This window comes from Papaver somniferum, chromosome 3 (assembly GCF_003573695.1).
Source record: "Papaver somniferum cultivar HN1 chromosome 3, ASM357369v1, whole genome shotgun sequence".
NCBI lineage: Eukaryota > Viridiplantae > Streptophyta > Magnoliopsida > Ranunculales > Papaveraceae > Papaver > Papaver somniferum.
Window position 1 is genome coordinate 162,368,655 of NC_039360.1, and position 72,089 is coordinate 162,440,743.

Below are 72,089 nucleotides of genomic sequence, written 5' to 3' on the forward strand. Positions count from 1 at the left end.
ATTGCTGTGCTGTGGTGCTGCTCCTGCTGGTGCCAGGCCAAAGCTGCTGCTACCCCCTGCTGGTCCTGCTGTTGCTATGATCCAAAGCCCAACTGGGCTGATTCCAAGCAGCTGAAAAAGAACAAAGCCCAACTGGGCTTTGCAACTGAAATACCCAACTGGGCCTCAGAAAAACCAAAGCTTAGGATGATCCAAAGCCCAACTGGGCTTTTGCAACCTAACTGAGCAGCTGGGTTGTGCTTAAGCAAGTAAGCCTAAACCCATTAAGAGAACCCAACCTGTGGGCTTCCATTTTTAATTTGTGGGCTTGTAATAATTTTTGTTTTTCTTTATTTTTTATTTGGGCTTGTAATAATTTTTCTTTTTCTTCTTTTTCTTTCTTTTATGGGTTTGTAATTATTATTGTTGTTTTTATTTTCTTTTATGGGTTGTGCTAATTTATGCTAGGATAAGTTCAAAAAAAAAAAAAAAATTTACTTGCTCCCAGATTTTAAAACCAAATTTTATTTTGCTCCCACATTAACAACCAAATTTTTTTTCTTTTATCCCCATAAAAACCAAATGTTTCCCATCAAAAACCAAATGTTTTTCATTCCCTTAAAAACCAAATTTTGAGCTTTGTAAACTCTTTACTTAGCCTTTGAGCCCAATCATGTCTAGATCTTTTTCTACAGTTGGGGAATACAACGAATCCCTTAGAGAACTTGCGTGTGGACAAACTTCACGTTATGAACCTCCCATAGACCATGATGTCAATAGTCATAGGAATTATTATGGACATTTTCAAAGTCCCGAGCCTCAATACATGAACCCTAATGACTATTCACACATGCATCATTCGCCACAACGTGAAAATGAACATTTTACTAATGCCTCACTCACACAATCATCTCTTGTGGATCAATTAGAAGCTCGAATCGCAGCTTTAGAAATGCAATCACATGAGGAATCTGTCACATCTAATTTTCTTAGGCAACCTGAAATCTATGCATGTCCCGCATGTGGTAGTTTAGACCACCCTGTTGAGCATTGTCATATTTTGCATAATTTTAGGCAATCAAGAGAAAATCCAATGTATGAAATGCCCATGAATTGTGAGAATGGTAGTCATTGGGACCATAATCAATCCTTTGAGGGTTGCGATCAATATTTTGTAGACCCTAATGACCATGCATACATGTACCATTCACCACAATTTGAACATGAAGAATTTTGTACTCCCATGAATTTAGACTCCACCACAGAAGCTTTCAGACTTAGTGAGCAAAACTTCGATAGATCTACATCACGAATTCAGGCATATTTAGATCAGATTTTGCTTCACCTACAAAAGGAGGAAATTCATGAGGAAATGTATGTTGTCCCTAATGAAGTGTCTAGCCCCATTCATGTAAATAATGTTGAATATGAACCTAATTTAGAGGAACATGAATCGACTAACGACACCACCACTTTTAATGAGGACCAATATGCATGCTACCATGATGATGATTATGATGATTATGATGATGTGTTAGAAGAACATGAAAATATTGTGGAACCTGTTGGTTCAATAACATATGGCTTCTCGCCCTCGACCTTCATGAATGTTGTTTTTTCTAATACTCATTGTAATTCATATGATTTTGATATTGACATGGGATTCGTACAATTATTCTGTGAAGATGAGCATGACATAGGAATAGTTGAATCTTCTGTAGACACTAATATGCATGAAAATATATTTGATGTGTCTGATTCTCTACCTAGGTCACATTGTGATATTTCTCCTGATTTGCCGATGCATGAGAATGAATCTGTTGATGATGTTGATGATTCTGAGTGTGAACTTGCTAATTTGATTGATGATTGTGAGCATGATGTGACATGTGTAGATGATTTAGGAGATTTTGATTTGATTGATAATGACGTACCTATTCTCCTACATGAGTCACAATCTGATGGCCTTCCACCCAACCTAGATTTGGTTTGTACCAATATTGTAAAACCAATTTTTCTGAGAATGCCTAATCTAGGTTTGGAACTGTGTGCTTCCCAAGTCCTCTTGGACCATTTTGCATTTAAATATAATATCTTTGAGGAACCACAGTTGGAAATTGCATGTTTGCCCGTCCATAGCAAAGTACACTTTGAGTTAGATCTTGTGCATGATGAACCCCCAAAGCTGCGCGATTTTGTTTTCAAAATTATATCTTCTGTAAAATCCAGGTTTGGGGGTAGCTCATTTGGTTTCACAGCTTCACGTGCTTTTCTTTCATGTGTGAAGTTGTTGAAACCGCTACACTTTGTCTTTTGGGTTGATCCTCAACTCTTTAGATTGTTAGTGTATGGTGATTTTTTTTGTATATAATCCAGTAGATACAATTTCTTAAAACCCTTTTTTTCCTTTTGTATATATTTTGCTAATCCAATATGATCTCGGCTGACATATGTTGGATTCTTGCCTTGAATAACGGAGTTCTAATATTGCTTTCGCCGAAATCGGGTATTCTCTTTCCTTTTTCTCTACTCAACATGATCCTCTTCATATGTTGTATTATAATTTTGTTCATATTTTGAAACATTGAGGACAATGTTTAGTTTAGGTTTGGGGGTGAAAAGTAGATACTTTGATAATTTGCCATAATTGAAAACGAACTCCTTCTTCTTTTGAAAAATTCCAAAAAAAATTGAAAAATCAAAATTAAAAAATTAAAAAATTAAAAAATCATAAAAATGGAGCTCATTTACCTTGAAATGTTGACTCTTGTGCAAATATGTAATTTTTAGGAGTCTTAGTCTAGATATTTAGGCACCCTGATTCTAGCACAATTCACATAGTGATAAGAAATTTGCACGCGCACTATCTACCGATACATGTATGGCCTCGATCTTCAAGGTGTTTGATAGGAAGTTACGATTGCCAATCACTTTAGAATACTGAACGAAACTTGACTAGCTTGTTCTTTGGTTGGTTGGGATAGAAGGTGGAGGTTACATTAAGAAAGACAACCATCGAATTTAACTGGGTGCATCAAAAAGGGCTACCTCTTGCAAAGTGTCATGTAATTTTTTTTGTTTCCTTTTGTATTTGTATCAAAAGTTCTTCTTGTTCAAAAAAAAAAAAAAAAAAAAAAAAAACGATGTATATATTCAGAAAAAAAAAAAAAAAAAACAAAAAATCAAGTATTTATCAATTCCATCATCTCTTGTTCCAAAAATAAAAAGAGAATCAATGTAAATAAGAGTCATGTAAATAGTCATTTTGTTGTTTCATTGTAATAAGCAAGGAGGGTGTATGCCATTGATGTACAACGCGAGTAATTGTGAAATACCTCCAACTCATTCACAATTCTCGTAAAGTCCGGACAGCTAGCTAGATTTCGACCTTGGTTCTTAGCCTGAGAAACTATCTCTTGGTGATTAGTAGTCATAACTCATCTTTCTTTACACATGTGTAGATACACTTTACACTCTTATCACATGTCTTTTTTTGTTATCAGTGCTAGGATTGTGCCTTCTATAGCTAGATTGACATCTCCATTTTGCTGTGAGCTTAACTGACTTGCACATGTCACATTTGATGGAATCTGAGCTTATATTTTGACCTAGAACTTTGTAGGTACGTTCTAAGCAAACCTTCACGAGACTTCACTCGTCCACTAGGGACACTTAGTGGTTTAAAAGGCTTAGTGCATACGCTAAATGCATTCGAGAGACCAGCGACAGTGGTATAGGTAGGATTTCCTTAGTTTTGTTTTACTTGAGGACAAGTAAAATTCAGGTTTGGGGGTATTTGATGAGTGCTAAAAAGTGCATATTTCTATATATTTTTCTTGGCATTTAACTCATCTTTTGTGCATTAATTTTACATTTTATCCCATATTCTGTATTTTCATTGTTTTCAAGAATAAATATTTTTCTTACTTAAATTTTGCATTTTTAGGTAATAAACGAAGTTCGGATGAGTCGCGGAGCGAAAAGAGCAGAAAAGTAGTGAAAAGCCGGGGAATTACGCAAGGAAGCCGCAAAGAATGGAGCGCACGTCCAAAAAGCTAGGAATGGGCTCAAGAAGGAAGAATTGTTCTTAAAGAAGATATGGGCTTGGCATACCCAAGGCCCAAAACCCTTACCCAAACCCATTTTCTATATCCATACCCGCCTCCATCTTCAGCCGTCAGATTAGATTACATCTGAATCCGATGGTCGCTTCACTATAGTGCATCAAAATCTGAAGTTCTTGTCAAACATCATAGTGCCTAAATTCTAAGCCTTCAGATTAGATTGCATTTGAATCCTACGGTCGCTTCTTTGACTATGCATCAAATCTCAATACTTCCGCTTAAACACCACAGTACCTAACTCCATCTTGCGCCGTCGGTTTCGTTGTATCTATGCATCCGACGGTAGCTACAAGCTCCACTCCATCTCGCCGTCAGATTGTTCTATCAACTCCACATCCCACGGCCTAGCTTCGAAGATCATCCAACTTGATATCCCCGATCAACACTCTAACACCAAACCCTATACTACCCAAACAAACAGCCCCTTCCTTCTTTTCCATCGAACCCATCTTCCCCCACCTCACCTCTGCAGAACCACTACTCCACTGTCACCACCTTCTCCATCATCGCCACCACTCCCTGACGCCACCAAACACCACCAAACCACTCTACCTTTTCCATAAAAGCAAAACCCATCATTTTCCCCATCTTTCTAGCCTCCTACTTCATCAATCTCGCACCTTCCCTATCCCTGAAACCCTAGGTTAGAGATTGATGAATTAGGTGAAGCTAAAGAAGAAATTGAGGCGTGGGAATGAAGCAGTGAAGTCAGAGGAAGATTGGGTCGACATTGTGGGTAAGATTTGACCCATCAAAGTAGGTAAATTTCATAGCCCTAATTCACTGTTAAATTTGGGGATTTTTGGGAATTGTGTGTATGAACTAGAATTGTGTAAATTGGGTATAAATAGGATGATATGGTTTGTGTTGTAACCATGCCCTGGGCTAGCCGTGCACCAAGCTGTGGTAGTATATTGTGTTCATCGTGTTCTAATTACTTTTACTAGGGTTGAGATGAAACCATTAATTTACTGCCAAGTTTGATTCATGTTTCTGATATTGTTCTTGTTGTGCTTTACTTGTTTAGGATAAATATAATCTGAGCTCTTCCTCATTTTACTATCACAGTGTATGTCATGCATCCATTGTAGTTAGAATACTTCTGTGATGAATGTGCTGCAATTCATGCTTCATTGTCTGTTATTGATCCCTTGACTAATTGTGCCCTGAAAAGACAGTTAGTGCTTTGGAAATATACCCTAATTGCGATTAGAATATCCATCTTAGGAAAGGTTTAATTATCTAAGTTATCAAATTGATCTGTGATTAGTTGTACTGTGAGAAGACAGCTAATACTAGGGATTAGTTAATTGGCTTAGTTGATAATAATCCATCCATTGAGACCCTGGATAAACGGCAGACTTGCATGTTGTCCGGTGTCCATAAAAAGGGACAAGAACATTATTGAAACTGAACTGACTTAGCTGAGATTAGGTGGTGGATTCGACTTCCCTAGTGTCCTTTAATATGCATTCTTGTTTTCTATTTTGTGTTACATAACCAACATCTAGCCGTATCGGCAAACAAAACCCCCTATTTGTGTTACTTCTTGTTCTGAAATCAGTTGTAGTTAAAACCATAGATTCAGCTACACACACCAAGTCCCTGAGGACAAACCCCTTCTTACTCCACCTATCTACAACAACCCTGTATACTTGCAGGTGTAGTTGTAGGTTCTTTTAAAACCACACCAGTGCATGGTCGGCATGCCTTGGCGTGGTTTTGGCGTTGGGCCAAAGGTTACCATGCGTTGGTTGGTGACCTTGGACGGCTGAGATTTGCATCTAAGATGGAAGGGTGGCCGGTGATTGTCGCACGCCTTCGTTTTAGCAGCCTTGAAGGGAAGGCCGGCATGTCATATCATAGGCGCGGCAAGGTGGATGGCGCGGAATGCGATTGGCACATGTGGCATGGTCGGCATGCCTTGGCGTGGTTTAGGCGCGGCCAAACTAGGGTTTTGGCGTTGGGCCAAAGGTTACCATGCGTTGTTTGGCGACCTTGGACGGCTAAGATTTGCATCTAAGATGGAAGGGTGGTCATTGATCATCGCACGCCTTCGTTCTGGTAGCCGCATAGGGGAGGCCAGCATGGTATGGCGCGGAAAGGTGGTTGGAATGCCATTGGCACATGTGGCATGGCATGCCTTGGCGTGGTTTGGCGTGGACAAAACTAGGGTTTAGGCCAAAGGTTACCATGCGTTGTTTGGCGACCTTGGACATCTAAGATTTGTATATAAGATGGAAGGGTGGTCGTTGATCATCGCACGCCTTCGTTTTGGTAGTCGCATAGGGAAGGCAGACATGGTATGGCGTAGCAAGGTGGTTAGAATGCCATTGGCGCAGTGGTGCGGATGGCATGGTTGGCATGCGTGGGCGCGGAGGTGCGGCTGGCATGGAATTCCATTGGCGAAGTGGTGCGGCTGGCATGGTTGGCATGCCTTGGCGCGGAGGTGCGGCTGGCATGGCATGCCATTGGCGCAGTGGTGCGGCTGACATGGTTGGCATGCATTGGCGCGGAGGTGCGGCTGGCATGGCATGTCATTGGCGCAGAGGTGCAGCTAGCATGGTTGGCATGCCTTGGCGCGGAGATGTGGCTGGCATGGTATGCCATTGGCACAGTGGTGTGGCTGGCATGGTTGGCATGCCTTGGAGAGGTGACGCGGCTGGCATGGTCTTCCATTGGCACAGTGGTGTGGCTGGCTCGGTTGGCATGCCTTGGCACGGTAGCATGAGAATTAGGGTTTGGCATAGATGATGTCAGTCAGTGTTAAGGGTTCTGCCGTGGAACATGACCCATGTAAAAAAAAGGGTACCCCGGTAATTCTTACGTAGGCATGCTGATTGATTCAATAAATGTGCTATGATCATAGTGATGTCATGTCAGATGTACAGTTTTACGATTTTGACCCTAAGCTAAAAACCACCATCAACATTAAGTCCCCTGCTTAGCTCGGAATATGAGCATTTTTGCGAGGTAAGCATAAGATGGTGACAGGCGAGGACAAAAATCGAAATGACAGGTCGTGAAAAGATTGTCAGGAATGTACGACTAACCTTTTTCGATAGGTAAGGAGAGTTCATGATCCTCATTTTTGGCGGCCTTGCGTAGATGTGTAGACCAGGAAGTGGTGAGATGAAGATCGTCGGCTTAGTATGGCCATGTATCACCTTGGCTATGTTAGGGAACATCATGACGCTGGCTTGGCGAGTTGTTGGTGTTGGCGCGGAAAGTCATGGCGCGGACGGCTTGGCATGGTGGGGCCAAGGTAATGGCGCGGACGGCTTGGCATGGTGGGGCCAAGGCAATGACGCGGACGGCTTGGCATGATGGGGCCAAGGCAAGGCGCTGTTTGGTGAGGCAAAGCATGTGGACGGCTTGGCGTGGTGGGGCCAAGGCATGGTGCTGACGGCTTGGCATGGTGGGGCCAAGGCAATGGAGCGATTTGGTGAGGTAAAGCATGCGCGAACGGCTTGGCATGGTGGTTTGTCTTCGCGGGCCCGGTTGCCTATTTTCCTTACTTGACTCAAATAGGAAGTTCTTTCCTTATTCAAACTCCCAAGTACCACACCTATAAAAGGGGGACGGCCTCTCCTTTTATTTCACACCTTTATATTTTTTTATTTATTATGGTCATGTGGTAACAGTAAAGCGGACGTGTGAATCCCAGGTATGTCTTCCAGCACTTCCTCTTTAACTTGTTTTTCTTGTTTTCTTGTGTTAGTGCAAACCCTAGCTGTAGGCGTACCTTTTCATGAACTTGTAAAAATATTTTTCTTTTGTGTTGGTAGGAATCCTAGCCGTAAATACGCATTGCGTGAAATTGTAGTAACATTTAGGCGTGAATACCGTAGTAATGTTGGCCGCCTCAATTATTGTGCAAAGTAGGCATGCATGAGCTAGTAACTGTCATTCCCTTCCCGTGAAAACCTAGCTCCTAAGGTTTCCTCCCTTTTCCTGGTGTGGCCGTGTGTATTGTTCCCATGGTGGGGCGCGCCTCCTCGTCTGGGCGCAAATTTCCTGCTGTAGGGTACGACCTTGGCATGAGGTGGTGATGCAGGGTCTATCAGTCCTCATTTCTTTGCTCATGCGCATTATGACTTTGCAACAAATTGGTTTGTGTCCAGGATAGATCTCTTGTATCTGATAAAATAATTTCCATGCACTTTCCGTAATAATTTCTCTTTGTATTGTTTCATTGTAGTTATTTCGAAGGTGAAAGTAGCGTGAGAGAATTTCATTAGGATGTCATTTGAGAAAAGTTTTTCCGTACCGAAAGATGTTGGAAATTCCAAGCCAAACATAGACGATGAGTTCTTTACAACATCCTTCACAATCAGGAAAAATCATCCCAAGTGTGTGTCAGTTCTTCTGACTGGTTCGGAAAGTGAAGGAGAGGCCCGGTCAGTTCGGCCTGGAGGTGTAATAAGGTTTGTCTTCAGAGGAAAGAGTATTATGCTTCTCCCATTGATTTTAAAATCTGTGTGAGTCTGTTGCGTCCCTTTGAGAAATGGATGCGATTGATGATGAGCTAGGAATGTGTAAAATCCAGTTTGACCAAGGCACAGTTATTGATGTTGTCGCGGCTTCCGCAGTGCTTCAAATTATGAAAGATATTCCAGTCTTGGTTGCTTTTATTTCCAGATGGTGTCCGGACACTCACACGGCCATATGCAGGTGGGGTGAAATGACTATATCTTTAGAGAGCGTGACCGTCTTGCTGAACCTTCCTGTAATGGGAAACCTCGATGTTAAGTTGTCTGCAGATGAAGAAGAAACGCGCGCCACTCTGGTTGCGAAATCAAAAGGATTCGTTTGGAAAGAAAACGAGACGAGGTGCTTCTATGGCTGTTGGGTGTCTCAATGGTTTCCTGATGAGTTGGAGCCAAATCAGAAAAATAGTACACTTCATGTCGCAGCGTTCTTGGCTCTTTGGTTATCCAGAGATATTTTCGATGACGGCTCTGGTAAGAAGGAGATAAGACGGGAACTTATCAAGTTTGCCATAAAATTGGCAAAAGGTGTCGTTCTTCCTATTGGCGGCTTGTTTCTTGGTTCTCTGTACACACACTTGGATCATCTGGTCGCGGACATGTGCGCTTCAAATGGCTACATGAAAGTGGATTCGTACATTCATGCCGCCTTTCTCCAAGCGTGGATATGGGAGCACTTCAAAAGGTATGCTCCAAAACCGTTGGCCGTACTTCCCGAGTCTTGGGGTGGTTCTAGGATACTGCGCTGGTCGAATAAGAGCCCAAAGATTGGTTTGAACCTGGTTGGATTCCTTGAAAACTCGCACACGGTCAATTTTCGTCCATGGGCTCCGGTGCATGCATCCATAACTCAGATCAATACATTTGCTCCTGCTCCGAGCATGTCTTTGTCTTCTGATAAAGAGGATATGAGTGTTGGAGAAATGGTCTTGTGTCGAGGATCTTGCAAAGCAGTTTCTTACAATATCGAGAGGACGTCTCAGCATATGGGTTTTGACCAAGGGGTCCCACTCGTTCGTCAGCCAGTTGTTCCAGAAGACTCGTTGCCAACTGTTCTCGATGCTAGTGTTCTTATGTCGGATAAAAGTCTCCCTTTTCTGCTCGTGGAACGAAATCCATCAACAACCTCCAAATATAACATATTTTTCCAGGATGAGTTTCTCGTTATCCATGGATTCGTGAATGATGTGGTAGAAAAACGTCGCGGTAAGCCTTCTCCTGCGGTTTTAGCGGAGCACCCACTGCTGAGGGATCCTTCTTCAACCAAGTGAAAATCCGTTATCCCGAATGCAGATAGTCCCCAAGTGAAGGAGCGAAGGTCTAAAAGCTGTGCAGACGGTTCCCAGTCAGATTCGACAGCCCTACCGACTTTCAGTTCATCTAATAAGCGGGTACGTATGCTTTTACTCTTGATTTTAGTTGGATCGCGTATATCCTTGTTTATTTTCTAAGTATCCGTCTTTGTATCTTGCCCAAGGTATCAGCAGTGTGAACACCTTTACCAAACTTACAAGTAGTTAGAAAACATCGTTTCTCGAAACGGAGGGTGGCGGTGCTGAGCCTATCCATGGTGATGGGGAACCCGAGAAGGATGAAAGTTCAGAGTCCAGTGATGGCGAGAGTAGTTCTTCCGACAGCAGTGCTGAATCTTCCTCTAGTCGGTCTGAAAACGAATCAGTGAGTCTCTCGTATGTTTTTTCCTTCTTTCCTCTCTTCCTTTCTCTTTGGAAAATATCTAATCTTTGATATTATAGGGGGAAGCCGTTTCTGAAGATGGCACTGCGACGGAGACTGGTGGAGATACAGCTTTGTCTCCAACTGTGACAGCCGCACCGGGCGACCTTGAAATGGATGTTGGTCGAGATGAAAACGTCGTTGTGACTCAGAAAATGGAGAGTACTCCAGTGGACGCAGGTGAAATTGTCGTTAGGAATCCCTTGTCGGTTGCTGATGCAGTCGCGGGCACCACTTTCAACCCTCCATATATGGTTCCTCATCCGGATCATGTGTTGATCGGGGGATTTAGCGTGCCATCCAAACACGCGGCACTATACACCAGGATATGGGAAAGCTACGGACATATCGCCACGACCAAGAAAATTACTAGTCGATTTGCGTTGGTTAAGCGTGTGGAGGAAGCTTTGTCTTCGATTGACGACATGTGCAATGTGAATGGTAATACTGTTTCTGAGGATGTAGTCTCGAGCTGGAGGTTCCATCATGAAACGTGTGTAAACTTCGAGTTCAATGTTCCTTGGTTCGTTGAAGGTTTCTCTGAGGTTGAAAAGTTGCTGGACGAAATAGTCGAAGGTCCTTCTGCGTATATGGTGAAGAAGCAGGAAGCGGAAGTCAAAAAGTTGTCCAAGAAGCTGAAGTTGAAGATGGAGGCTCTCCAAAGAACGAAAGAGGCTTTTGCCAAGAAGAGCAACCCATTGTTGAAAAACTTGCCTTGAACACATTTCTGTCTTCTGAACTTCTTATTTTATTTTTATTTTAAAGGCAAATGAAACGCCTAGTTTACGGTTTTGATTTCCTGGATTTTTAGTTTGACAGACAAATGTAACCTTGAGGGTTTTGGATTATTATTTGGAACGAACTGTTTTTAGAATAACGATGCTTTTTGGTTACGATTGCGAATGGTGCAAACATCCCAGGAAAGCCACTGAATCGTGAGCATTGCTTGTTGACAGAGAGCATGAGATGAAACATAGCATGGCTATTGGTTTCATCATTCCCGTGAAAACCTGAAGTAGTAAACCACGTATTTTGTCTAGGCAATACTTACTCAGTTTTTGGATCTTCTGGTGAAAAAGGAATCTCCCGGATGTAAGACCGAGTTTTCTGGGAAACACCGCCGTGACTGTGAAAAGTCCCTAGTTATTCCTTGTCGTGTTGCTGATACCTGGGCGGATCATTTTCTTCTAACCCCTCGGAAGTCCCAGTCGTCCCTTGTCGTGTCACGACTGGTAATCGAGCCGCCTAGTAGCTGAGTCGTCGATTCCTGATCGGATCGTTTGATTTTATTGTCTTGAAGTCTGGGTCGAGGTATGAGATCGAGGATTGAAAATTGACACTGTGACCGAAAGATCAACCTCCTACTGTGGTCTCCAATTGTTTGAGGGTGAAAACGATTATGTTGATTTTTGGTAATTTCGGGTGCGTGGGTGAGAAACGAGTTTAAACCCTAAACAATGTACTGCAAGGGAGTACTTAAGATTCGAGAGATCAATCTGTACAAATCCGGCCTAAACCAAGAAATGGTCGTTCCAGATTTGCTTCGGTCACAAAGTGAAGGAGAAGGGTTGGTTTTGGGGAGGGAAGCGAAGAGAATGTTGAGACTAGAATAGTTAATTCTGAAAGAGTAGTTGTTTCACGACTTGTATCATAAAGTGGGAAGCTAACAGATGGAAAGCTAGAAAATATTTTCTTACTTTTGTATCCTCCTGACCTGAACTTGTTGTTCGGTGGAAATAGGTAAGACCTATTTATACAAGTCGAAGTGAAACGTACTCTGGTCTCGTAAGAAATGGAAAACGGATGAGTAAATGGGAGGAGGTCGTAACCGGTAACGCCTGGAATTGATGTTCCATAAAAGAAAGTGTTTCAACATTACTCCCTGTATTTGCTAACCGCCTCATCCTTATGACACTGTCTTATAACGGGCGTAGTGTATGCCGCACGCTGTAAGCTGCCAAACCAATACCCAATGAAAACATGTAGCATGTTGTCGTTCGGCAAGTTGAGCTTGGGAGACTTGTCGGCTCGGTGGTGACCTTCGACGGTCGAGATTTTGCATCTTGAGAGGAAGGGCAGTTGTTGATTATTGCAACCCTTCGTTTAGTAGCCAGTGGCATGAAAGCATGGCCGGTATGGCTTTAATATGGCCTAGTATAGGCCTGGCCAAAAGTTAGGGTTTTGGATTTGTTTGGGCGCGACCAAACTAGGGCTTTGCGTCGGGCCAAAGGTTGTCATGCGTTAGCTGGTAACCTTGGACGGCTAAGATCTGCATCTTAGATGGAAAAGTGGTCGTTAATCTTCGCAAGCCTTTGTTTTGATAGCCGCATAGGGAAGGCCGGCATAGTATGGCGCGGCAAGGTGGTTGGCATGCCATTGGCACATGTGGCATGGCTGGCATGCCTTGGCGCGGTTTGGGCGTGGCCAAAACAAAGGTTTTGGCGTAGGGACAAAGGTTACCATGCGTTGGTTGGCGACCTTGGACGGCTAATATTTGCATCTTAGATAGAAGGATGGCCGTTGATCATCGCCAGCCTTTGTTTTGGTAAACGCATAGGGAAGGCCGGCTGGTATAGCGCGGCAAGGTGGCTGGCATGCCATTGGCACACGTGGAATGGCCGACATGCCTTGGCGCGGTTTGGGCGTGATCAAAACTAGGATTTTGGGCCAAAGATTACCATGCGTTGGTTGGCGACCTTGGACGGCTAAGATTTGCATCTTAGATGGAAGGATGGTCGTTGATCGTCGCAAGCCTTTGTTTTAGTAACCTCATAGGGAAGGCCGGCATGGTATGGCGCGGCAAGGTGGCTGGCATGCCATTGGCACATGTAGCATAGCCGGCATGCCTTGGCACGGTTTGGGCGTGAGCAAAAACTAGGGTTTTGGCGTTGGGCTAAAGGTTACCATGTGTTGGTTGGTGAACTTGGACGGCTGAGGTTTGCATCTAATATGGAAGGGTGGTTGTTGATTGTCGCACGCCTTCGTTTTGGCAGTCGTGAAGGGAAGGTCGGCATGGCATGGCTTAGACGCGGCAAGGTGGATGGCGCGGCATGCCATGGCGTGGTTTAGGCGCGGACAAACTAGGGTTTTGGCGTTGGGACAAAGGTTACCATGTGTTGTTTGGTGACCTTGGACAGCTGAGATTTGCATCTAAGATGGAAGGGTAGCCGTTGATTGTCGCACGCCTTCGTTTTGGCAGTCGTGAAGGGAAGGTCGGCATGGCATGGCTTAGGCGCGGCATGCCATTGGTACATGTGGCATGGTCGGCATGCCTTGGCGTGGTTTAGGAGCGACCAAACTAGGATTTTGGCGTTGGGTCAAAGGTTACCATGCATTGTTTGGCGACCTTGGACGGCTAAGATTTGCATCTAAGACGGAAGGGTGGCCGTTGATCATTGCACGCCTTCGTGTTGGTAGCTGCATAGGGAAGGCCGACATGGTATGGCACGGAAAGGTGGTTGGCATGCCATTTGCACATGTGACATGGCATGCCTTGGCGCGGTTTGGCGTGGCCAAAACTAGGGTTTGGGCCAAAGGTTACCACGCGTTGTTTGGCGACCTTGGATGGCTAAGATTTGCATTTAAGATGGAAGGGTGGTCGTTGATCATCGCACGCCTTCATTTTGGTAGCCGCATAGGGAAGGCCGGCATGGTATGGCGCAGCAAGGTGGTTGGCATGCCATTGGCACATGTGGTGCGGCTGGCATGGTTGGCATGCCTTGGCGCGGAGGTGCGGCTGGCATGGCATGCCATTGGCGCAGTGGTGCGGCTGACATGGTTGGCATGCTTTGGCGCGGAGATGTGGCTGGCATGGTATGCCATTGGCACAGTGGTGTGGCTGGCATGGTTGGCATGCGTGGCTGGCATGGTCTGCCATTGGCACAGTGGTGCGGATGGCATGGTTGGCATTCCTTGTCGCGGTAGCATGAGAATTAGGATTTGACATAGATGATGTCAGTTAGTGTTAAGGGTTCTACTGTGGAACATGACCCATGTAAAAAAAAAGGTACCCCGATAATTCTTACGTAGGCATGCTGATTGATTCAATAAATGTGCTAATGGTCATATTGACGTCATGTCAGATGTAAAGTTTTACGATTTTGACCCTAAACTAAAAACCACCATCAACAGTTTCAGAAAAAGTGATAGTTTTATTTTTCTAATTTAATCCGTTTGTAGGTATAATTAAAAAGTGAAAGAAAGTCTTGGAAAGGTTACAAGAACCGGGAGGGGAGGAAAATGAGGATTCAAGAACGAAAAAATGGAGATAGATAGAAAACGGATGAGCATTACATCTCAACATATGAACTTAAATTCCTGAACAACACTTCGGACCAAACGCATCGAAACTCACTTTTAACAATCAAATTCCACCGGACACTATCGTGTCCTTCAAAAATACAGTTTTTTTTGTAGAAAGCTTTGAACGAGGGCTTTTCGACCTTCAACACTTTGAACCATATCCAACTCACCAAGATCGACATCTACCCCTGATGCAGTTTTGTTCCAGAGACCATTGCTCGCATTTTGCTTCACCATAAAATTGTCGAAGATTCTAGGCATTCTGATATAATTGTAATTGACGAATCTTTTGGTATCTTATGTCCTCATGTATCAGCTCTTTACTAGTGTAATAAAATTCGTACTTCAAAAGAAAAAAAAAAAAAAAAAACTCGGAGGGTAGGAAAATGATAAGGGGTGACAAGACAACCAACAACTAATGAGAGAGGAAAAAAAAACACACTAATGAGACGTGTAATGTGTAAATAATACTCGAGAGATTTGTCTTTTGTGGTTGCATTAAATGGGAAAAAGAGTACATGTTGTTTCTATTTTTTTTTATGGTACTGGCGGATTTTATTTTATTTTTGATCGAAAGGGAAGCTTTATTAAGAGAGAAAAGGATGTATAGAGATATCTACCGGTGGTAGAACAAAAACAAAAGAAAGCAGTAAGCAAAGCGTACAGGAAAATAGAATTCCAGTTACACGTTACTGTATTCGAAAAGTTCAAATGAACCCGATGTCCTGCGGCAGCATCCCAAGCCAATACTAACGATTTTGAATCATGGATAAGATCATCATCAGTTTTATAAAGATATTCATCTTCAAATCTTGTACACTTCCTTTCTTTCTAGATGGTGCTAACAATGGCTGCTGGAATTAAACTCCAAGCGAAATTTCCAGAGTTTGAGAAATGACTAGGATGCCAGATTTTTGCTAGAGTTGGGAACAACTCAGACCCAACCTGTACTAGGTAGGAGACCCAACCAAATCTTGTATGCGATCTAAGAAAAGATGATCTTGCAACTCAAGACCCATTCTACATAAAATACATGGAGTTATGGATACTCCTACCTTTGTGGTTTGACACTGGCCGATTATACCACCAACTAAAATACTCCGGCTAGCCACATCCAGTTGGTGGAAATCGTCTGATATGGCCCATCTTATCTCCAGTCGGCAAGTTAGAGAGCCGGATTTGTTTAGCTTTTCGTTTGTGTTTCTATACATATACCAAATTAAGTAATCTAATTTATCTTCTTCACAGCACAGAGAGACTCTTCTCAGATACGTGATGTGGATGTGGGGAGATAATAAATTAAAGTATGGATATGCGAAATCCACAATTCAACTGGTGTTGTGTTGATCTTTAGGTGGTAGAAGAAGAAGAAAGAAATTTAGTTATAGGGAGGGGAGGAAAATGTTAAGGGATGACAACTACCAACAATAAATGAGACGTGTAAATATTCGGTAAATTTTGTCTTATTTGGGGGTGTGTGTGGAATGGCATTTAAGGAGAAAAGTTGGACAAACTGTAACTGGACTGACTGAGTCTTGCAACTAACTAGCCTACCATGTGGAAACCGTGGGATTATCCTACCAACTACTACTATCGCTTGTTTATATTGGAACGGAAACTGCGGAAATTACTTGCTAGGCCTAGCTGGTTGTTAGTCTCATTAATATGGGTGCCCTCACCATCTTTCACATCTATAACACATTTACATGATATATGTGTGTTCAATGATCACCATCCGTGGTGCTAAGGATTTTCTAGATGGACAACTTAATTGGGTAATTATTAGAATTGGAATTTTACTGTTTAGATAATAGAACTTTTCCAAAAGTCAGAAATTAATTCTAAAAGTCAGAAATTAAAAAAAAACTAATCATGTTTGGATACCAGATTTAAAAATGCTTCTACTTCTCCAAAAGCAGAAATCGGAACCAAAATGTTTTTGCTTCATAAATGTTTAACCTTTTTATTTCTAGAAGTCATTTAGGAATGTCTACCCAAACTAATTTCTGACTTTTCTGCTTTTAGAAGTTAAAAATCACATTCAAACAAGCTATTTAGCGCGTTTGGATACCAGAGACAGAAATCAGATATTTTGCTTCACAAAATATCGATTTCTTTTACTTCTAAAAGTCGTTCTAAAATGTTACACCTAAACTAACTTATTGCTTTTAACTTATAGAAATCAAAACATTATTTCTGGATACGTATCGAACGCGCTGTATTTTGCTGCAACTTTTTTTCTTCTATAAATCTTTTTGAAATTGTATACCTAAAATAATTTTTCGTTCTTTTGCTTCTACAAACCGGAAAGTAATTTCTTTTATGATATCCAAACATGCTATAACAAACAAGTACTTCATGACATTTTTAAAAGTGGAATTTTCTGAGAAACCCAAGTTTGAACTCTTTTTAAAGAACCGTTTTTTGGGGACTACTCAAAAATGGTGGGGGACTACTTTGTGATTGAAATGTCTACCCTATACGTATAAGGGGTGTCCTAATTGTGGAATTGACTAACCTATCCTTCACCTATATATATAATCATCTCCTCCCATCACCACCACCTATATGTGTGTATATATATATATATATATATATATATATATATATATATAACCATCTCTTCCCATCACCACCGCCGCTCACCACCACCAACCACCACCGACCACCTCAAATCACTACCACCGCCACCTCTATATATAGCTTAATTTAAATCATTAACAAAACAAAATCAAAATCAAAATTATAACAAATCCATTACTTTTAATTCGTTTTCCGTTGAAAGAAATGAGAAGTAATCATCAAAATGAGTTGAAAATGGAAGTTACAGAGAGAAGTTCGGCTAGGAATTATGTGAAAATTTTTGTCGAACTAGCCGAACTCAACTTTAATAGAGGTTTTTGTTTTCAGAGAAAAATTCGGTTACATAGAATAAAAAATGTCCAAGCCGAACTTATAGTTCGGTTATGTCGCAAAAAATTCGGTTACGCCATAAAAAGTTCGGTTACATTGCAATTTTTTTCTCCTTACCGAACTTTTCTCTGAAAACCCTGTATATTGAGTTCGGTTACGTCGCAAATTTTTTTCCTAGACGAACTCCTAGTTGGGTTACGTCGCAATTTTCTTCTCCTAACCGAACTTTTCTCTGAAAGAAAAAACTCCATTAAAGCTGAGTTCGGCTACCTGTGTTTTCAGAAATATTAGCCGAACTACACTTGCAGATGAGTTCGGTTACCTGTTCTTCAGATTTCGTAGCCGAACTTTTTTAACCAAACTGAAATCAATTTGTAAATTGTTCATTTTTAGGAATGTTTTGGCCAATTCAAACACCATTAACTAAATTTGAAGTACTCGTGAGTACCCAAAACATCATACTCTTTTTGTGGATCTTAAAGAAAAAGATCTGAACTTTTTTTCTTCCAAAACCCTCATCTTCATTATCATCTTCATCTTCTTCTTCTCCCTCTCAATAATTCTTTTTTTGAGAAAAATCAACTTATTAATTTAGTCTCATTAATCATTGCACTAATTTAATTACCAATGGCAAGTTTGGTATTAAAAAAAAATTTAGATAAGAGATGACTCATTATTACTTCTAATATCCACCCTAAAAATGGAGAATAGTGCCCCACCATAAAAAAAAAACCGTTCTTTTTAAAATCTTTTTTACTTATGAGATTAAGATGGTGGTGCTGTGATACCCATCTAGACCCCAGAATCTTGCACATAGTGAATAATACTATTACTTTTTTTTAGAGAATGAATAATACTGTTACTTGAGAGTGTCAAAGACGCTAACACGTCACCATTAGCAAGTAACTCACACGGCGAGGATCGAATTTGTTTTCTGTCAATTTTCTGATCCAAGTCAATATTGACTGATGCTGATTGTTCTTCTGGGGTGGGGAGAACTAGTCTCCACCACTATCTACACTTTGGGCTTTATTCTAGATGTCTCGTCTCTACCATTTCTAGAGCTACTACTTTAATAGGCAGCAGGATTGGCTATAAGCTCCAAATCGTTCTTGTTTAGCCTACTAAATTCAGTTGTTGTTGGCATTTACGACCAAAGATAAGTCTTGGAAGTATTAAGGTGCTAGAAAGGGGAGGAAAATGATATTATGCAGAAGATAAAGGATGACAAGACGACCAACAACTAATGAGTATTATTCAAGAAATTTCTCTTTTGGTGTGGTTGCATTCAAAGGAAAAAAAAAAGAGTATACTTTTTCATACTCGTATAAGAAAAAGTAAGGAAGAAAACTACCGGCCGATTCTACCACCGACTGAAATACTCCGGCAAGTCGCATTCAGGTGGTTCAAATTACTGGGTAACAGCTAAAAGCGCCAGAACTAGGAATATCTGCCCGAGGACAAAAAAAATATTCCAACTGCAATAATATACAAAGTGCAAAAGGAGCTATAGGCTGATTTTCACTTCCTGTATACTGAGGTTCAGCTCAATGACGGAGCCAGGTATTCTAACTCCGACGGACAATTATACATAGTAAAAATAATTATAACTAGACTAACGGCAGCCGCTGCCAGCAATTTTAGATGTTATTTTCTATGTCTTTATCGCATAAGATCATGAAATTATGAACAAACACCAATTTTGTATCAATCATCGACTGTGGAATCCCAATTTTACCTCACGACAAAACTAGAAGATGAAGAAGAACCTAAAAAAAATATGTTACAACTTACAAAGGAATGAATCATAATATGGGGTTCGTCTATTCCGTGAGCCTTTTCCATGGCCCAAGCAAACTTTTACAAATTCGCTACCAGTACTAAATGTGATGATTTGAAAGTTCACGTAACGCCGGCAGTCGGCAAGTTAGAGATAACTGGCAAGTAGCTGGATTTGCTTCCGTATGCATTTGTGTTTCCATACATCCACGGGCACAAAGATATGTTTCTGTGCTAGGATGCACTCGAGCAGGCATGTATCCTGGACCCTGAATTTTCCTAACGGCCAATCGTTTGGGTTGAAACTTAAAACTACTATATTTCAGAGTGTGAAAGGCGGCAATATGTCGCCATTAGCTAGTCTCTCACACAGCAAGGAGCCAAGGAGTCAAATTCTGTCCACTTTCCCGATCAAAGTCAATATTGACCGACGTTGACCGTTGTTCCCGGGAAAAAATTGTAGTAGTAGTCTCCACTATCTTTACTTTGTTTTTAATAGAGGGGTAGCTACGGTTATAGGCTTGAGAAGATTCTTAGCCTATTAAATCAGCTGTTGTTGACATTTTTGTTTTCGACTTACTCCGTCCGTCTCCTGTATATAGGCTGAGAAGTAGAAATTTTTTGTTTTTATAAATTTTTCTAATGTTACCTGATTTTACCCTATATTTGTCCAGAAAATATGGAAAATATCAATAAAATAAGAGTTTTTATCCCACTAAAATATTAAAATAATATAATTCTTCTTGAGAATTACCAAAGATATTAACTAAGCTTTTTAATGTCATATTTTTGGAAAAAACCACATTGAAATTGGTTTTATACCTATCTATTGAGATTAAAGGGTTTTAGTTCTCCGCATTTATATTAGAGACGGAGTAAGTATAATATTACAATGATCAAATCCAAGTCTTTGGAAGCATCTAAATGGGTGCATCGAATGTGGATATCGCATGGAAGCATAATTTGGCCTACTTTTTATCATTACTCTTCTCCTTAATTTATGCAAATGAGTTTCCAACTGCCAATGTCAAACTCTAGGAAATATCGAAAAGCTCGTAACCGAGGTCCGAGGTATTTGAAATGGACCAAAGTGTGGACGTACAAACGGGCCTTCAGCATGTAATTCTCCGATACTTGGACAAAAACCACGTAAGATGCTGGGAAAAGAAAAGGGGAAAAACACTGATATATCCTGACGTCACGAATTTAAAATGACTTCACAAACAAAATAAAATCGAAAATTTAAAGAATTAAAAACGGACCAAAGAGAAAAAAAATGGATCTTAAGCATGTACATAACACAAGCAATACTTTTCTCTGGAGGAGGGTTTAGATTTTACGGATTCAACCAAACCATGTGTATCAAAATTGAATACTCAAAATCCCGAAAAATTGCATTCAAATGGGATATCAGCTTCAAAGATTCAACCATTTTCGTACACAATTAAAATCTTATTGCCCGTCACAAAATATTTTATCAGATCAGAATCAAATCTGGCGGAAAATTATTTGAAGATCAAATCCAGTGCACCCAGTATCCCGATATAAAGATGCTCGGAGAAAAAAAAATCAACCACTTCGATTTTAAAACAAAAACATGCATAGCCCATGCATTTCTACCAAAATTCATTAATCAAAATCTCGGAAAATTGATTACACGTACAAATTTAAATCTTCTGCCGTCACAAAATATATTATCATATCTGCGGAAAATTATTGGAAAATCAAATCCAGTGCAGCAAGTATCTCTGATATGAAGCTAAACAAAGAAAATATTTATTCCCAATATCCAAATCTCGAGACACAAAATCCCCCATAAACTCAAAATCTTATTGGTGAGATCCATAAATATAAAAGACTGATTCTACACCAGAATGGGCAACGACTAGAAGAAAGTTTAAGGACCACACACTATAATAAAATCTTCCATATCTACCCAAAAGGAACCCCTATTAAATGAAAATATACACCAAGATTTTGCAAAATGTCCCCTCCAAATCAAAGCCCTGTAGGCATTTTAGTGCCCCATAAGAGTAGCATTTCATTCTTGCCCCCTTTATGACAAAACTGCAAAGATGCTTGGACCCAACTAGTGGAACCATGCACCATAAATCATGTAAGATCGAAAATCCAATTCACCAGTAGATGTGACCCATCTCTATACTATACACTGCTTCTGGTGTTCAATAAAGTAGACTAGTATTAAAGGAACACTGCGAAATGCGGTTCAGCAAACATGGATTGCATCAGAAGATATAGATAAATAGTCTTAAATGATAACTAACCACCATAACTTCCTTACACAAGCTATCATGCATCTTTACTGTTCTATACGTAGTGGGTGCCATGATCTTTTCTACACATCTATACATGTCACTAAAAATAATACGATATGATATCAAAGATACTACTACTATATGACTGTCTATTTTAGAGAAAACGTGAAAAAAATCTGCTTATGAGGTAAGAAAGGAAAGAAAAATAAAGTTCAAAGATAGAAAGAAGTTGGTGAAGATGATGAGTGAAATGGGAAAAAATATCTCAAAGACATGATACTAAAGAAGATTTGGGAGAACTAATAGTAGGATCACGAAATATCTGTGGACCCCCACAGATTTTATGAGACTTTTTTTTTCTTTTCTTCTGTTTCTGTAATAACTAGATTTGTAAGATTATGAGGATTCTTATGACATCTTTTCTTATTCTCTCTATATAATGGAAGAAGTTAAGGTTCATTACCTCTCTCTTTCTCTAATAGTGTGAAACCATGGCTTCTTCATCATCAGCAACGCTATCGTCTTTGTCAAATGGACTGGGTTTGGGAGAAGAAGCACTTCATGTGCTAGCTGTTGATGATAATATCATTGACAGGAAACTGATAGAGTTGCTTTTGAAGAAATCTGATTGTAAAGGTGTGGGCATTTTCTACATGATTTGGTTTTGTTCTTGAAATTTGATTTTCTATTCGCCAGTTCTAGCTACTTTCGCCGAATTATTTGAACTTTAATTTGCATTGTTGCAGTGACGACTGCAGAAAATGGGGCAAGGGCACTGGAATATTTAGGTCTGGGTGACGAAAAAGCAAGCTGCACAGGCAGCAAAACTGTAAGTGGTTGATAAATATTCATCTCTGACTTCAAATCAAAACAATAACATATCTGTTCTTGTAAGAATAACAGAAATAAAATCTCCTACCACTTACATAATTTACACTATATTCCTTGTATAATTCTATACAGGGTTCAACAATAAACATGATAATTACTGATTACAGTATGCCAGGAATGACAGGATACGAACTTCTTAAGAAAATCAAGGTAATATATCATCCAATGTCATCATCTAATCTGTGAGAATTATTATTTTATTGCAGAATAAAAAATGTAATTATGTTTTGTAAGCAGGAGTCATCTAAAATGAAAGAGGTTCCTGTCGTGATAATGTCATCCGAGAACATCCCAACAAGAATCAACAAGTAATCACTATCCATGCTGAACTTATGCTTATACTACAGATATTGAGTATAATTTTTTCTCTATTTTGTTTTCAAAACTAATGTGCTTCTGTTATATGTGTTCTGTCAAAGTAGGTGTTTACAGGAAGGAGCTGAAGAGTTCATGCTGAAGCCCATCCAACAATCAGATGTGAAGAAATTGAGATGTCACATGATGAAACTTAACAAACCATCATATAATGGAAGGTTTTGCATGGGAAGATAAACAGAAGGAGACATGCGAAAGACGGATGAATAACCCACTATACAAAACAATGGTTGGTACAAGTTCATGAGAAATAACAATGAGAGTTTGAGGTCATCAAGTTACAGATGACTGAACTTTGTTACAGCAAGACATTGGCTTTCCCTTGGAGTTCGGTTCGTGATATTTCATACATAGAACAAAGAAATTTTGTTTTATTTGGAGACCTGTTGTTTTACTTTAGAATGTGTTTTACTATTTTGATTTCTGCATGATAAAAATTTATACAGGAAATCGTTAAAGCGTAGTTACTTAATCGGTTTGTGATGGTAACGTCAGTAAGCAAATGTATAACAACCCCAAACTAGAAAAAGAAAAAAATGCTCTAACCTGGATTTTTGAAGAGGCGTCAGTAACTGTTACACCATCTCCACTAGATCTACACAAGTATTTGAGAAGTTCCATAGACTTTCCGAATTGGGAAAGGTAATAGTGAAAGAGTTCCATTTCTGCTACAGGCAGGTTTTTTTCTTCAACAAACATTCAAGAATCCCAAATCTCTAACAAACGAGACAATAGGAGCACCCAATTACCATACCTTTTTTATGGCTCGTGTTCAGATGTTCCTTCTTTAGTACCTTCTGCACACACAGAAGCTGAAGCACGTAGCTTTCGAGCATCACCATATAGGCTGTATCATTCCTTTTCCCTCTTTTACCTCCTTCAATTCTCTCAAGTTCTTGAGTTTCTTCATTTCCTACACAAACTTACGGAAGGATATGTCTTATACTTCAATGTTCTGTTAATTCAGATTAGAGGCCACCAGGAAAAAAAAACAGAGTAAAGGGAAATGGAAATACCTTTTCTTCCACTTTGAATTGGCAAAGGCAAGCCAGCATGAAATTGATGTCTGAAACAAAGGAATATATGTCAAGTACATGCATAATTTCACAAAACCCATCTTATAAAGATGTAAGTATGATTACCGCGTGTCATCCATACAGATCTTTGGCTTGACGAGAATCTCCTTAGAAGCACATGATATTTCTTCTGAGTTTTCAGACTAATATCTTGCTTTTGAGTTTTGTATCAGCTCTGGAGTTTCATCACGTATTCCTTTGTACTTGCTTTGTGAATCCTTATAATCTGAATCGTCCACAGTTTCCTCATCTTGTGATAAGAGGCCATTGATTCCAACAGAAACTTCTTTCTCTGTCTCAGGAAGAAACCCACAATCACTTTGTTGATGTTCTGGTCTGTCTTCACATTCTGGGTCGTCATTCCTCTCTCTGGGTAAAGCAGGAAATGATGCGCCTCCTTGAGGATCAATTGTGTGATATGAATATGGAGGCTCACCTTCTGACCTGGACATCTGAGGTGTATCCAGCTTCCTTGAAATAGATTCAGTGATCGAAAAACTATTTGGATCAGAATGTACTGGACTGAGTGGTTGCTGAAATACATCTTCCTTAAAGGTGGAGGGAGGGGCCTGCTTTGATGGAGCATCAGGTTTCCGTCTCTTACCAAGCGCGAACTTTAGCCTCCGTCCCGTTACCAACCTTGTCTGGTATCCGCTTCGATTAGACATCTACTTCACTGGATCAGTTCGGAGGTACGGGTTTCATCCACCCCCACTCTGTTGCAGGTGAAACTTCATCGACGGATCAAAGGCTTATGGGCATTCCCCAACATTTTGGATCGGCGGGCAAAGTGTGGTAGTAGCAGAGTAATGCCTACCAAGAGTCTCGAAAGCAGCACCTCCTACCACCTAAAAGAAGTAATCCATTTCTACGAGCGTACCTCTCCTAAACAGCTCTTGATTGTTGGTGCATAATTTGGAATGAGGTGTATCCAGCTTCCTTGAAATAGATTCAGTGATCGAAAAACTATGATGATCAGGATGTACTGGACTGAGTGGTTCCTGATATACATCTTCCTTAAATTGAAGCTGAAGGGAGGAGCCTGCTTCGATGGAGCATTGGGTGTGCGTGTATTACCAAGCGGCTGTTCGTTGGTGTATAATTTGGAATGGGGATACATACTTCACAGACCTTCAGACCCAACATTGCATTCCAAGGATGTTGCATTTGACTCTAACGTAGTTTTTAGGAAAGAATTGTTGCTTAGTTCCATATCCCACAAGGTATATTCTTCCTCATACAAAGCATTGAACTTTGATTCCAAATCCTTCTTGACCTTAGAGATCTCTTTTCTCCTAGACAGCTTAGTTACCCCTGTTTTCTTTCCTGACCCTTCAGAATTCTTTTTTTGGTGAATATCACTCCTGTCTATGCATCCTTTCCGTTCAGATGCTTTGAATTATACATACTTCCTGGACTCAGGTCGACATCACTTTCATGTTTCCTCATGCTGCCTTCCAGTCCCCCCATTGGGTTGAATGTTCAGCTTTGTCGCCCCACACTAACAAAAACCGGAGAAAGGATCTAAGAGTAATTCTCACAAGTAAGCCCCTAAAAGAAAGAACGAAAAAAATCAAAACCAAACATCTTTACATGTAAGGAATTAGAGACAACCTGCAGTAGACGAGGAGGACTCTTCACTGTGTAAAATATGGAAAAGGTAAAGGAAAAAAGTTACCATCAAAACAATTGGATGGTGAGGAGCTTATTAGTTGAGAATTTTATGAGAGGTTACCTCAACAAGCTCAAGCTATCCTTTAGGTCTTCATCTTCAAGATAAGACCAAGTGGGTTCATTGAAATTCCATTTCCGGTCTGTACGCCTACCAAAAGAAAGGATAAATCCTCAACAATGCACTTGCAACCTTACTACTCCTCAACAGAATGTTAAATACCTGGTTTCATCAAAAGTTACGAAGTCCTTGTCCTTTCTTGAATGAAGGTGCTCAAAACATGGAGAAGTCGGCTCAAACCCTACAGACAAGAAAGTAAATTGATCATTCTAAATTCTAGCAGTTTCAATGTATCTTCTCTGTTTGTATATAGATGTCACCATGAGCAGGGGAAAGTGGAAAAAAAAAAAAAGAAAAAAAAAAATAAAAAAAATAAAAAAAATAAAAAAAAAAGGCAAATTCAGTGGAGAAAATGATAAATGAATCTATGTAAATCATCTATATCTTATATTTTAATCAACCATCTCATGCATCAGCTGTGTCAAATACCATAATGCATTGGGGATATGCTACAAATCACGTCAGTAATTATGCACTGGATTCAGGACTCCTAAGTAAGGGTTATAATTTTATAAAACATCAAACCTGTTGAAAATTTGAAATCCACCACTAAACAGGCAGGAATCCTGTAATTTTACCACGACTAGATATTGTAAAAGCATCTGAAGCCTTACAACTTTTCAACTATTGGTACCATTAGAAAACTAGAGGAGGATCTACAACTGAGAGACAGAAAAAAAAACGTTACATAGTTGATTTTATTCCTAAATATTTCAAAATAGTTCAGTGCAAAGCAAGAATCACCTGATGATATGTCTCTCTGTGTTTCTACTGAGCTCTTGCATCTGTGTAAACACTCAGTTATGTATACAAAATATGAGCTTGAGTGCTTGCAAATGGGAAACAAGTTACATGTTGAAGAGATAACCTTTTCTGCAAATAGGGATCCTCAAGCGCAAATGCATGTGTGCTGTATGTGTTCTCCCAGCAAGTAGCTCAGATATGGATATGAAGAATATGAGCATGTTAATGGGAAAAAAGGACATTTTTTCAAGGCAACCTTTTCTACAAATAGGGATCTTCAAAAGCAAACGCATGCATGTTGGGCGAATTCTCCCTAAAGAAATCAGCAGAACAGAAGCTCAGATATGGATACGAAGAATATGAGCCTGGTAAATGGGAATAAAGACATGTTTTTGATAGGCAACATTTCCTGCAGATAAGGATCTTCAAAAGCAAATGCATGCATGTTGTATGAGTTCTCCCTGAAAAAAACAGCAGTACCAATGACTCTCAGATACAGATATGAAGAACATGAGCATGAGAAATGAGAGATATGATATGTGTTCCAGTGCCAACCTTTTCTGCAGATAGGGATCTTCAAAAGAAAATGCATGCATGCCGTTTATGTTCTCCCTAAAGAAATCAGCAGAAACAATAGCTCACATACGGATATGAACGATATGAGCATGGCAAATGAGGAACAAGACATGTTCTAAAGAAACAACCTTTTCTGCAGATAGGGATCTTCAAAAGCAAATGCATGCATGTTATATGTGTTCTCCCTAGAGAGATCATCAGATCTGTAATCCGTTTCGAACAGATGACTTGTCGTAGATGCATCAAGCATCTTCTCATCAGTAGAATCGTCATCTTGGATTCCCGACCTTGCTGATAATCCAAAGAGAATAAGCTATTTCATGTCCCAGTCTAGTATGCAGTAAGGGGACCACAATAGTTAATAAGTTTCTGAAGAAGCATACATGATAGAGCCGTGGAATCTAATATGGTGTATTAATTACGAATATACATATAACTCAATGTGACATGAAGATGATGACAGGCTCAGGAGTTCGTACAACTAACAGATTTCACGTCATGTTAGTACTTTACTCTGATGCTCATTCACCAGTCTGAATCTAAAGCTAGATAAATATTACATGGTCAGTTCTCTGGTTTCTATATGTGTATCACATGGTCTGTACTTTTCATTCTCAAGTCTTAAGTAACATTCCTACACTGAAGATTAAATTCTTATGAAAAAAAAGAAATACCATTCCATGGGCTTTCGCTCTTATCTTCCAAATTGTTGTTGAAACGTCCTTCTGTGAACAAGCTATCCAATTTAAAATCAAGATTGTGCAGGGGCTTGCAACCGTTTCTCCAAGGAGATTGTCGCTTCTTGTGTTGCCATGGTCATCCCTTATGTCTCTTAAGTTGAATGGAAGGTCGAAAGTAGTGTGACTACTTGGCACATCGATATCATATAAAACAGCATTCTGCATTTTGGGCAACACTCCAACTTGTTTCAACCGATATATACTGAAGTACTATTGCAATGACAACTATTAAAATCTGAAATAGAGTAAGTACTTCTATTTGTGCATCACTTTGAGCAAAACATGGGATGTGAAGTATATAGACAATAGTATGTCCAGGGAGAAAAGAGAATAAACGAAGAAGAAAGAAGCAAACATCAATTACAGAGACAAGGAGGGCTTCAACTAAAAATCTGACCTGTTTAATCTCATTCATCTTGTATTTATTAGATGGGAGATGTCTCTTTGCACCTTTCGGCGGTGATGGGAACCTATCAAAGAAAATTATGATATTAGATGAGTGAAGGTGATGATACTGGTAGCCATGATTCTTTCAAATAATCTTTTCAAATATCCTTGATTCTTTCAGATCTTCGCATATCAGTGTATGTGTATCTAAATAAACACTAATAGTTGGCCAAAAGCTCCAGCTGTCAACATTTTAAGAAATCTAGGTTACATAGCATACTGTCATTACCTGCATTGTTGTTGTGGTGAATGAACTGGAGTTTCCATCCTTGTTTTACCTAAGCCTGGTAAACAAGAGAAAGGTATAACATAAGTAAGGTGAAACCAGCCACAAGCATATATTTAAACTCACCCCTGACAAACAAGATTGGTTGTTTTCCTGAATTTATTTTCTGTTGATCTTTATAGTTCGTGGCACAAATATTTTCATTCCCTACCTTTCCTATTCTCTCATTTAGTTTTCACTTCTTCATGAATATTGACTTAAATTGATAACATACACACAGGTACAACTTTCTCATGATTTTTTGGTGGTGAAAAAGCTGTACCATCGACAGAAAAGGCAACATGACACTCATGCACTGGACTTCCTTCTGTTTTTCCATTTGACCAATCCTCACCAAGTAAATCGAGTAATGAGAACTCTGAAGAAGTAAACCAGGCAGAGTTAATACTGGGAAAAAAAAATAAGAAAAAAAAGGAAACGAAACGAAATAAAAAGCAGGAACAAAAATAGTAGATGCATAGGTCAACAGATCAATAAATAACAGTATGACCAGAGATTGTACCAGTTTCAGTTGCCTTCTTCCTGCAATCCAACTTATCACCTTTTTTTCCAGAAGAGTACCTATGGAAAGATGTTGTGTTATGAGAATTCCTGTTAGAGAAGAACATGACACCAGTTTACCAAATGGAAAATACATATGCAAACACACAAAGAAAAGACGCACAAGAACCTAAACATGCAAGTCCAGGGGAAAGAGTTATAAGGTGCAGTAATGGGTTTAAGCATGCATATTCAAAAATACACAAGCTCATCTCAAGACACATGCTACCAAGAAGGTTTGATAAAATATGAGGTTTCTATTGATATATGTCCACACTACGTGGCATGGGCTGCTTAACTGCTAGGAAATATCAGTTTCACTTACTTTTGAGGTGATGCACTCTTGTCTTCTTTGGCAGGTGATTTAGTCCTTATTACAGATAAGATGGGCATTTAAGCACATCAGATATAGAAACAAAGAAAGAGACTTAATACAACCTAAAGGTTAAAAATCTTAGCCTAGAATTAGTTTAGCATTTAGAAGTGATACGGAATGAAAACAAGAAACTCACTTCTGTCCTTCTGAAGCTGATGGTTCGCTGGTGAAAATATCAGAACAGGGACTTCCGTTGCTTTATTATGTCCTCTGGAAGTGGATATTTTACCGGTGAAACTCTGAGAGCTGGACCACACGTTGCTGTCATCAGCATCGTAACAGGAAGGAAAAAGTAAAGAGGGGTCAGTGAGCAACAACCAGAAAGCAATATTGATGCGTCATCCAACTTAATCACAACTACTTCAGGCAGTAAAGAATACAGAAATTTCCAGTAGAATGATAATAGTATTACCACAGGTGCAACCAGAATTATCCCCCTTAGTCTCTACCGCCAAGTTCATAAACTTAAGATATCCAACGATTTAGGTGCCCGGTGGTATTCAGCAGACACATGAGTTCCTTCAGCATCCTCATCTACATTGGTATGTTCTTATCGTTTCGTTTGATCAAAATACTGTTTTTGCCTGAAATTGTGCAAGAAATGGCTCAACATTCAATTCTATAGCATAACACGCTTACATTAAATCTTTCTAGAAAACTTTACACATGAACCAACCACAACCAGATGGTCCAAATCTCAACTAGGAAAGTTCCAGTGCAAACTAACTTCAGAATAATGGTTGTAATAAGTAACTCAACAGGAACAAAAACAAATTCAAAAGTTCTTCAATCACCTTTTGTGTGTTGACTTTCTTGACTGAAATTCCACCATTCCATCAGAATCATCATCCCATTTCCAAACAAACAAGATTAAAAAATCAAAATTAGAATCATCTAATCGAACAAAGAAATAAATCTTACTACTACAAAATCAATTATCAAAATCAAGCTCAATTTCACTTACATTTGTCACTTTCCTCCTCGATCCACCCATCCATTGTAACATCGTCTCAGAAGAATCAAACCTAAAACCAACTAAATGAACATAACAACGTGATTATATATCTAGATCTAAACACAATAATCAACTAATCAAGCAACGATATCGAAAACAGAAATATCGACTTCCAAAAACCCTAGAAATTCAGAATCGGAAAAAGCTTACCTGATTGGAAAACTAATCGGGAAATGCGAACATGAAATATGGTCTTGAGGTCTAATCTATCGATTATATCGCCAATGATTCTGAAAGTATAGACTTCAAAATGCAGGATTATCTCTCTCGAAATTACAGATTAAGAAATGAAGATTGGGAATTTGGAGGGAAAAGAAGGAAATTTTACCGTCACAGTTATATTCTGGGGTTTTGAAGTTTGAGATCGGGTTTTTATACTCCAGTTTCACCAGTCTCGGCCCGGAGGTTACTCGCTTGGAACCGGTGCACGGTGACCTTATATCCGGATCGGGGTACGGACTCAGATGCGGATCCTAGTCTTGGTTGGTTTTGTATTCCACACACAGATATCAGAAAATATGTCTCTCAGCTTCCATTCCTTTTTCATTACCGTCTCCGGTCTTAGAGCAAGTCTTATGATGGAATCCAACATATTTCAAGCTTGGAAAAAATGTGGAATGTCAAGTCTAATGGATTCCAAGTTGGTTTCATCTACACTTTTCCCAAACCATGTTCCATGGTTTTATGGAATGGTATATGGAATCCAAAAAAACGTTATTCTGAATAACGCACTAAAAGACGAAAAACGCTATTCTGAAAAACACTATTCTGAATAGTTTTTTTTTGTCTTTTAGCATAAGTCAAACACATAAAAGCCACTTTTAATTTCAACCATGCAAATATATTCTAGTCAAACGCTATTCTTTTTAGCTTTTTTATGATTCCATCACAAAACTTGAGCTTCTATGAATAATCCCAAATGTTTAGGTGGCATGGAAGATGAAAGATGAAATTCTTCCTCCATAAGACTTGCTCTTATATTAACAATCTTCTACAAATTCCAAAATTTTAAAGTTTTCAATTTTAGTGAGAAACAATTTGACATGCAAATATGTTGCAGTATTTTCCCAACCATCTAAGAAAGCTGCTTACACAATTAAGGTTTCTTGCAATGCCTAAGGTTTATTGCAATGCAAACTAACTCAATTATACTAGAACTATATGATAGTTTACTTGTAACAATTTAATCAGGTAAGCCAATATGAACCCAAAATCAAACTGGCCTATTACTTAAATATCACTGCCCATTCGGGGTAATGACATAATTTGCATTTTCTTATAAAAAAGCCTTTGTTTCTTGGATGTAGCAGGTCCAACTATCACTGCAGTACTAGCTAAAAAGTAGTAATATTTAAACTTATTGTGGTTATTCTTTGAAAATCACTAACGTTCCAACTTATTGTGGCTATTCCTGGATGTTGCAAATTCAGTTATATGACTGCAATATTAGTTTAAAAAAATTGAAATTAAAGCTTGGTTATCTAACATTTTTTTAAAGAGAAACTAAAAGAACGCTGTCGTCCTATATGTTAACTTGTTAGATTATGTTAAAAAATTTAGTTGAATTCCGAACTTTACTTGATCACTCCATAATCAAACAGTTTTCCTCTTGAATTTCGAATTCTTGAACAAAATATTTTACTAACAAAAGAAAGTTCAAATCGAATGACAACTACACCTCAACTTCCCCTTCACTACTATCCCGTTTGAATACTTCTGAAGGAAACATTCTCCAAATCTTGAGTCATTACGATGGTTCTAAACTGATTGATATAGTGGGTGAGATAGAGAGGGTGATTGAAGATGGAAGAGCAAAGCTTGAAGAGGTAAAAAAGGAGGTGAGAATCCAACATGCGAGGAAGTTTGAGGCTTTAACTAGATTAAAGAAATCAGGGAGAACAAATTGAACCTAATAAGCAATGATTTTTATATCATTTGATAGACAACAAATCAGGGAAGAAAAAAACACCCAAGATCCATGAAGACCCATCTTCTGATTGTTTCCCAGGATCGGGTTCTTGGTGATAATTGAACAAAACTAAAACCAAAAGAATGTGCAAAAAAGGCAAATATTCTCCACAATGTTGAAATTCATATTATTGAGGCAATGGTTTTATTCTTCTTTGTTTGATTATATATTAATAATTAATCTGTCGATCTTGCTAATAAAACATGTATCTGATTTCGTCGGGAAGTAGGAAGACGAAATCATACTCTCAAACAAGTAAGGGATTTTGCAATTTGAAATTCAAACATAAATTCAGTAGGGATTAATTCAAACAAATTATTTCATCTATTTAATAATTTACTTATGGAGATAAAGAGAATTTGAACCGTATATTACTCTTTGTTGAACTTATATTTAGTGTGAACGACGAGGTAGAAAAGAAATGGGTTGACTGGAAGAAAGATATGAAGAATGAGTTTATCTTGTAGGATGTATCACTGCAGTGAGTAATATACTTCATGAACGGGATGGCCAAGAAAATATCCAAGATGGTTCATCTGCGACCTACCATGAATTTATCAACCTGTTTTACAAAACTTAAGTCTGTTAAGCCAATGCAATAGGTTAGCACCCTGTCAGTCGATATGGTAGCAGGAATTTCCCGAGCACATAATCGCATGGATCCGACCGGCTTAGCAAAGGGTTTAACAACATGTTTCTTGATCTGTTTCTCAACCACATTGTCGGATTTATGGGTTAAGTGGATTCAGAAGGATAAGAATGAGACTATGACATATGGGTATGAGATAGCTTTCGCATTCTTAGGCACTACGGCATTGTGTCTTCTCTGTTCGGTTAGTAAAACTCTTTTAACTAGGATTTGGTGTTAAATATTCTTTACAAATTATTACGTTTTGTCAACCCTTATTTTTAAGCTTGATATGAGTTTTTTTTTATAGATTGTAGAGAACTAGATGTTTGATTAAGTTGAAATTCTCAATATTTTCAGTTTTTTATTGTCACTACTCATAGGTCGACGTTATTATATTTTCCTTTGAATTCAAATATTTCTCTAGAGCTTCACTGAATCACAAACAAATGTAGATTTGTTAATCTTAACCAACAATTTTATTAACGGATATTAGTTCTTCCGAGTAAATTTTCGGTGTTGTGGGTCATAACTTTCTACTACTTTTTTCTCATTATGATTTAATATTCTTTATTGTTTATCGACTATTTTACAAAGGTAAAACTTTATAATGTATAATTAAGTTTCACGAAAATAATGAAGTTGCTTTTTTCTCCACAGGTTCGACAAAAACATGGCCGCGAATGTGATTTCAACAAAATAGTGGTAGTATTATTAAGAAGAATTTTTTATTCTCACTTGTTTATTACTTTTGTTAACACATGAGTCATGTTCATAAGTAACTTTTCTCATTAAAAATAGTTGAATTTCATTTGAAAGAGTAATAATCAAATAAACACTTAATATTATATATTTCACCAAAGTCTGAATAACAATTTAATTTGTATTGACTTACAAGTATATATTATCAGTTTTCTTTCCTGATACCATTCACATTTCGAGTGGTTTCTTCGTTAAAGTCTTTTATGATGATATCATTTACAAGTAATCTAAGTTTTTCAACAATGTGTTATCTGATGACATCAATCATATTGATCTAAGTTCTAAGCAACAACTTTTGTAGCAACATATAATTACAAGTAAATCACATTAGGCATAGCTAATATAAAATAATAACATACTCCATCTGAATGCATTGTCCCCATACCTTTCATTCCAAAGTATTTCCTCAATAATACCTTTTATTTCTCTCAACTTACTCGAAAACAACCTAACGTTTCCAAACTTCTCTGTATCAAATATTGTTTCTCTTTCTCCATATTCAAATAGAGATGAAAAACACTTGGAATTTTACTGTTTCGTTTTCGAACGTCCTAGTATTTCTTCGCTGATTTGGAAACCAAAGATGTTTATCTACCAACAGCTTGTGGTTGAAGATCAACAATGTGAGAAAGGTGTTGATTTATCGTAGGACTGGCAATCAATGAATCATATATTTGGGGCTCGTTGAATCCGTAAGACTTAGAAGCAAAATACTAGTAAGTACTCAAAAAGCAGTTTACTTCAGATTTGAAAACTAAGAAAAATCTGAGTCAACTAAGAAAAAGATCTAAAATCAAAAAGATTTGAATAACATTTTAATACATGTGAGAGATAATAACATTTAAATCCTCAAATCACATTTTCAGATTCGAATAACCTAAAACGTATACAAGAAAGTACTCATTCTATATAATAAAAAAATAAATAGAAATCAGTTTTACATGCATATAATACCAGTCTCTATGGAAAGAATTTATATCACTATTTTGAAACTACCACCAAGCATGAGTCTCGGACTCGTCTCGAACCGTCTCTGCTGATAAGTTCAAGACGAGTAGATTCACATCTGCAGAGAAATTAATATTTCTTTTTGGAAATGCATGAACTTAGGAAACTCGTGCAACTTATTAATGTTGTGAATTAATGTGTTCAATCCTTAATGAATTATTTGTTCAAAAACTTATTAATATTGTGAACTCATGAGTTGAAAACATAATTGGTTGACTTGTTGAAAACATTATTGGTATCATGATCTTGTTTATTGATTATATAATTGAATCCTTGAAGGTATGATGAAATATCTGGTTGTATGTTATCTTTGATGGTTTGATATTTCTTCGCATCTTTTGAGAATGAGAATGTATTTTATTGAGATGCCATCTCACCCCAATTGACATTTACAGAATTTGAAAGTGGAAACTAAGAAGTTAGCTTATATATTGCATGAAATGAAATGAAATTTGAATTATTATGTTTGTTGAAAATGTTGTTAAAGACGATTAACGAAATCAATATTTTGATTATTATATATAAAGTTCAATTATGTTTGGTGGAATAAATAAATTAGACGAAAAAAACATATAAGCATTCGTCTTTCTGACCCGTAATGCTTTGAGTTTGCATATCCATATGGGTTTGATCCTGGTCCAAAACTCGGGTTGTTACATAATAATTAAGTGAAAAAGCGGGGGTCTAACAACCACACCCAATATTTCGTTCGACAATCTGAAAGGAAAAACTCCAATACACTTTCAAGAGAATCAACTAGACAGTTAGACTCAATCTATAGTTTCACAATGTAATCAGCAAATCAAACAGATCAAATCCGTGAGCCTGATTATTATGTGAAACAACTTGAACGGTACCACATACTAATGTTCAAGTGTCAATCAATTTATATCAACAACCAAAGGTTGGATTATCTAATTGATTAAACTACGCACAACCTGTGATATTTATACTATATAACAAAATATAATGCGAAAAAGAAATAACACAGACACCAGAAATTTTGTTAACGAGGAAACCGCAAATGCAGAAAACCCCGGGGACCTAGTCCAGTTTTGAACACCACACTGTATTAAGCCGCTACATACACTATCCTGCTACCAATGAACTTCGGACTGGAATGTAGTTGATCCCGAACCAATATCACACTGATGAAGGTACAGTTGCCCTCCTTACGTCTCTGAACCCCAGCAGGATTCTATGCACTTGATTCCCTTAACTGATATCACCCACAATTAAGAGTTGCTAAGACCCAAAGTCGAAGACTTGATAAACAAATCTATCTAACACAGAAAATTCTATTGATATACCTATGAGTTTTGTCCCATCTTATCATAAATCAAGGTGCAGGGGAACCAATTGATAATCCGGACTTATATTCCCGAAGAACAGCCTAGTATTATCAATCACCTCACAATAATCTTAATCGTATGGAAGCGAAATAAGATATTATGGAATCCCAAACGATGAGACGAAGATGTTTGTAAGCAAATCTTAAAAAAGATAATACTCAATCATGATAGTTGAAGTAAGATCACAACACGCAACTACAGAGAAAATAGTTGGGTACACACACTATAGTTCCCAAACTTCAACTGAGTTCTCCAGTACGCATACGTGTACGCATACCAAGGCTCCCGGACTTTACCTGACCTCGCCAGTACGCATACGGGTATGCATACTATATCGGTCTTGGATCAACATATATGCAAGTACGTATACTATGTTCATAATCCAATTATGGTTAAGTGTTCTAAACTTTATTTTAATCATTAAAACATTCTTAGAGAATGACAATAGTTGTTTTCACGAACTATTAGCATCAAAGCAATTTTCAATTTATTTAAATAATCATTACAAAACATTCCACGTCTACATCGAATGATTGTATCACACAAATCATGAAAGATGTTACTCGGCAATTTTCACATGATCATCTTTTGGCCTTCGTCAAGAATATAAGATGAACTTGGTTGAAGCAAAAGATTACCAACATATATTTCGAGAAATATGTTAACGAGTTAAACTCAGCTCGAAATATCAAATGTGTATAATCGAATACTATATAGTTATACGACTTTTTTCTCAAAATAGGAGACATAGTAGAAATAGACTTTCCGAGTGATAGATGAGTTTCAGTCTCCACATACCTTTTGTTGATGAAGTTCCACAAGCTTTCCTTAGTAGTTATTCGTCTTCAATTGATGAACGTCGTGAAGTCTAACGCTCAACTACACAATCTATCCTAGTCTGAAACATAGATATAAGTAGACTAGAAATCAAGACTTATAGTTTTGATCACTAACATAGGCAAACAAGCTTGAGATAGAAAGGCTTGCGATTTTGACCGAGCAGTGCTCTAACAATCTCCCCCTTTGTCATTTTTAGTGACAAAACCATCAATACGTATGGATTACAAAATAAATAAACTTTGTAGCTTCTCATCCAAATGCTTGATCTCCTTGGTTCTTCAACATTACTCGAAATCTTCGTTACTTCCAAGTACTCCAGTGATTCTGAACGTGTTCAACTCAGCGTCAAAGTTGTTGAATATCCATATCAATAACAATGAGAAAACAATTGCTCTCGATCATTGTTATACAATGTCATAGTATTATTACATAACATCAAAGTTCAATTGTTCCACAACTTTGACAGCAATACTATGGTGATATGTATCGCTCCCCCTTAGTCAATACTTCATCTCACAATGAAAACCACTCCCCCTTACATAATGATCCGTAAACCATACGTATTTGTAGTGTGAACTACACATTAATTCTCCCCCCTTTTGTCAATATAAATTGGCAAAGGTACGAAAACTAGTGGGATCCTAATGAAATTTTCATACAGATACTTCATGACCAAAAGAGAAAATACAAACCTGGTTTCGATGATTTCACATAGTCGAAACTTAGTGTACTCGATCATCAAAAAGTTTTAAAAAAAGATACAAGAAAACTCCTATAATATTCCACAGCCGCACTCCCCAGAAAGATATGGCAATCCATAAAATGTCATTCCCGAAAGAACAACAAGAGCGACCTTACTTTTACAAGAAAATAAGGATTTCTTTGGACATAATAAAATCACGTGAAACATGAATTTGTATTCAAAAATCTCAATTGAATTAACCACAAAGGAAACGATCAATTCAATTGGCCATGCTCAACATAACAAAACTTACGGAGCAACACAGTATATTCACAAGAATGTGGATCAGGGAAGGACCAATATTGCGGAATAAACAAAGATTCATTTTATTTTTCATCACTATTTGCATAGAGACATGTAATAGACTTAATCTTTGCAAACAAAAGCTCATTCTATCTTCCATCAGTATTTGCATAATGACACAATAGGCTTAACTTTTGTTGTCAAAACTTCATTCTATCTTTTATCAACATTTTCATATCGACATATAATAGAGTTAACTTTTGAACCAAGATATGGGACAATCATAGTTCACGGATGCAAAAAAACATATCCCATAACTATTTGCAATATATAAAACATAAATATTAATACTACAAAAATCATCTTCGAAATAAACTTTAGAATTTAAATAAATAAATAAATCTAAAAACATTGCAAGATGAAAACCGTTGGCAATATCTATGTGTACTCACAATAATTGCTATTCCAAATCCTAGTTATCCTTCTTAAAACACAAGAATATATTCTCATAAGAAGTTTCCTAGACAAACATTAAAAACCAAACATATCTAAAGACAAAACCGATCATAGGATAAAATCAGAGATGATGTTCGAAAACTCCACGGGTTACAAGACCATTAAGCTTGTGACTGACAGCATCAACTGCTTCTTCGGAGAAGGAATTCTTATTAAGACGATCCTTAACATGTGTCTTCATGAGAGCAATGTCAGAGTTAAGATTTTTCAACTCGGTTATCAACACATCGAGATCTTTCATAGTATTAACAAGCAGCAGTTTTGCATCGTTAAACTGATCAAATAAAATCTTGAACAACTTCAGTATAAATCTCTTCATCGTCCTCAATATATGAATAAATATCAGGCAATTGAGAAGAGGTGTCATCAACTTCTACAAGTGTATTTTTATTCTCCTCGTTGAGTTCGAAACCAAGACCTTTATCAAGAAAACCTTTTGCAAAACTACAAGTGTCATAAGGAGAAGTCATTCTTGACAAGAGAAATAACCTGGAGTATGTGTACTCACCTAGAAAAGGTTAGTTATTTAAAGGGTTTCTCAGGGAAACAAATTTCAGGGTTTCCAAAGTTGGTTCGTGACAAATAACATGGGTACTCATACGAACACAGACTTGACCCACAGCGGAAAATACCGAAGTAAAAAAAACATAAAACAAGAAAACTTTTTATACGGCACTGCTTTTGCTACGTGAATAATTTCACAACTTTTAGCTCAATAAATTTCACATTCTCACTAGAGAAAAAATTTAGAGCATAAGAGTAGCATTTTTCATGACAAGATTTCAAAGAAATCAAAAATCAAATGCTCGGCAAAACAAAAGAACAAATACTTATGAGAACATGTTTGTGAATGATAATCCAGCTAAGAACGATAAGGAAATAGCTAGAGAATCAGAAAACACTTTGCCATCAAGTATACATGATCATACCTCACTCAACTAGGAATTTTTGTGAGTGAGACTTCAACCTTGTAATTAATTAGCACAAGTATGAGCCTTGAGCTCATCAAATGAATGTCGTTTTCGGTTAAACCTCTTTCTCATAATCTTTGGAGGGAAACCGTTTCGATACGAAAAGTTATCATAAAACTTACTATCATCAAACTATGATGCATAGTGTGGATTCTTACCTGAAGAATTTTGACAAGAGGGAATTGACATCATGTTGATGATCTCTTTATAACCTTCAATTATAAGATTTATGTTGTTTTCCATATCTCTAGTTTTGCTTCCTTCTTCTGGTACCTTTTTCACATCAAGAACAACATTATCTCCCCTTTTATCTGAAGAAGATCCCTCAGTTCTTCTATGACGATTTGTGTTAATAAGACTGTTACGTGCTTGAACATTTGAGGTACACACTGAACTGGCTTTCCTGGTGGGATACACAGGGTGAGTACTAAAACAAATTGGTTTATACATACGGATGTGAGTTACACCTTTGAGAATTAAATCTAAGGTGTGTTGAAGACGAAAAATAGAATAGTCATTCAACTTAGATTTCCTCTTTTGCTCAACATGTCCTTTTGATTCACAAAAGAGACACACTTTCTGATCACCTGAGTGATTAGAAAGAACAGACTTAACACCATCGTTGGGATATTTCTTCCTTCCATGTGATGTGGGTATTCCTTGATTAGAGGAAGACACAAGCACATCTTCTCCAATAGGAAGGGATTTCGATATTACTTCTGGAATTGAACTTCTTACAGTTGAGTCAAAGTAGTTGGTATAGTGGACTCTTTGGAATAACTTTGAATAGCGAGCTTACTCAAAAGGCGTTCAATTTCCAAAGCATCCTCTTTGAGTTTTTCCTCAAGAAGAGTTCGTGAAGAACAGACTGAGGAGTTTTCCCCTCGAAGGACTTTTAATTGAGAGTTAAGATCGTTTATCATACCAACAAGAACATTGAATTTGTGCTTCAACCGAATGACTTTATCAACCTGTATTCTAATTAATTTTAGAATCACTGTACTCTCCTTGGATGCTTCCCTTTCTAGTTCAGAGTCACACTCATTAGTAAGGTAATCCGGGTAACACTTGTCAATGCAAGTCTGTTTCGTTGGAATACTTGGTTCATATATATTCGAGATTGATAAATATTTCTCTTTAATAGATTTCATACAAACATAACTTTTGTTTCTAGTGATGCGTTTATCAGAGATATCATCTCTGTCCATATTCAGATCGCTATAAATACAGACTAATAAGGTCTTAAACGTGTTTTCCTTCTCGGGGGTCTAACAACCATACCCAATATTTCTTTCGGAAATCTGAAAGGACAAACTCCAATATACTTTCAAGAGAATCAACTAGACAGTTAGAATCAATCTATAGAAAAGTATATCAAGGAGTTATATCTCTCTTTCACAATGTAATCAACAAATCAAAAAAATCAAATCCGTGAGCCTGATTATTGAACGGTACCACAAACCAATGTTCAAGTGTCAATCAATTTATATCATCAACCAAAGTTTGTATTATCTAATTGATTGAACTATGCTCAACCTGTGATATTTCTATTATATAACAAAATATAATGCGGAAAAGAAATAACACAGACACCGGAAATTTTGTTAACGAGGAAACCGCAAATGCAGAAAAACCCCGGAACCTAGTCCACCTTTGAACACCACACTGTATCAAGCCTCTACAGACACTAGCCTACTATCAATGAACTTCGGACTGGAATGTAGTTGATCCCTAACCAATCTCACACCGATCAAGGTACAGTTGTGCTCCTTACGTCTCTGAACCCCAGCAGGATTCTACGCACTTGATTCCCTTAGCTAATCTCACCCACAACTAAGAGTTGCTACGATCCAAAGTCGAATACTTGATAAACAAATCTGTCTCACACAGAAAATTCTATTGATATAGATAAATCTGTCTCCCACAGAAATACCTATGAGTTTTGTTCCGTCTCACACTTATTTATATGAACACTTCCAAAGTCGAAGTTAGCCATATAAACACTTCCATATCAACCTTATTCAAATGACTAGTTCAAATGACTCAAATGAAACTAGTTGTAGAGTTGTTCAATTGTTATATTCTCATAGAAGTATACAATAACACAATTGAAGCAAAATCGGTTTGATTCACTCGAATCAATTCATGGACATCATATCCACGGTTTGAAAAGATTGCATTCCTTATTATATAAATGTATATGTTCATGGAACAACCCATTCTAGAACTTTAACCCACTCAAGTATGCAAACAGGTACGCATACTTAAGTAGCCGGACCTGGATTGTGTCTTATCGTACGCGTACGAGTACACATACTACGACACATCCAAAACAACAGTTGAAATCAGTACGCGTACGGGTACACACACTATAGTTCCCAGACTTCAATTGATTTCTCAAGTACGCGTACGGGTACGCATATCAAGGCTCCCGGACTTTACCTGACCTCGCCAGTACGCAAACGTGTATGCATACTATACCGTTCTTGGATCAACATATATGCAAGTACGCGTACTATGTTCATAATCCAATTATGGTTAAGTTTTATAAAATCTATTTCAATCATTGAAACATTCTTAGAGGATGACAATAGTTGTTTTCACGAACTATTAACATCAAAGCAATTTTCAAATTATTGAAATAATCATTACAAAATATTCCAAGTATACATCAAATGGCTGTATCACACAAATCATGAAAGATGTTACTCGGAAATTTTCACATGATCATCTTTTGACTTTCATCAAGAATATAAGATGAACTTGGTTGAAACAAAAGCTTACCAACACATCCAACACATATTTCGAGAAATATGTAAGCGAGTTAAACTCAGGTCGGAATATCAAACGTTTATAATTGAATACTATATAGTTATACGACTTTTGTCCCAATATAGGAGATATAGTAGAAATAGTCTTTCCAAGTGATAAATGAGTTTCAGTCTCCATATAGCTTTTGTTGATGAAGTTCCACAAGCTCTCCTTAGTAGTTCTTCGTCTTCAATTGATGAACGTCGTGAAGTCTAATGCTCAACTACACAATCTATCCTAGTCCGAGACATAGCAATAAGTTGACTAGAAGTAGTTTTGATCACTAACATTGACAAACAAGCTTGGTATAACAACGATTGTGAGTTTGACCGAGCAGTGCTCTAACAATAAGTAATGTAAAATCCTAACCTTGCAAGTCGATTTTCGAGGTTATAATACTTTCCCACGAGGTCTCAAGTCAATGTGTGATGCAATTAGTTACTACAAGGCTAACACTGAGATACTAATAGACACATTTAACTCACTTATATGGAATGTATAGACATGTGGGTTCACTTCCTTGGTCACAGTTTGTGGGATGTTTTCGCAAAGATTCTCGAAAAGAACCATATTGTTACGTCTCTTTCAAGTGGGTTCGGATCAGGTGGTGAAAGATTTATCACATTATTTCTTTTATCACAGGGATTTTGTCTTAGAAGCCGCCAAAAGGTTGAAAAACTATACAAGTAGACTCAAGCATATTTGAGGCTAAAATTAGGATTTTGTGATGCATCTTATGTTTAGGATCTTGCTTCAGCAGTACTCGTTATTATTATTTGTAAGTTATAAAAATTGATGCGTATTGCGATTGATGAGTATAAATTATCATTAAATGGACGATAAATCTTATTGATGTTTGCGATTGATTGTCTGTTACCAAAATTCCATCTTAAATATACTTATTATTACCTTGGACTTTTGATGAGTTACGAATGAAATTCTAAGAAGTATAAGCATTTCTCAAAATTCATGATAGCTAGTATCTTGGGGATTAAGCTAAAGGAAGAAATTGTTTGTTCCTAATATTCTTTTATTTGGCTATTCCAGATAGATAAAACCCTCAGTAAGAAAAAAAAATTATTGGTTAGATCCATAAGTATAAAGAGTGATTCGAATCCAAAATGTGCAATGACTAGAAAATTTTGGACCACATAATAAATATCTACCTCAAAAAACCTATATCAAATGAAAGATGCTAAGATTTGTAAAACTATTCCCTCCAAATCAGAACCTTTCTTAAATTAAGTGGCATTTTTGTTAAGTGGCCATATAAGTACACCTAGTATTAACAGTTCATTTTTTAGATTCTTCTGCTATATTGTCTAACATTTTCAAGAGAAACTAGAAAAAACATATCCTATTATGGGCCCAACTTGTGTCACCATGCACACATCATTGTTCCTTTTTATAGAATGGGGAAGATTTTATTAGGAAAAAAGTATTGTACAAAAGTTATACTATCTAATATATAGAAGAAGCAGAGAAAATAAACATTACGGGAAAAAGAAATCACAATTTAAAACCGAAATGAAAATATTAATATGTAAAAGATAACTGTCTACTTAAAACCAAGTGGGTAAAAAAGATATAGCTTATCAAATGAAACCTTTGTCTGTTTTAAAGAGCATGGTTCTTTTCGGAAACACGTTCCCAAAAGACCGTAAATCACTAGTAGATGTGACCCATCTCTACATGCTGTTACAGTGTTCAATAAAGTCGACTATAAAAGTGTTGGAAAAATGAGTACTCAGATGATGAAATTCAGAGAATAGAAACGAATGTTGTATCACTTGACTTCAAGGAATTGCGATTATTTTCAACAATTATTTCGACCCTTCTCAAATAATTGGTGAGTATAATCGGTCAGCAAAATATTGCTTTTAGGATACAATGAAGCCCTAACAATGTTATTGGATTCAAAGGTTGTACTCCTTTGACCCAACCAAGAACACACAGGAATATGATTCGTAGATGCTTAGAGAGAAAGAGATTTTCATGTTTTGAAATGGGCGAAAGCCTTCACTATTTAAAGAGGAATTCATTTCTTTTGAAGATGACTTTTTATCTCCAACAGACGCTTTCAACATGCATTCATTAATGGCATCTCTTGGAGAGAAACCATATGGAAGAGAAGCGTCGATAGAAATTTCTGAAAACCGAAATAGGTTTTCAAATTCAAAACCAGAAAAACATTCTTCAACCACAGCAAAAAGGAACAGTGGATTTTTTTATGACGACCCATAAAATCTTGCCTCTAACATAATGCCCGACAGGTCGACACTCCCCGATGTACAACTCTGATGCGAAAACCAGGTCATAAAGCTTCATTAGCTCATCATGCAGAACCCCATCGATTTCGATTTCATCTTGTCTCAGATTTTCTCTAAAAAAAAGGGAAAAAAGAATTATATATTTTTTTAGTTATAATTTCTAAAAATAATTTATTAAGATTAAATTAAGATACTATTAAGAATATTTCCAAGCATGCTTCGCAAGCATGACTCTTTTTTTTTGTTAAGGGTGCAAAGCCTTAACGGCCATGGATGATGCTTATTTAATGTTGAATATAGGTCTCTGAAAAATCTTGTTCAGTTTGGTGGTTCTTAAGAGCATCTCGGAGATGCTCTAATTTTCTCTGGAGATGCTCTAATTTTCTATAAGAATTCCTTAACTCGGCATTGAATTCACACCACTCCATGGATGCAAACCCGTTAAATGCTAGACTGGATGCAGATGATGCTGAAACTATGTAATCCACACCATGCTCACCGATACCGAGTTTCATGCTGTCTTCCGGTCCCATTGGGCCCAATGTTGAATGTTTAGCTTTGTCCCCAACTAAAAGGCCCAAGACTACCACACCAGTAGGCAGTAGTACAGTTTGGTAAAAACCAGTCAAAGTCACTTGAAACTTGAAAGGCCAAGCTGATGCTCATAGGTAGTCCACAAATATTTGGTCATAATTTATCCATCCTGCCAGTGGTTTCTAAGATGAAAAACAATTTGGATGTGGTGCCAGGGAATGGTGCACGAGCTCTGTAACTTATATTACTGGCAGAGAAAACAATTGGCCCAACCAGTTCATTTTGTCGTTTGATAATCAGACCTACCATTTTTTCCATCTCAATTGGTGAGTGATTATATTGAAAGCATGCATGTCATATATCTATGTGATGCTATTCTAATCGTGTTGCGGTTTTCTCTTATTTACCCGCCTACGGCAAATTCCAGCATTGCAAGAATCCAGAATGTCCAAGTCGAATAAGATTCTTTTTTCTCAGTCTGTGTACCCTCCCTATGGCAAGATCAAACACTTTAACATTTCCGCACTGTTTATCAAGAAAAAAACAAGCAATTTTTCATATCCCCACATGGCCACAACCCCAAAGCTAGCCTAAAGCAAGCAAGACATTATTGTCCTTAAATAGTAAAAATGCGCAGTAGACTAGATTCTACCGATGGGGGGGAAAGAATAGAGATTTGTAGGGTAAAAAAAGATCTCCTCAAAGCCAATAATGTAACCATGAATTATATATTTAAATCTTTTAAAATATAAGATATAATTATTATCATCTTTTAAAAGAACCAACGAAGAAGGACATACACAAATTGGAATAAAACAGGACGGTCGTTAAGATGATCATGGGAGACCGGAGTACGGTTTCTCATGTGTTTGTAGACCCAACCAAAGCTATCAACAGTAGTATTTCAATCTAGATCCTTTGGCTCAAGCCAAGACCCTTCCCTATAGCAGCCTATACTCGCTGGTCATTGCAGCGTATGATCGATCATTTAAGAGGAAAGATCTGTCATTTATATTTCGGGTGGATATTGGAGAATATCTAAAGATTTAAAGGCCTAGACAGACAATATAACACTTACATTTTGTTTGTTTGCAGTTGACTCGACGTCAGCAATTAGACTGTTTGTTTTCTATGTTGATTCAGATCTGACTCGCCTCTGACTCAGACCTAATCTCTGACTCGGACCCGTTTGAGTCAGATAACAAAATACCCCTGACTCATGGGGTCAAACCACTGACTCACATATTTTTGAGTCAGTTGAGTCAGATCTGACTCAAGTCACGTGATTTCATTCAGATCCAAATGACTTAGATCCAGACGACTCAGATGAGTCAGGAGTAAACAAACAAGGTGTTAGTCTTATGGTCTTCAAATCTAGCATCTAAAATGAAAGTCCACATCAACTAAGACATCCACTCAAGTCTTATGGTCATTCCAATCTATCATCTAGATGCGTTGAACCATCCTATAAATTATAGAATTTGGTCGTGCTAAATGGAACAGTGCAACTATCTCAGCCGTCTGATAAAAAGATAAAACAATCTCGGTGAACCATTCCGCGATAAATAGAATTTTGATTGCGTTGAATGAAACAACGCAACTATCTGTCAACTAGTTAGCATTCGAGATATATCTGGAAAGAGAAATAAAAGAGAAGAATAGGCAACATTTTCTATCTAATCTAGAAGCAAAACTAGCACCATAAAACTTAGCCTAAACATCACCACGCTGAACGGTGATAAAAGCATCGTTCATACTAATTAGGACAAGCCGATGACAATTCTGAAGTTCTGAAATTTAGAGCAGCCATGTGGATGGACAAATATATTAGTTCTTCGCCATAAACTTGACTGGTCGGCCGTTCTCTTGCCGCCAACGGCTAACATCATAAAAGAAAACAAATAACACATCTAGATATGAACATGAACGACCAGGTATATCCAGAAATGAGTCTTATCTAGTATAAAATAGAGGTCGCACAAACAAGTTTCACACTGTCGCATACGGTGGTACTTCTGTGTCCTGTTGCATCCGTGTCTTTTGACGTTTAATCATGTATCATTTGCCAAGCTACCCACAAGTGCACACATGACTGCAGGCAACATGTGATGAAATAATCTCAGAAGCATATCGACGCCCCTTTATGTGTCCTTTGTTTTGTTTATCTCTTTTTTATCATCTTTTAGCGACTGTTCATCTTTGGTGAGTGTTTCTCTATGTACTTTTTGGTGCCTCTTCGACACTATCGTTTGAATGCATTTGCGATTTGCCTCTTCGGAAACAACATCAGCCGTGTCTGAGAGATTTCATAAAGTTTTACCATGCAGCTGTCAAAAGAGATTAGGCACAATACGTCTTCTTCACAAATCTAACATAAAGCAATCTCAATCTTTTTTCTTCAACGACATCAACGTACAAAAAACTGGTGACCCATTTACACCACCATTATACCAACAGCATACCACTATTTATATTTGTCAAACTAAGGGACGCCCTTTTACACCATATTTCTTGTTCTCCATCTCATCATAAACTTTCTTGATAATGACTTAACATGAAAACATGAACATCCCTCCCAACAACATAAATATGTAAGCAGTGCTAGCTTTAATTAATTTAGTGGTATTGGTTGACAGGGGAGAGACCTCCCTTTCACTCCCCCACAGAATATATATATTCATCATCTCACTCACTCAACAAATCTTGAAATTAATCAAGAAACCCTAAACATATACTCTTGTCCCCTAAGTAAATCTTAGACAAAAGTAAACATCACTAATAGCAGTATACACGCTTATAATTTGGATTAATTTATTTAAGAGTGGTGTTAATTATCTCTATCGTTTTTAATGAAATCTGATGTATCTATAGCTTCACTGAGTGTGTTAGAGTCTATAGATAAACTAAAATTATGGGCATAATCTACTTGCAATAATGTTGACTAGTTAGGTCAGTCTTTTCATAATTATTTACAATTGATGTTTGATTCTATGTTATATCAAATTGCCTTCGTTTTTAGAAAAGATGTACTATCATTTTTCGTTTCAGGAAATGGGCTATATAGCCAAAAACACAAGTTTTCTGGGCCATATGAACTGGTAGAAGTTTCGTCTGGGTCAAATGGACAGTTCAACTTTTTAATTGAAACTGATCCAATTACCCTTTTGTAACTGCACGTTCTCCGTCTCCTCAACAAAACCACGTTCTCCTTCTCTCTTCAGATGAAAACCGCCAACATCCTTCTTCTTCATCTTCTCACAAACTAGAAGAGGAACAAATTCGTCCATTGTTTCCCTAAACCAAAAACCATCAGAAATCGATTTCCTCCACCGTCTCCTAACCATCAACAGTAGCAGATTCATCAGAAACCATCCGAAAATCAGTTTCCTGCAATACTTGTTATGCATAACTGGTTATGCAGTAAAAGCAACTATGCATAACTGCGTAGCTTATTATGCATAACTGCTTATGCAATAAAAGCAACTATGCATAACTGCGTAGCTTATTATGCATAACTGGTTATGCAGTAAATGCAAACATGGTGAACTGCATAACTTATTATCTATCCTGCATGTTGCTTGTTATGCATATATATCCTGCATGTTGCTTCAGAAAAAAAATTCTTACTCAAAATTAAAATATCAAATCAACAACAACAAAGATCAAATTTAAAAAATCAAATCATATCTATCCTGCATAACATCTTAGGCAGATCCAAAATTAACTGCATGATTTGTTATGCATTGTTTAGAGTATGTGCATAACTTGTTATGCATAACTGGTTATGCAGTAAAAACAGCTATGCATAACGTTATGCATAACTGCTTATGCAGTAAGAGCAGCTATGCATAACTGCGTAACTTGTTATGCATAACTGGTTATGCAGTAAAAGCAACTATGCATAACTGCGTAGCTTATTATGCATAACTGCTTATGCAGTAAAAGCAACTATGCTAAACTGCGTAGCTTATTATGCATAACTGGTTATGCAGTAAAAGCAAACATGGTGAACTGCATAACTTATTATGCATAACTGCTTATGCAGTTAAAATACAAACATTGTTTAACTGCATAACATCTTACTGCATTCATACAACCCATACTCCAACATCTCTTCCACTCTCTCAACAACCATTATAATCTCGCTACAACAACATCTCCTAACGCAGATGTTCTCCTCCCTGGAATCCAGATTTGCTCATCATGAATAAACGAACATCTGTGTACAATGCCCTATAAATTAACTAAAACCAAAAATGGTTTGCATTTGTGTACCATCAAAATACCATTTTGGCACAATGTACCACCAAAGAAGCTGTCATAAATTACTATGTACTTCTACGACTACGAGTACTGCTCTAAACAGTTCCATATAATACTTTCTCCTTCAGCAAGTTACTATGTACTTACTAGCAAAGTTCTATTTCCCTTAAGCCTCTAACACTCAACCAAGTTATCATCAGTAAATACCCAAAAAAACAAGAACCAATCAATCAATCCAGAGTTCATCACCAATATTGAAAGTAACATAAGCATCAACAACTGCATGCATAATCTGTGGTTGTGTAAGGTATTTTTGATTCCAATTGCTCACAATAACATCTCTAGGTCTTTCAATAACATCTCTGTGGTTGTGTAACGTAAAGGAGAAATCCTAATAATAACCTAAACCCAAAATTGGTTTGCATCTGTGTATATTGCATTGAAAATAAGATTGCTAAACCCTAGGAGACAAACCCAAATAATGTCACATAATCAACTAAACCCTGGATATTCCAAATCAACAACTAAAATCAAAAATTAACAAAGATTAATCTTCAAATTCATAAAAAACCATCAACAACTAAAAATTACTTCAAAATCGACAGAGAAACTTCAATTGGACAAAAACCAAATCAAAATTATTTCAATTGAAATTTACCGTTCGACGCTATTAGATGAAACTTCGATTCAACAGTTGAAACTCCAATTGAAACTTCGATTCAACAAACTATTCAACAATCATTAATCACCATGATTGATCAACCAGATCTGAAAAAGACACGAGTTCTGAAACTTTGATCGAATTCTGCAGGTGAGGAATAAACGAGCTCTGCCGGGACGGGGAGGTTTTGAAAAGAGAAATAAATTCTCTTTGAAAATAAGAGTTTAGAAGGTTAGGGATATTTTAGGTAAGACATATTTTTTTATTTTAATTTTCGTGGGCCAAATATCCAAATTGGCTATATAAACAGTATATTTCTGATGTTTGGCTATATAAACAGTATCAAAAGCTAAGAATCTATTTCACCCAGGAATTTTGTGTTTTGGTCTTTTTGACCAATTTTGTGTTTTCGTTTTAACTAAAAATAGGTTAGAATGGAAAAAATGATAGTAACTCTTTTCAAAAATATGACCGGGCGGTTAAGTGAAGGCTGTCAGAGGCAATAAGTTGCCCTGTCGGCTATCATATGGCCGCCAACGTAGAGAAACGACTACTTCCCGTGTTCAGATTTTGATGTTTTGACTGTCACTAGTGTGGCACTGTATATAGACAACGATTACGTCTATGATGGGTTAAGCACTTAAGGTAATTAGTGGTAAATAATTGTACATATGAAGAAGAATTGTTAATGCTAATAGAATTATTAAAAGGGGAAATAACATGGGAGATGAAGAAAAAGAGAGACAAAAGCACTTTTAATAGGCCCTATATCATGTCTCCTTAGTTGGACTAAGATGTGATCTTAATATCCATTTTTTCCTCCACACTATCTTTTCTTGATTTTACTTTACCCATCTCCTTCTATAACTCCTATTACTTCCATTTCTTGCAACATTCTCTTACCCAAACAAAAAAAAAAACACACCAATATTCTGTTCCAATCCAAGCTATGTCCTCGAGTGATAAAGGAAAAAATTACTCAGAAGGTTCCTCATCGAGATCGGTTACTAATCCTGATATTCATCACCACCAACAACAGCATCAACAGGCTCCACTTAGTCGATACGAATCTCAGAAACGAAGAGATTGGAATACATTTGGGCAGTACTTGAAGAATCAAAGACCACCAGTTTCACTATCACAGTGTAATTCCAACCATGTTCTTGAATTCTTGAGGTACCTTGATCAATTTGGAAAAACGAAAGTTCATATTCAAGGTTGTGTTTTCTTTGGACAACCTGAACCACCAGCTCCATGTACTTGTCCACTTAGACAAGCTTGGGGAAGTCTTGATGCACTTATAGGTCGGCTTCGAGCTGCTTATGAAGAAAATGGAGGGTCTCCGGAGACAAACCCTTTTGGTAGTGGTTCAATTCGTGTTTATTTACGTGAAGTGAGGGAGTGTCAAGCTAAGGCTCGTGGGATCCCTTACAAGAAAAAGAAGAAGAAGAGAAACCAAGTAACCAGGGCAGCGGAAGAAGATGAATCGAATCAGCCTGCGATGTAGAACGGTAAATCTTATTACCTCCATTAACAAAAGTTCAAATAGTAGTTGATTATAACTTAATTTCCTCATATAGCAGATTGATCTATAAAATGTTGCTGTCCATATAAAAACCAAGTTGTTCACATAAAATCACCAATTAAACTTGTACAATTTCGTTAGATCGTTGTTTATGCTGATAGTTTTCACTGTTAGAACAACAGTAGGCCTACAGTAGTTCTTATATCGAACAAAGAACCTTTAAAACCCTTCATGAAAATCTACCTGATTAATTACTAGGATTCACTCGAAGAAGCGAATCTTACCATCAGAAACTAAGGAATAGCTGAAAAATCCCTAACAGTATCCATTTTACTGAACACTGACTTGAATCTTTTATCCTTAGACGCCCCTTTCTAGATAGCTCAATGCCTATCACCCCATCTTTTTGATTAGATATCTTTCAGTAGTATTTTTATTATCTTTCTCTTGTTAACGTATATTAGATTAGTAGGGGGTGGCAAAACGTTGTACTAGTCACATTCCAAGTAGGTCAAATGACGAGCATACTATTTTGATTTGCTACTAACTGCATCTTCATTTTACGCCTCTATGGACTCTAGGAGACCTCAATATACCCAAAATCCATCTATACTGAAAACACCATAATCTGAAAATCCTTCAACTGTAAATGCAGAACGCTTTGGTGGATTTGTTTCAAAAATAAAGCATGGAAAGCAATAACGCTTTGGCTGTTAATTGAATCCTTATTACCTCGAGTCGGATTTGATTCATGGTTTTAAAATAGCTTGAGCAGAGAAACAGTGAGCTTCTTTCATGATCGTATTTCACTAAGTTGCATCATTATAGCTTAGACACTGTATGTGGGGTATTCATGCACATACCGTATAGTGATCTTTCAAGAGTACATTTTGTTTTTCACTCTTTCTACGTTGTCTAGTGTGTTGATTGTTATAGATTCCCTTTGACCAGTTTCAATGGGAAACTTCTCACTTTTTTCATCTTAATTGGTTTGTTTGTTTAGTTGCATTATTGGCATGTCTTGATTTTCATATGCGCTAAGAAACGATACAAGATTTAAATTTAGGCATATCATCCAAATAACAAGCAGCTTTGTGGAGCTCTCTAGAGCTTCATTAATTAAGAGAAACCCTAGAGCAGAGCTTTCTATTTTAGTTAAAAATAGTCCTAAGCCATGCAATTTGTTTCAGCCCAAATAATGCTAAACCAAAATTTAAAGCTACGTCTACTGTCTCACGTTAAAAGTTCGTTGTTTTGATACGATACCAAGTACACATAAAAGAGCCTGAAAAAGGCAGATAGTTTTTCTTTTTTGAATGTCTATACTTTTCAAACACACAGTATAGCATGTGCAACAAGGAAAACACCAAAAGATGCAACAGAAAAGCACCAAAAACATCAGTGTCAATCCTTCCAAAAATAGTAAGCACGAATCAATTATACAAATATACAGTTGTGTACAATATGCTTCACCATTCATGGAAATATATTTCTAAAGTTGGAAAGAACTAATGGACAAGAGCATGTTTCCAAACTTTGTACCAGCTAGAGAGTGATCTTTAGCTAAGATGCAGTACGTTTCATTCTACCCTACTTGCTGAAATTTGTCTTGTTGATTTTCTAGTCGATTACCGTTGCAGTTTATGCTTCAATTAGTCTGCGTTTAAGGGTTCATAAGATCTTCAAGTATGGGATTGTATTTAAGTAGTATATATAATTAAAAGTCTCTGCATGAGGTGAACATATTTATAAAGAAAGTGAAATAAGTACTCCCAGTTAAATGGTAAGGTACTCGACATATTTGACTAGCTGGTAGAGGTTTTTAATTTGTACGCACTCACTTAGTTGTTAATGATTCATTACACTATCTTCAAAAAATGTCGGGTTATTTAGTTAGTGAGAAATATAGCGGGATGGAAACTAATATCAGGGTAGTTGGAAAACCAGACTTCATATATACTTGTATTGATGGAGTTATCATGATCATTCATTTCTCTCTTTTCGATATAGATAATGGTAACATTTGAACTGATATGGAAACGTTATTAGAACAACGGGATCAGTCATATATGTAGAGATAGTTTTTATGATTATTGGGTATTAAGGAGTATGTTTTTTTCTTCTCTAGTTACTTGTAATATATAGAATATAGTCAGTAAGGAAGCATGTCGATCATCTTGTCTGGGTTAACAAAATCACAATGAAACTAGAGAGTAGTGATTCAAACCATCAGTACACCTTAAAATAAGTTAGCCACGCAAATCTACGCTGAACATTGAAACTTAGTGATATACATATGATTAACTTTTTAATAATGGGATTGGGAAGCCTTTTCTTCTCTTTTTTTTTTTGTTTTTTTTTTTTGATGGATTTCTTACATTCTTTATGATGTGTGTATAATTGATTTATGTGCAAGTTACTTAAATATTTATGATACAGAAAGAAGTAGCTGACAAATTCTGAATGTTGCATGTATTGCTAGTTTCATGCAGGACATATCAGTACAACTAGAACGCAGATAAAGATATGTGGAGGAAGAAAACTTACCTAGCTCGAGATTACAGGCAAAACTATGTTGTTTGGAAAGACTTACAACTTTGCTTCAACTTCAAGTTTTGCTTCATTTGGATTTGTTAGGCAATAAGGTTATCATTGATCAGAGAACTTGTTCGTATATCTTGTCGCAAGTAATCTTAATTAGTTAAATTATTAGTTTATCATTGCCTTTAATTCTCTAGATATAGCTAGTACTCTGTAAACCTAGTTTTAAAAATTTCTGCATAATTGATGTCAAGTTATGCCTCATGAAAAGATGGATTATATGTTTGTTTTTCCGAAAAAGTAGCGATTTTAATATCCCTTTTCATTATCTAAACAAACAAAATTCTGTGGCGTCGAGGATGCTTCTAAGTTCTAACTCCTAGAATAGCCAGACTTGAACATGCCAATTACTGGTTAAAACAAAATATGGAAAAAAAATCCTACCAGTACAAGCAAAAAACATTTAATAATACATAACTACACAACCCCATTATTCACACAAGTGAGGATACTCACATCATACCTTAAGAAATGGAATAAGATGCTATATTTGGTTAAGTCTCTGAATACAAGTACATGCTCGTAATACATTCCGAAGAGATTTACCCCAAAAAGATCACCATTCAATTGATTTAGGGTTTTCTTGAAGTGTTACTTGCGTCCCATGAAATAGTAACAATTTACAAGTTGGTGACGTCACACCCGATACCTCGCGACAGCAGCATGACCTAAAGCATTGATGTAGTGAATTCATCCATTCCTGCAGTGTGTTTCTTTTGTGATCCAACGGGTCTGTCAGCAGGACGAGTAATCAGAGAAGATCGTAATAAGAATCAACAAGTAATCACTAAAGACATTGAGAATATTATTTTATTCTTTGTTTTATTTTTGAAACAAATGGGCTTCTGTTATGTGTTCTGTCAAAAATAGGTGTTTAGAGGAATGAGCTGAAGCCCATCCAACAATTAGATGGGAAGAAATGAAACATATTTTGAGGCATACTCGAGGTTCGGCTGATAACCTATGTTTTTGTCTAGGTTCGGCTGATAACTTTTTTGCCGAACTTAGACAGATGTATGCCTCAAAAGTCAAAACATTTGAGTATGCCTCAAAACAGGTTTCGAAGAAATTGAGATGTCAGATGATGAAACTTAACAAACCATCATGTAATGGAACGTTTTGCGTAGGAAGATAAACAGAAGAAGAACACAATCAGAAGACATGAGAAAGCCGGAAAAATATGTAACCCATTATACAAAACAATGGTTGGTACAAGTTCATGAGAAATAACAAGGAGAGTTCAAGGTTATCGAGTTATAGAAGACTTGACTTTGTTACAGAAAGACATTGGCTTTCCCTTGGAGTTTGGTTCATGATATTTCATACATAGAACAAAGAAATTTTGTTCAATTGGGAGACCTGCACGTTTTTGTACAAGATAAAAATTTATACAAGAATTTAATCGGTTTGTGATGGAAACTTCAGTAAGCAATATCACAACCTTAGACTGGAAAAAGAAAAGATGCTCTAACCTGGAATTTCGAATGGACATCAGTAAATGTTACACCATCTCCACTAGATATACACAAGTATTTAAGAAGTTCTATAGACTTTTCGAATCGGGAAAGGTAGTAGTGAAAGAGTTCATTTCTAATAGAGGCAGTTTTTATCAACAAACATTCAAGAAATCCCACATCTCTAACAAATGAGAGAATAGCAGGAACCAATGATCATACCTTTTTCACTGGCTCAGTGGCTCATGTTCAGATGTTCCTTCCTTCTTCAATACCTTCTGTACACACAGTAGCTGAAGCACGTAGCTTTCAAGCATCACCATATAGGCTGTATCCTTACTTTTCCCCCTTTTACCTCCTTCAATTCTCTCAAGTTCTTCAGTTTCTTCATTTTCTACATAAACTTATTAAAGAATGTCTTTTACTTCAATGTTCTGTTCATTTAGATTCGAAGTCACCAGGAGAAAACAAAGTAAAGGGAAATGGAATCACCTTTTGTTCCACTTTGAATTGGCAAAGGCAAGCCAGCATGGAAGTGATGTCTGAAACAAAGGTATACATGTTGAGTACATACATAATTTCACAAAAAAAATCTCACAAAGAAGAGTACAGTTACCGTTTGTCATCCATACAGATCTTGAGCTTGTCGAGGATCTCCGTAGTAGCACATGATATCTCTTCTGAGTTTTCAGACGAATCTCTTGCTTTTGATTTCTCCATCAGCTCTGGTGTTTCATCGCGTATTTCTTTGTACTTGCTTTCTGAATCCTTAGAATCTGAATCGTCCACAGTTTTCTCATCTTGTGATAAGATACCATTGATTCCAACAGAAACTTCTTTCTCCGTCCCAGACAGAAACCCGTAACCACTCTCTTGATGTTCTGGTCTGTCTTCACATTCTGAGTCGTCATTCCTCTCTTTGGGTAAAGCAGGAAATGCTGCGCCTCCTTGTGGATCAATTCTGTGAGATGAATATGAAGGCTCACCTTCTGACCTGGACATCTGAGGTGTATCCAGCTTCCTTGAAATAGATTCAGTGATTGAAAAACTATTTGGATCAGAATGTACTGGACTGAGTGATTGCTGTGATACATCTTCCTCAAAGCTGAAGGGAGGGGCCTGTTTTGAAGGAGCATCAGGTGTGCGTCTCTTACCAAGTGCCTGTTTGTTGGAGCATAATTTGGAATGAGGTGTATCCAGCTTCCTTGAAATAGGATCAGAGTGTACTGGAATGAGTGGTTGCTGAAATAAATCTTCCTTAAAGCTGAAGGGAGGGGCCTGCTTTGATGGAGCATCAGGTGTGCGTCTCTTACCAAGCGGCTGTTTGTTGGTGTATAATTTGGAATGAGGACATGCACTGGATAGACCTTCAGACCCAATCTTGCATTCAAAGGATGTTGGACTTGACTCCAATGGAGTTCTTAGGAAAGAATTGTTGCTTAATTTCGTATCTCCCACGGTGTATTCTTCCTCATACAAAGCATTGAACTTTGGTTCCAAATCCTTCTTGGCCTTATAGATGTCGTTTCTCCTAGACAGCTTAGTTACCCCTGTTTCCTTTCCTAACTCTTTCCCTTCAGCATATAGATGCTTTGGATTATACATCCTTCCTGGACTCAGGTCGACATCACTTTCATGTTTCCTCATGCTGCCTTCCGGTCCCCCCATTGGGTTCAATGTGGAATGTTCAACTTTGTCTCCCCACACTAACAAAAACCAGAGTAAGGATCTAAGAGTAATTCTCATAAATAAGCCCCTAGAAGACGGTGGAAAAAATCAAAACCAAACATCTTTACATATAAGGCATTAGAGATAACCTGCAGTAGATGAGGAGGACTCTTCACTGTGTAAGATATGGAGAAGGTAAAGGAAACAAGTTAACATCAAACCAATTGGAAGTGGAAGAGCTTATATGGTGAGAAGTTTATGAGAGGTTACCTCAACAAGCTCAAGTTATCCTTTAGGTCTTCATTTTCAAAATAAGACCAAGTGGGTTCGCTATCCCATTTCCGGTCTCTACGCCTGCCAAGAGAAAGGATAGATCCTCAACAATGCAATTCCAACTTAAATACTCCTCAAGAAAATGTGGAATACCTGGTGTCATCAAAAGTCATGAAGTCCTTGTCCTTTCTTGAATGCAGATGCTCAAAATATGGAGCAGTCGGCTCAAATTCTATAGACAAGAAAGCAAATTGATCATCGTAAATTCTAGCAGTTTCAATGTATCCTCTCCGTTTTTAGAAGGATGTCACCATGAGCAGGGCAAAGTGGAGACAGTGAGAAATATGACAAGGGAAAACAAAAACAAAAAACTCAATAGCAGATTCAACGGGGAAAGTGATAAATGGATCTACCTATACATCTTACGCATCAGTTGTGTCAAATACCATAATGCATTGGGATATGCCTACGTTGTGAAAGATGCCCTAGGCGCTCTAGGTGCACGAGTTGCCCAAGAGGTGCCTAATAAATAAAGCGCCCTAGGCGCCAAGATGTTCACAGTTTTTTTTTCTTTTAATTTTTCCTCAGGAGCCTCGCCTCACCTAGCGCCTAACACAACATAGGGATATGCTACAAATCACGTCGGCAATTATGCACTGTATTTATCACCCAACAAATGCAACATCAATCCAAGGAAAAGGCAAGACAATATGCACTGACAGCACTCTTAATTAAAGGTTATAATTTTATAAAACATGAAACCTGTTGAAAATTTGAAATCTACCACTAAACTGGCAGGAATCCTGTAATTTTACCACAAGAACTAGATATTGTAAAAGCATCCGATGCCTTACAAAAATTTGAAATCCACCACTAAACTGGCAGGAATCCTGTAACTTTACCACAAGAACTAGATATTGTAAAAGCATCCGATGCCTTACAACTTTATAACTATTGGTACCATCAGAAAACTAGAGGAGGAAATCATTGGAGTACCAAATTCTCTACATCAGAGAGGAAAAACACAAAAAGTTGCATGCTTGATTAATTCCTAAATCTTTCAAAATAGTTCAAAGAAAGAATCACCTGATAAGATATCTCTTTCTGTTGTTACTGAGCTCCTGCATCTGTGTAAAGACTCAGTTATGTATACATGACATGAGCTTGACAAATGGAAAACAAGTTACATTTTGAGGAGATAACCTTTTCTGCAAATAGGGATCCTCAAAAGCAAATTCATGTGTTTTGTATGTGTTCTCCCTGCAGAAATCAGCAGCAAGCAGCTCAGATATTGATATAAAGAATATGAGCATGGTAAATGAGAAACAGGACTTTGTTGAGGCAACCTTTTCTGCACATAGGGATCTTCAAAAGCAAACGCATGCTTGTTGGGTGATTTTTCCCTGAAGAACTCAGCAGAAGCGAAGCTCAGATATGGATACGAAGAATATGAGCATGGATGTGGGAATGAAGACACGTGTTTGAGAGACAACCTATTCTGCAGATAGGTATCTTCAAAAGCAAATGCATGTGTGTTATGTGATTTCTCCCTGAAAGAATCAGCAGAACGAAAAGCTCAGATATGGAATCAAAGAACATGAGCATGGTAGATGAGAAACAAGATGTGTTCAAGAGTCGACCTTTTCTGCAGATAGGGATCTTCAAAAGCAAATGCATGCATGTCGTTTATCTTCTCCCTATGGAAATCAGCAGAACCAATAGCTCACATATGGATATGAACAGTATGAGCATGGCAAATGAGGAACAAGACACGTTTCGAAGAAGCAACCTTTTCTGCAGAGAGGGATCTTCAAAAGAATATGGATGCATGTCATAAGTGTTCTCCCTACAGAAATCATCAGGACTGTAATAATCTATTTCAAACAGTTGACTCTTCGTAGATTCATCAAGCATCTTCTCATCGGTAGAATCGTCATCAAGGAATCCTGACCTATCTGATAATCCAAAGAAAATAAGCTATTTCATATCCTAGTCTAGCACGCAGTAAGGCATCCACAGTAGCTAATAAGTTTCTTAAGAAGCATAGATGACAGAGCGGGGAAATTTAATTTGGTGTACGAATTAGGTATAGATAACTCAATGTGGCATGAGGATGAGGGCAGACTTGGCAGTTTGCAGAACTAACAGATATCATGTCATGTTTATATACAGTGCTTTTCTCTGTTGCTCATTAACCACTCTGGAAACTAAAGCTAGATAAAATTTGCATGGCCGGTTCTTTAGTTTTTTAATGTGTATCGCATGGTCTGTACTTGGCACTTTCAAATAAAAAGTTACAAAACTAACATGGAAGATCAAATTCTTACGAGAAAGATAAATACCATTCCATGGGTCTTCACTTTTATCTTCCAAATTGTTGTTCAGACATCTTTCAGAGAACAGGCTGTCCAATTTAAAATTAAGACCATCCAGGGGCTTGCAACCTTTTACAAAGAGATTGTCGCTCCTTGAATTGCCATGGTTATCCCTTATGTCTCTTGAGTTGAATGGCAAGTCAAAAGAAGTGTCACTAGTTGGCATGTCGGTATCATACAATACAGCATTCTGCATTTTGAGCATCATTCGAACTTGTTTTAGCATACTGAAGAGACGAGTATTAAGCTCTGAAATAGAGCAATTCGGTCCGCTTATGCATCATGTTGAGAAAAACACAGAATGAAAAGTTTATATAGAATACAATCCTACTCACTCACATTAAAAGCATTAAAAGAGCAAGTCACGCTAACAGAAACTTCTAATAGTCATAGCAGTTGCATATATATAGACATGAATTTAGGAACAATTTGCCAAGGTTCCCGATTCTTCTTATATGCTATTTCACATGGTTATCCAAATGATAAATACTTATAGTGCAAACTATCTTGCAGTCAAATACATACAACTATTGACTATTACACATTATACAGTACCTATTGGTTAAATGTAAAGACGTCTTCAAAGGACTTTTGAGAAAGTTAAGCAAATGAAACGGATGGCTCACGAAAGGACAAGGATAGCATAATTTACTTAAACAGGGTGCTAGTCATATGAGGAATCTACATAACCTTATCCTCGTGGACCAATACTTTAAAAGGTATAAATCTACGATGACTATGTCCGGAGAGAAAAAGAGAAGAAGAGCAACCATCGATTGCAGAGACTAAGTACGGCTCTACAAAAAATCTAACCTGTTTAAGCTCATTCATCTTGTATTTATTAGATGAGAGGTGCCTCTTTGCAGCCTTCGGTGGTGATGGCAACCTATTGAAGAAAATATTATATTAGATATGCATAGGTTATCACAACTCTAGATGAGTGGAGGTGGTGATACTAGTAGCCATGACTCTTTCAGATATCTTTGATTCTTTGAGAGCTTCATATATAAGTGTATCTCAATAAATATTAAGTCATTAACAGTGGGCCAAAAGCTCCAGCTGTCAGCATATAGGGACATCTAGGTTACATAGCACACTGGCATTACCTGCATTGTTGTTGTGGTGAATGAACTGGAGTTTCCATCCTTGTTTTACCTAAGCCTGATAAACAAGAGAAAGCTATGCCATAAGTCAGGTGGAAACCAACCACTCCATATATTTACACTCACCCCTGACAAACAAGATCAGTTGCTTTTCCTGAAGTTATTTTCCCTTGACCTTTGTGGTTCGTGGCACTAGTATTTTTCATTCCCTAGCTTTCCTATTCTCTTATTTACTTTACCTTCGTCATGGATATCTAAGTATTGTAATAACATACGTGAAGGTATAACTCTCATGATACTTTAGTGGATGAAACGGCCATACCTTCGACAGAAAAGGCAACATGACACTCTCGCACTGGACTTCCTTCTGCTTTTTCATTTGACCCGTCCTCACCAAGTAAATCGAGTAATGAGAACTCTGAGGAAGTAAACCAGACAGGATTAACATGGAAAAAAAAAAGGAAAAGAAACAAGAAACAAGAAACAAAAATCAAAAATGAAAACTGAACAACAAAATAACCCCAGAAGGCCACAATCAAAGAATAAAAGAACAAGTATCTTAGGCCAAGACTTGCAGAAAGCCTGAAATTGCATCAAGGGATTCAAGAGGGAAACAAGAAACAAAAACGAAAACTGAACAACAAAATAATCCCAGAAGGCCAAAATCAGAGAAAAAAAGAACAAGTATCTTAGGCCAACACTTGCAGAAGCCTGAAATTGCAGCAAGGGATTCAAGGGGGAAAACCTCATTTTTCTCGTTCTGCAAAATTCTTAATAGCACCGGTTAACAGATTAATAAATAACAGTATAAGAAGAACTTGAGATCTTACGAGTTTCAGTTGCATTCTTCCAGCAATCCGACTTATCACCATTTTTGTTGGAAGAGTACTTATGGAAAGTTGCTGTGTTATGAGGATCACTGGAGAATTTCCTGTTAGAGAAGAGCATGATATCAGTTTCCCAAAGGAAGAAAACATATGCAAACACAACAGAGAAAGAACGCAAGAACCTAAACTCGCAAGTGCAGGGAAAGAGTTATAAGTCCAGACATGAATATAAGCATGCATAGACACAAAAAAGCTTATCTCAAGACACATGCTACAAAGAAAACTTGGTACTGTATGAGATCTCTATTGATTAATGTGCACACTCCGTAAGATGGGCTGCTTAACTACAAGAAATAGCTCACTTACTTTTGGGGGGGTGCACACTTCTCTTCTTTGGCTGGTGATTTAGTCTCTATTGCAGACAAGAAGGACGTTAAAGCACGTCAGACAAAGCACAAAAGAAAGAGACTTTACACAAATTCAGCAGTTAGTATCTCAGCCTAGAAAAATCGTTTTGCATTTTAAAGTGATATGAAAAGAAAGAAACAAACTTACTTGTGCCCTTCTGAAGCTGGTAGTTCACGGGTGAAAATCTCAGGACTGGGATTTCCGCTACCTTATGTATGTCCTCGGGGACTTGATAATTCAGCGGCGAAACTCTGAGCGCTGGACCATCCGTTGCTTTTATCAGCATTGTTACAGGAAGGAAAAAAGCAAAGGGAATGGGTGAGCAACAGCCAGAAAGTAATATTGACGAGTCATCCAACTAGTAAAAAATATAAATATAATACAATATGATCCTATAAAGTGAGTTACCATTGTTGCAGCCAGAATTATCCCCCTTGGCCTCTACCGTCAAGTTCAACAAACTTAAGATATCCAACGATTTAGGTGTCCGGTGGTATTCAGCAGACCCATGAGTTCCTTCAGCATCAACTTCTCCATTGGTATGTTTCTGTCGTTTCTTTTGCTCGAAATACTGTCTTTGCCTGAATTTTACAAGAAATGTCTCAACATTCAAATCTACAGCATATATAACACGCTCACATTAAGTCTTTCTAGAAACCCTTATGCATGAACCAACCACAACCATATCTTAACTAGGAAAATTCCAGTGCAAACTAACTTTATAAATCATGATTGTAATAAATAATCAACGGAAACGGAAACAAATTCACAAGTGCTTCAATCACCTTTTATGTGTTGATTTTCTTGACTGAAATTTCACCATTCCATTGCCAAACAAACATGATAAAAAATCAAAATTAGAATCACATAATCGAATAAATAAGAGATGAAACAACGAAATTAGTAGCACAATTTCACATTATTGAACAAATACTTACTACCACAGAATCAATTATCAAAATGAAGCTCTATTTCACTTACGTTTGTCACTTTCCTCCTCGATCCACCCATCCATTTTAACATCGTCTCAGAAGAATCAAACCTAAAACCAACTAAATGAAACTAAAATAAGTAAATCCAGTAACGAAATGAACATCAAAACGTGATAATCAATCTAGATCTAAACACTAAATCAACAAAATGAAGCAAATAATCAACTAATCAAGCGTGGAGGAGATCGAAAACAGAAAAGATCGAGTTCAATTCCTCTTTCAGAAACTCTAAAACTCAAAATTGGGAAAGCTTAGCTCACCTGATCGGGAAACTAATCGGAATCTGCGAACATGAAATTAGGATTTTGGGGATTTGGAGGGAAAATGATGCGTCTGTAAGATATTTTGGGGTTTTAAAGTTTCAGATCGGGTTTCAATTTTATACTCCAAAAACTCCAGAAAGATCGGCTAGTGGTTGGGTCTTGGATCGGTCGGTACTCGCTAGGAACCGGAAAGAATGATTCTGCTTTTACTATTCAGAGTTGAATTTTGTATTTTCACGGCTTTGGGAACTATATTATATCACAATAATTTTTTGAGCTAAATGTCGCACAAAATGAAAAAAGAAAAAATAAATTATACACAAAACGATGAATAAGTTCAAGCAATTGAGGCGAATTATATTCCTGATTTTTTTTGATAGCATGACCAAGTGTCAAGTTCTCGACAAGTCTTAGTTTTCTCATTCATTATTTAGATATTTATACATACATATGACTTGGTCATCAAGACACAATACGTGAACTGCACGTACTTAGCTTTTCGTAAAATACATGACTCAAATATAGACTATTTCCTAATACCATCCCTCAAGATGGAGCATGAAGATCACAAATGCCGATCTTGGACAAAAGACACTTAAACTGAGCTTTTCCTAAGGCTTTTGTAAAGATATCAGCCAATTGCACCGTTGTGGGCGTGTAGGAGGGTGATATAATCTTCCTTATGATGGCATCTCTAACAAGATGACAATCCACTTCTATATGTTTTGTTCGTTCATGAAATACTGGATTATGAGCAATATATAGTGCTGATTGACTATCACAAAAGACATTCATCCCATGAGTATGATGAACTCCTAAATCACCATGCAATTGTTTCAACCACTTCAATTCGCACGTCACTGCTGCCATAGATTTGTATTCTGCTTCTGCTGAGGAACGAGAAACTGTGTGTTGCTTCTTAGTCTTCCAAGAAATAGGAGAAAAACCAAGAAGAACAAACCATCCTGTTAATGAACGTCTAGTCAATGGACAGCTTGCCAAATCTGAATCACATCATCCTTTTAAATTAAGACCATTATCAGAGCGCAACAAAATTCCTTGTCCTGGACTCTTCTTCAAGTATCTAACCACACGAAGTGCTGCTTCCCAATGCTCCATTCTAGGTTGTTGCATAAATTGTGATAAAATGTGCACTGAGTAAGCCAGATATGGTCTTGTAACTGACATATAAATCAAACGGCCAACTAATCTTCTATATTTTTCCACATCATCAAGTATATTCCCTTTTGCCAATGCCAGTTGGTGATTCGTCTCCATAGGAAACTCTGCAGGTTTTGCACCCAATAATCCTGTCTCCATTATAAGGTCCAATGCATATTTTCTCTGGCATATATAGAAACCTTGTTTACTACGAGCCACCTCCAATCCTAAGAAATATTTCAACTTTCTCAAATCCTTCATCTTGAAACATTGTCCCAAGTAAGTTTTAAAATTGTGAAGTTCAACAAGATCATTGCCTTCCACAATCAGATTATCAACATATACTAAGACATTAAGCTGCATCTTTCCCTTTGTCATAGTAAAAATAGAGTAATCTAAATATGTTTGTTTAAAACCATACTTCTTCAAGGTTGTTGATAACTTTGCAAACCAACACCTAGGCGCCTGTTTAAGACCATATAACGATTTTTTCATTCGACATACCAAATTGGAATTTCCTTTGGCAAATCCTGGAGGTATCTTCATATACACTTCTTCCACCAAATCTCCATGCAGAAATGCATTATGGACATCCATTTGATGCACTTCCCAATTCTTAAGTGCTGCAATGGCTAGAAAAGTACGAACTGTTGTCATCTTTGCCACTGGTGCAAATGTTTCATTATAATCCAATCCTTCAACTTGATGATTCCAAAATATCACCAATATTGCCTTTAGACGTATCAAATTCCCATTTTCATCACGCTTCTCTGTATAAATTCATTTGCTTCCTAATGCCTTCTTACCAGGTGGTAATTCCTCCAATTCCCATGTTCCTTGTTCCTCTAGAGCTTTTATTTCTTCTGTCATAGATTTTTGCCATCCTGGATGCTTCATAGCTTTTGGGCTCATTTGCAGCCGTTAGAGCTGCAAGATATTTTCTATGCACAGCAGAAAACGATCACAACTAACATAATATGTCAAAGGATGAGGTGTACCTGAGGATGATGATTGTGTAGGTTGAGTGGAAGGTGGACTATTTTCACGTATTGTATGCGTCACAAAGCCCTTGAGTCTGCTAGAAGGAATTTTCTGACGTTTTCCTTTACCCATCTCACTGATGTTATTATCTACCGCAACTTCCACCGAAGTGTCATTGGATGAAGCATCCTATTCAGTCTCCTCAGGTTGTTCTTGAACACTTCCTTGAAATTCTTCTGTTGCACATTCAATACCAAGATGTGTATTATCACTTCTTTGTTGTTGCTGCATCTCAGGCTTCCGAGTTTCAATAACTTCTCCAGGCGACTGTACTTCTTCTCTATCCTCATCATCACTCCAACATGTTTCAATGCTTGATGGAGAAATATTATTTGACTGCTCAACATTGGCTATCATATATGGAAACTGATGTTCATAAAAATCTACATCTCTTGATACCAAAAACTGTTTTGTGTCTAAGTCATAAACTTGCCATGCCTTTTTACCAAATGGATAACCAAGAAATGCACACCTTCTTCCTCGACTTGCAAACTTATCTCCTTTACTATTCTGATTGTGCACATAACACAAACATCCTAACACTCTCAACTGATCATATGGAGGTAACTTTCCAAACATAATTTCATATGGACTCTTATTATTGAGCAAAGGTGTTGGTGTTCGATTAATTAAGTATGTGCAGTCAATGCACACTCCCCCCAAAACTGTATTGGTAAATTAGCTTGGAATCTCAAAGCTCTTGCAACATTCATTATATGTTGATGTTTTCTCTCAACTCTCCCATTTTGTTGGGGTGTACCAACACAAGACGTCTCAAATATGATTCCATTGGTCTTAAAATAACCACGCAAAGCATTAAATTTTGTTCCATTGTCACTCCTAACATTTTTGATTTCCTTGTCAAACTGACGTTTAATAAGAGAAATAAAGTTAAGAAATACCGATTCAAATTCAGTTTTATTCTTGATCAAATAAATCCACACACCTCTTGAAAAATCATCAACTATTGTTAAAAAATAATGAGCTCCACAAGACGAAGGTGTCTTGTAAGGCCCCCATAAATCCAAATGAACTAACTCAAATATGCAGCTAGCTTTACTCTGACTATTAGGAAAACTACTTCGACGATGTTTTGCTCATGGACAAATATCACAAGCATTATTATTCTTCCTAACTAACCTACTCATAGCTGGTATCTTTTATAATACTTTCTCTGCCGGATGTCCTATTCTTTGATGCCATAGCTCATATGAATCTCCACGAACTGCAATCACTTTAACTGAAGGTACACCACGAAACAGATATAGTTCACCTTGTCTCTCACCCACTCCAATCACCTTCCTCGTCAAACGGACCTGTATAAGACGTAAAATGTTAGTGCATTGCACAACACAAGCTAACTCATCGATCATCTATGTGACCGAGATCAAGTTACATGTTATTTGAGGTACATACAGAACATTGTTAAGCTTGAACACACCAGGAAGAGTCAAAGTCCCTATTTTATCAGAGTTCGCAGACTTTCCATCTGGAAAGCCTGCTGAGCATGCCGTAATTTCTTTTACTTCTATCTTGTTATCAATGTTACATGTGACATGATTCGTAGCCCCTGTATCCACAATCCAGGAAGTACAATTTTGTTTACCTTGCAATTGTAGTTTTGATTTGTTTGAACTCAAATAGTCCAGCACTTGTTGAAGCTGAGCCGCTGTTACGCCAACCAAGTCAGCTTCATCTACAGATGTACTACCACTATATTACTATGCTGCTGGCACATTCAGATTATTTGCACGCACCGTATTGGTGTTTCCATATCCTCTTCCACCTCTGCCAGCCACATAATTACCTCGGCCTCTACCACCAGCTCTGCCGCCTCTACCAGATCCTCTACCACTACGAGATCTTTCAACCCACCATTCAGGATAGCCAATGATTTGAAAATACCCATCTTCAAAATGTCCAACTCTGTTACAGTGCTTATAAAACTTCGTAGCATCATACGTGCTTGTAGTTGATGTCTGATCAGGTTGCACTTTAAACGCCACCACATTCTCCTGCACTTCTTTAGATAGAAGACCATCTCCCATTCTTAATCTCTCAGAGTTCACCATAGTTTGGTACGCAGCATCAACAATTGGTATGTTCATGCAGTGAGCTATACATACCATCTAGGCCAATCAAAAAATAATGGAGATAATCTTATTCTCGCAAGATAGTTACCTGAGTTGCAGTATTACAGGTACAAAGACCACACTTACATTGTGGGATTTTCATATATGTCACCATCTCATCCCAAATTTTGTTTAATCTTCCATAATAGACAGCAACACTCTCAGAATTCCCTTGTTTACACTCACTCAAAGAAGATTTTAGTTGACAGATTCTTGTGCCGCTGACAACACAAAATCTCTTCTTCAAGTGTGTCTATAGAAGACTCGCATCGTCATAATCTCCTAACATGGATCTGATTGAAGAATCCAGCGTGTTATTAATCCAGGAAGCCACCATTAAATAGACAACAATCCATTCCTCCAACTGGTCAGGGTCTTCAGGTTGTTTAATGGTACCATCAACAAAACCAAACTTCCTCTTAGTTATCAAAGATCTTCTAATGGCTCTAGCCCATTCATCATAATTGGTTCCTTTCAAAGTAATCAGATTAATTAGAATTCCAGGACCATCACTTGATCCAAGATGATACACCGAAATTTTTCTTCGGCGAATCATAGACTATGTCTTTTCCCTTTGTTCCACCTGATGAGTTTGTTCCATCTCCTTCTCCCATCGCTTAAAGAGAACTTGAAAATTTTAGGGTTAGGGTTTTAACCAGGCTCTTGAGACCATGTCAAGTTCTCGACAAGTCTTAGTTTTCTCATTCATTATTTAGATATTTATACATTCATATGTCTTGGTCATCAAGACACAATACGTGAACTGCACGTACTTAGATTTTCCTAAAATATATGACTCAAATATAGACTATTTCCTAATACCAAGATACTCCTAAAACTTTCAGCAAAGTGCATCTTTTATGTTGTGCAAACTATATCAGTTGATTTATTATATGACCTAATCACGAATTGTACTTTATAGTACACATTTAAAACGAGGTCGAGTTATTTTAACCAATGTTATGTAATTTCTTATGTGATCCGTTGATAATAACGTCAAGCTTTTTTATTTTTGATAGCAAAGTTAAGAACGTTGAGTCTACAAGATTGGGTATTACTTCACGTATGCATATTGCAAGGGGGAAATTATTCTTTTCGGTTCGTATGGTGGGTTCATATTATTCAGATTAAGGCACATATGGTTCATCGTTTTTCTGGAACAAGAATATGAAGTGGTTAAGATATGTAACCTTCATTTCGAAATTTTGGACTTTTAGATTCTTATTTTAAGAACTAGGTATAAAATAAGTGGTGGTAGTTTCCCATATTTTCTAATTAATTAAAAAAAATCGCTTGTATTCAATGGTTGATTGTACGTTGAATTTGATGGAAAACGGCTCCCTAGCCTATCAGACTCGCTATTTTCATTCAATATAGAACCTATTCGAAACTGGCAAGAGAGAAAACTATTTGGGATATAAAGTTACTTAGTATCCAAGAAATCGATCTCTTGTAGTTAGATAAAGGTCACTCATGTTGTGGGGGAGAGTTCATTTTGAACTTGTACTTATTTTTTATATCCTTGTGGGCAATGTGGTTTGTGAAATTATAGGAGATGATTGTACCCATATATCTTCTTTATGAAGACGCTAAGTTTACTTAGTGTGATCGTCTTAAAAAGTTGGTATGCAATATTTAGTCTTTATAACTCTTTTGTGTAGTTCATTAAGATCCATTTTCTTTCACCTTTGCAAATTTTGTTGACAAAAAATGGGAGAATTATTTAGTAGTATTCAGAAGAAAGAATTGCAAGCTGTGGGTTTCATCTAATATGCAAAAGAGACAAGTAAGAACTAAGAGGGAGAACATATCACCGTAGTGTTACTTTTAAGTTTTAGTACAATTGGACCTTGAGGTAGGTAAGAATATGATGCATCGAGGTAAAAATTGGACCTACGGGGAGAAAATATTACCGAAGTATTACTTCAAAGTTTTGATACAATTGAACCTTGAGGTAGGTAAAAATACTATGCACCGAGGTAACAACCATTGAGTAGATTGACTTTGTCATTTTAGAAAGCTCTAAACGGGAACTTCATAAGTGTTTATCACTACGTATCTTCATCAACAAAGGTGTTGAAACAATCATATGCAAAATCATAGAAGAACTTGAAGTAAAAAGAATTCAAGCAGACGTTGAAGATTCAAGAAATCAAGCATAACGGAAATTTGAGCTGAAAGGTTTTATTTTATTGAATCCTGATAGTTTTTTCACCAAAATTTATAAGGGAGAGATTGTTAGAGCATCGCTCGAAGGAACTCATAAGTTTTTTTTATATCAAGCTTGTTGTACATGTTAGATGTACAAAACCATATATTGATTCTAGCCTACTAAAGTCAAGTCTCGGACTAGGATTAGAGTATAGTTGTTGAGTAACAGACATCACTGAATAACTCTAGAAGATTGAAGACTGAAGAATAAACAAATACATTTCCGAAAACTTCATCAACAAAGAGGTATGCGAAGCTGACCTATCCTATTTACTCACGGCATTTACCATTCTATCTTATGAGACTATGTCGTATGATTTAATATTGCAAAGAAAAAATTTCGAGTTCAAGCTTGTCTTGGTTAAACTCTCGAAATATGATTCAACAAATGAATGTTCTAGATCCTTAACAATCTAACTTAAATATAATTTATTGTTCAAGAACTATTTTTGTTGTAAGTTGATCATTTATAAATTTCCCAAGCAACAGTGCATACTGTATACGGCTGTTGGAAATGTTTCAAATTAATTATGTGATAAAAATAACAATTTGGCGATAAGTAAACATACTTGTATGTTTTACAAAAGTCAGTATGAATTTCGCAGACTTTAGAGGTTCACAAAACCGGTTTGCGAACCCTTTACAACTAAGCTTGAGAATTAGGCAGGTTCACAAATCCCTACCATCTAACTTTCGTGAACTTCCAAAGTTTGTAAACCCTTGTGGCTTGACTTCGCAAACTGTCAGAGGTTTGCAAACTTGCCCAGTTCCAGTTTAGCAGATTGCACGAAAAATTCTATATGTTTATGTTCGATTTTGCTACGATTATCATAGACACTTCTTAGACAACGTTATTTAAAAAATCACTTTATTCTTGTGGATCATTGATTAGGCTTGATTATTATTAAACACCATTACGTTCTTGTAAGTTTAAAGGCTACTTAGCATCTACGAACCATCATTGCGTACGGTTTCAGAACCCTGGACCATAATGCATATTCTTCTATGTAATTTCAAGGTGGACTTCTCACATGCTTACACGAATTTATTTTATTCTTTTTTGTTTAATTATATACTAATAATTGGTTTGTCGATCTTACTAATAAAATTTGTATTTGATGTCGTCGGGAAATTTGAGACAAAATCGTATTCTCTAAAACACAAATTCAGCAAGGATTACTTCAAACATTTTTTTTTCATCTATTTAATAGTTTACTAATGGCGATAAAGAGAATTTTAAACAATGTATTACTCTTTGTTCAACTTATATTTAGTGTGAACAATGAGGTAAAGAACAAGTGGATAGACCGGAACAAAAATATGAACAATGTGTTCCTACTTTCAGTTATGATTGTCACTACTCGGTGTTCAACGTTATTGTAACTTCCATTGAGTTTGAGTATTTCTTTAGATTCTTACTACATAGCAAATAAGTGTAGATTTGCTAATTTTAACCAACAATTTTACTAACAGATATTAGTTCTTCCGAGTAAATTCTTAATGTTGTGGGTCATAACTTTAGAGGTTAGATGGTTCGCTCTATGTTTGGGTGAGTACGATCGTTCCTAATGGGGTCCAATTATTGCACTGGATTCCTCCTCCGCCAGGCTTTTTGCAAGTAGCAGCAGATGGGTCATGTAGTGTAACCAGGGAATCACCGAGCTATGGTGTAGTGTTGAGAGATTCTGACGGTCGTATTTAGGTTTTGTTTATGGAGGTTTAGTATTTTTGCCTTCACCTGAACTACAAGAACTTCTAGGAGCACAACATGGCCTGAAACTTGGGCAGAAAAGGCTAGCCAGGAATGTTGAGCTTGTTATGGATTCTCAGTTTATGTTGGACGTTATTCGAAATGGTCAACTTCCAGATTATATCCTCTTCTTGATCCAGTTCCACCCCCAGTTGAGGTTGTAGATGTTGGAAGTTTCACTTATGTGACTTTGGTAAGGGAAAGAGAAACAATTTTGTTCTTTATTGTTTATCGACTACTTCTAAAGAGAAAAATATTATATTATATTTAGATTGATTAT

The 72,089-nt window shown here is 37.3% G+C and overlaps 3 protein-coding genes and 2 long non-coding RNA genes across 7 annotated transcripts; 2 read left to right on the forward strand and 3 right to left on the reverse strand.

Moving 5' to 3' along the window:
• Positions 1-21,410: 21,410 nt before the first annotated feature.
• LOC113357881 lies at positions 21,411-27,087 on the reverse strand. Its single transcript, XR_003363975.1, has 11 exons — positions 27,031-27,087; positions 26,600-26,936; positions 26,476-26,516; positions 25,834-25,912; positions 25,675-25,761; positions 24,006-25,490; positions 23,880-23,929; positions 23,618-23,776; positions 23,410-23,528; positions 22,061-22,407; positions 21,411-21,534 (listed from the first exon to the last, which is right to left on the reverse strand). It is a non-coding gene; the product is annotated as an uncharacterized LOC113357881 (long non-coding RNA).
• LOC113357879 (two-component response regulator ARR17-like) lies at positions 22,062-23,376 on the forward strand. Of its 2 annotated transcripts, none has more exons than XM_026601367.1 (5): positions 22,062-22,233; positions 22,344-22,426; positions 22,561-22,638; positions 22,726-22,796; positions 22,908-23,376. In XM_026601367.1, exons 1-5 carry the CDS (start codon positions 22,089-22,091, stop codon positions 23,038-23,040), a joined length of 510 nt encoding a protein of 169 aa, XP_026457152.1. In that variant the 5' UTR covers positions 22,062-22,088; the 3' UTR covers positions 23,041-23,376. The 2 variants fall into 2 exon arrangements, with proteins under 2 accessions (XP_026457152.1, XP_026457153.1); XM_026601368.1 differs by having other exon boundaries at positions 22,911-23,376.
• Positions 27,088-28,791: 1,704 nt separating the features above from the next.
• On the reverse strand, positions 28,792-30,775 carry LOC113357882. Its single transcript, XR_003363976.1, has 7 exons — positions 30,606-30,775; positions 30,405-30,475; positions 30,235-30,257; positions 29,853-30,024; positions 29,577-29,701; positions 29,027-29,085; positions 28,792-28,882 (listed from the first exon to the last, which is right to left on the reverse strand). It is a non-coding gene; the product is annotated as an uncharacterized LOC113357882 (long non-coding RNA).
• A 20,095-nt stretch (positions 30,776-50,870) lies between these two features.
• On the forward strand, positions 50,871-54,391 carry LOC113357878 (protein LIGHT-DEPENDENT SHORT HYPOCOTYLS 10-like). 2 transcript variants are annotated; one of them, XM_026601366.1, is made up of 2 exons: positions 50,871-51,536; positions 54,043-54,391. In XM_026601366.1, the coding sequence occupies exon 1, from the start codon at positions 50,975-50,977 to the stop codon at positions 51,530-51,532; it is 558 nt and encodes a 185-aa protein (XP_026457151.1). In that variant the 5' UTR covers positions 50,871-50,974; the 3' UTR covers positions 51,533-51,536; positions 54,043-54,391. The 2 variants fall into 2 exon arrangements, with proteins under 2 accessions (XP_026457151.1, XP_026457150.1); XM_026601365.1 differs by having other exon boundaries at positions 50,877-51,536; positions 54,033-54,391.
• A 1,052-nt stretch (positions 54,392-55,443) lies between these two features.
• LOC113357877 lies at positions 55,444-63,608 on the reverse strand. The gene is made up of 23 exons (XM_026601364.1): positions 63,512-63,608; positions 63,241-63,301; positions 63,045-63,067; positions 62,668-62,840; positions 62,407-62,532; positions 62,218-62,263; positions 61,855-61,955; positions 61,347-61,442; positions 61,028-61,082; positions 60,735-60,807; positions 59,889-60,111; positions 59,336-59,501; positions 59,187-59,243; positions 59,040-59,096; positions 58,893-58,949; positions 58,750-58,806; positions 58,633-58,673; positions 57,700-57,778; positions 57,544-57,627; positions 57,423-57,448; positions 56,222-57,311; positions 56,098-56,147; positions 55,444-56,008 (listed from the first exon to the last, which is right to left on the reverse strand). The coding sequence occupies exons 2-23, from the start codon at positions 63,280-63,282 to the stop codon at positions 55,833-55,835; spliced, it is 2,898 nt and encodes a 965-aa protein (XP_026457149.1). The 5' UTR covers positions 63,283-63,301; positions 63,512-63,608; the 3' UTR covers positions 55,444-55,832.
• Positions 63,609-72,089: the final 8,481 nt, after the last annotated feature.

Coding starts and splice junctions, on each gene's coding strand:
- LOC113357879 (XM_026601367.1), top strand. CDS start 22,089: ATGGCTTCTTCATCATCAGCAACGCTATCGTCTTTGTCAAATGGACTG. Junction 22,234..22,343: donor GAAGAAATCTGATTGTAAAG/GTGTGGGCATTT, acceptor GCATTGTTGCAG/TGACGACTGCAGAAAATGGG. Junction 22,797..22,907: donor ATCCCAACAAGAATCAACAA/GTAATCACTATC, acceptor GTTCTGTCAAAG/TAGGTGTTTACAGGAAGGAG.
- LOC113357878 (XM_026601366.1), top strand. CDS start 50,975: ATGTCCTCGAGTGATAAAGGAAAAAATTACTCAGAAGGTTCCTCATCG.
- LOC113357877 (XM_026601364.1), bottom strand. CDS start 63,282: ATGTTAAAATGGATGGGTGGATCGAGGAGGAAAGTGACAAAC. Junction 62,533..62,667: donor TAATTCTGGCTGCAACAATG/GTAACTCACTTT, acceptor TGCTGATAAAAG/CAACGGATGGTCCAGCGCTC. Junction 61,083..61,346: donor TGTTGCCTTTTCTGTCGAAG/GTATGGCCGTTT, acceptor CTTGTTTATCAG/GCTTAGGTAAAACAAGGATG.